This window comes from Lissotriton vulgaris, chromosome 5, assembly GCF_964263255.1.
Source record: "Lissotriton vulgaris chromosome 5, aLisVul1.2, whole genome shotgun sequence".
Lineage (NCBI taxonomy): Eukaryota > Metazoa > Chordata > Amphibia > Caudata > Salamandridae > Lissotriton > Lissotriton vulgaris.
In genome coordinates, this window is record NC_141693.1 from 1651213917 (window position 1) to 1651286005 (window position 72089).

Genomic DNA, 72089 nt, shown 5'->3' on the forward strand with positions numbered 1-72089 from the left:
TATTGGCAGCAAACATAGCAGAGGCAGAGAACTGCTAAGTGAAACAGAGCATTGGCATTGACAATAGGTCTCGCCTTTTGGACCTTACAAGTATTTAGTCATGCACCACATTAGCGCCTGGGTAGTACAACTTCTACTATTACTTCTGGTGCCTATGGTGAAGGGCCATCCACCCAAGGATGGGCTTCCGTGCTATTTGATAAAAATGTGATAAAGTCTCTTCAAATTTCAAAAAAGTGTATTTCTTTTACAAAGTAGCATTGACACACATTAAATCACTGCATTGAGAACTACTTAAAGTGTTATTTTTGTACAACTGTTAGTCTGTAACAACAAATCTGCAAACCTGTTTTCTTTAGTTGTTCTTTGTCAAGAGAACACTGAGAACCATTTACTGAAAGTACATTGTTAATGTCTTAGTGCTCGAAGCAAATACTGATTTTCCAGTTTGGACTCCCCTAACAAAGTGTGATATTGGAATCCAAACTGAACTAAATTGTGCCCGCTGTTAATGAGAACATGTTACTGCCACTGTATATACTACTCCTTCGATATCGGTTTAAAAAAATATTTTTTGTGGGGAAAATGATTGGAATTTAGCAGTGAACATCTCTGGTGAGGTGATTCGAGAACCACTCCCTTTGAAGCCTTTTGGTTAAACCACTTATTAGCCAATTAAGTTGAACTTCATAAATATCAGGGCACATGTTTTTCTTCTAGTACTGAACAGCCATCGGCCCAAATCCGTTTTCCTCACAGGCCCCTGTAAAGTGGCCCAGAGTGTCTGGATTAAGCATAGGTGTAAAATCCGTTCCGCTCGCAGATTATGCGGATTTTCGGTAAATGCGCAATCCGCGAGTGGTGCATGGGCCTAGTCTTTCTGTGGGTTGTCTTGAATTTAAACATCATGGAGGGGCTGGATGGCTTGGGATTGTGCTGATTTTTCTGTGATTTTCGTTTTTGTGGCCTGTTGTGGACAGACCATGTGGTTGGGGGCCATTTTGAGTGCTGCTACAGGCCCTGGCTATGTGCTGTGAGGGAGGGGGCCATTTTGAATGCAGGCAGTGTTCTCAGGCCTGCACCCATTTTGGCTAGCTTTCATCCATTATGCCCAGGGGTAGTGAGTGGGGCATGTGCCTAGTCTTTCTGTGGGTTGTCTTGAATTTAAACATCATGGAGGGGCTGGATGGCTTGGGATTGTGCTGATTTTTCTGTGATTTTCGTTTTTTTGGCCTGTTGTGGACAGGCCATGTGGTTGGGGGCCATTTTGAGTGCTGCTACAGGCCCTGGCCATGTGCTGGGAGGGAGGGGGCCATTTTGAATGCAGGCAGTGTTCTCAAGCCTGCACCCATTTTGCCTAGCTTTCATCCATTATGCCCAGGGGTAGTGAGTGGTGCATGGGCCTAGTCTTTCTGTGGGTTGTCTTGAATTTAAACATCATGGAGGGGCTGGATGGCTTGGGATTGTGCTGATTTTTCTGTGATTTTCGTTTTTTTGGCCTGTTGTGGACAGACCATGTGGTTGGGGGCCATTTTGAGTGCTGCTACAGGCCCTGGCCATGTGCTGTGAGGGAGGGGGCCATTTTGAATGCAGGCAGTGTTCTCAGGCCTGCACCCATTTTGCCTAGCTTTCATCCATTATGCCCAGGGGTAGTGAGTGGTGCATGGGCCTAGTCGTTCTGTGGGTTGTCTTGAATTTAAACATCATGGAGGGGCTGGATGGCTTGGGATTGTGCTGATTTTTCTGTGATTTTCGTTTTTTTGGCCTGTTGTGGCCTTTTCACCAGGGGGTAGTGAGTGGTGCATGTGCCTAGTCTTTCTGTGGGTTGTCTTGAATTTAAACATCATGGAGGGGCTGGATGGCTTGGGATTGTGCTGATTTTTCTGTGATTTTCGTTTTTTTGGCCTGTTGTGGACAGGCCATGTGGTTGGGGGCCATTTTGAGTGCTGCTACAGGCCCTGGCCATGTGCTGTGAGGGAGGGGGCCATTTTGAATGCAGGCAGTGTTCTCAGGCCTGCACCCATTTTGCCTAGCTTTCATCCATTATGCCCAGGGGTAGTGAGTGGTGCATGGGCCTAGTCTTTCTGTGGGTTGTCTTGAATTTAAACATCATGGAGGGGCTGGATGGCTTGGGATTGTGCTGATTTTTCTGTGATTTTTGTTTTTTTGGCCTGTTGTGGCCTTTTCACCAGGGGGTAGTGAGTGGTGCATGTGCCTAGTCTTTCTGTGGGTTGTCTTGAATTTAAACATCATGGAGGGGCTGGATGGCTTGGGATTGTGCTGATTTTTCTGTGATTTTCGTTTTTTTGGCCTGTTGTGGACAGGCCATGTGGTTGGGGGCCATTTTGAGTGCTGCTACAGGCCCTGGCCATGTGCTGGGAGGGAGGGGGCTATTTTGAATGCAGGCAGTGTTCTCAAGCCTGCACCCATTTTGCCTAGCTTTCATCCATTATGCCCAGGGGTAGTGAGTGGTGCATGGGCCTAGTCTTTCTGTGGGTTGTCTTGAATTTAAACATCATGGAGGGGCTAAATGGCTTGAGATTGTGCTGATTATTCTGTGATTTTCGTTTTTTGGCCTGTTGTGGACAGACCATGTGGTTGGGGGCCATTTTGAGTACTGCTACAGGCCCTGGCCATGTGCTGTGAGGGAGGGGGCCATTTTGAATGCAGGCAGTGTTCTCAGGCCTGCACCCATTTTGCCTAGCTTTCATCCATTATGCCCAGGGGTAGTGAGTGGTGCATGTGCCTAGTCTTTCTGTGGGTTGTCTTGAATTCAAACATCATGGAGGGGCTGGATGGCTTGGGATTGTGCTGATTGTTCTGTCATTTTCGTTTTTTTGGCCTGTTGTGGACAGGCCATGTGGTTGGGGGCCATTTTGAGGGCTGCTACAGGCCCTGGCCATGTGCTGTGAGGGAGGGGGCCATTTTGAATGCAGGCAGTGTTCTCAGGCCTTCACCCATTTTGCCTAGCTTTCATCCATTATTCCCAGGACGTATTGAGTGGTGCATGGGCCTAGTCTTTCTGTGGGTTGTCTTCTTGAATTTAAACATCATGGAGGGGCTGGATGGCTTGGGATTGTGCTGATTTTTCTGTGATTTTCGTTTTTGTGGCCTGTTTTTGTGGCCATTTCACCAGGGGTAGTGACTAGTGAGTGTTGCATGAGCCTAGTCTTTCTGTGGGGTGTCTTGAATTTAAGCATCATGGAGGGCATGGGATTGTGCTGATTTTTCTGTTTTTTTCGATTTTTTTGGGTGTATAACTGAACTGATGTTCCTCTGTCTTCCATTGCTTTTAGGTGCACAAGACTCAAGAGAACCACCAGTGCCAGGAAGAAGTCCTGCAGCGGTGTGTGTGTGCAGCATAACGTCACGCGACGTCACGTCTGGCCTCAGACAACTCTGCAACTCGTGCAACTGCGGCCTGCTGTTCTGACCTGCTCTGAAGAAGATGGCCCCAAAAAAGGTCTCCGTAGCTCCTCTAGTAAGAAAGTTGCTAGTAAGGAGCAGAAGAAGCAAGTTACCAAGGAGGCTGGTGTGCCGTCCGCCGCGTTTTTTGGGAGTAAAAAAAAAAGTATGCCTGCAGCAGCAACGGGATCTGCTGGGGACCAAGCTGGGAGCAGCACCCCTGCTCCATTGGGCTCAGTGCCTCCACCACCACGCCAACTTAAGTCAAAGCCCTTGAGTGCTTCAGAGGCAGTCAGTGTACTTCTTCAATCACCATCGACCAGTGATGTTGGCTCATCGCAAGAAAGTAGCAGCAATGTCCCTGAATCAACACAGGTTGTTGTAACTTATCTGACAAGTGTTGAACAACCACAGCCGCAACAACAACAACATGTGCAAGTACAAGCCCAAGTACATGTGGAAGGAGAGGCAGCGCAAGGAGATGCGCAAGCAGAGGTGCACGGAGGTTCACAAGTGCCCACAATAGTTGTTCCTCCCGAAGTAGGGGCACATCAGGAAATTGACAATCAAACCGAGGTATCATTTGAGGAAGCCACTCCTCCTGATGATCATTCATTGTCTTCCACATCCCTAGCAAGGAAAAGATCAGGGGGGGTGTCTACATCTTCTTCATGCCCACCTCCTTCTGATGATCTGGATGAATATTGGGAACCATCACGGCAGTCTGAGAGTGAGGCACACCATGATCTGACAAAGATACCTAAGCGTAAAAGGAAGGTCGTCGAAAAACTCATAGCTATGGAGTGTGATGAGGCTCAACAAGAAGTGACGGATACTGCTGCTGATGAAGCCTCTCACGACGACGAGCCAGTCATCATAAAGGTCACTGCAGCCCCAGCGGGCATGCAGCAAAGAGACATTTTGACCCTATCCTGAGAAGCTGATGAGCATGATGATGATGTCGACGAGGAGGCAATGGAAGAAACACCACAATCATTGGAGTTAACTAGTACACCAACACCTACCGCTTCCATATTTCTTAGTCGCCAGAAGGGACCTCCATCCACCTCGACCTCAATTAGTCATGGTGAAAGTGCAAAACGTACTGAAGTTCGGCAATCCACATCCTCCACTTCATCTGGCATTAGCAGCAGGACCACCACCACCAGTATCGCCGCCTCCTCCGGCCCCCAAAGACATTTCAAGTCTGCAGTTTGGGACTTCTTTAGTGTTTGCCCAAAAAAGGAAAACGTAGCCATCTGTAGCATTTGTAAGCTTCGAGTTAGTCGTGGTAAGTTTGGTTCCAACTATGGTACCGGAGGCCAGAGAGGTCATCTTGAAAGAAAGCACGCTGTCAAATGGTTTGCGCACCTACAGGCGATCAAGGAAGCCCGAATTGCACATAATGCTGTTTCATCTGATGATGACGAGGAGGAAGAAGACTTGTCAAACACTTCACTTACACCCAGTACCCCTGTCAGCAGCACACCCCATGTGAGCCACACTAAGTGTGTGGGAGAGAGTGATACAACAATGCGAAAAAGTTCATCAGCGAGCGTAACTGGGTCGAAGATATCATCATCATCTGTTGTTTACAGAAGCGCAATATGAACGCAACCACCCACTGACGCGTCTGTATAACACTAAGCTGGCTAAAATGCTAGCTCTGGACCTTCTCCCTTTTTCTTTTGTAGCAGGGGTTGGTTTTCTAGAATTAGTGGCAGCGCTCTGCCCTAAATGGAAGGTTCCTAGCCGGTTCTATCTTGCCCGAGTTGCGGTTCCAGCACTACATGAAGATGTTCTGGAGGTGATTGGGGCAGCTTTGCAGAAGAGTGCTGTTCACACTAAACATCTGACAACAGACATGTGGTCCAGTGGCGCAGGCGCTGATTACATGTGCATCACTGCACACTGGGTCTCTTTTTCAGGGGTTAAAGCAAAGCTAAACGCAGGTGTTGACCCGGACCAAGTTTTTAAAGCTGCTCGGAAACATGCAACACTAGCCATGTTTGGTTTGGAGAAACGTCACACAGCAGAAAACATTTTGGATGTGTTTAACACAAAGGTCCTTGACTGGCTGTCCCCTAAAAAACGCCAGGTTGGTTATGTTTCCACGGATAATGGCGCCAATGTAGTTAAGGCCATGGAGCTGGGTGACTATTTCAGAGTGCCGTGTTTGGCGCAGTGTATAAACCTGGTTGTCAAAAAATTCTTGAGTGATAAAGACAGTGCAGCGTACAGGGTAGTGGACACCTGCCGAAAAATGTGCAAACATTTCAGCCATTCTTTTAAGGCCCGGAAGCATCTGAGGAGCCTGCTATATGAACTTCAAATGCCAGTGAAAGCACTCATCCAGGAGGTGGCAACACGTTGGAACTCAACCTTCTACATGCTTGAGCGTCTGTATGAGCAGTATACTGTACTCGATCACTATTTCTTAACACAGGGTACAGCTCAGAAGGAGGACCTGAGGATGGGTGCGGCGCAATGGGACATAGTTAAAAGCCTGACACCCATGCTTCGTCCTTTTGAGTTCTTCACGCGTGCAGTCAGCAAGGAGGACTGTAATTTAGGAAAAGCTATCCCATTGTTGTACATGCTGGAGCATCAACTGAAGGAGTTGTGTTCTGTGTTTCAAAAAGATGAAGAAAACCAAGACCCTTTTGTTCTGGCGGAGAAATTATTAGAGCGCCTACAAGGTGATGAACGTCTTAAAATGATCCACTCAAACCAGCATTACATTTGTGCTACTATTCTGGATCCAGGCTACAAAAAGGCGCTGGCAGGCCAAGCATTCTTTCCTTTTGCTGATGAAGATGTTACAAAGTACAAACAGTGGCTAGCCTCCTCAGCCAAGAGGTTTGAAAGAAAACGGCAGAACATTGAAGGAAAAGGCAGTACATCAGCATCAGCAGGCCATCCCCAGTCACAACAATCCACTTCTGCACCGGTGGCTGCGGCACAAGTGACCTCTCAGCCGTTAAAGAGACCGGCAACCGGATCATCTGCACCATCAGACACAACAGTAACATTGGAGGCTGAAGAGGATTGGCTAGCTCGGCTTGGGTTTGGTTCTCAAAAGGTCACAGCAACAGCTAAGCAAAGTGGAGGAACCTTGGAGGAGCACCTTGAGTCGATGTTGAAGGACTATATGAATGACTCAACAGATGTCTATGTTAATGCTGACCCATTGGCGTATTGGCATGGGAAAAAAGAATTGTGGCCACAGCTCTCCGACCTGGCTTTAAACTATTTGTCTTGCCCACTCGCAAGTGTGTCTTCTGAACGTGTTTTCAGTGCTGCTGGTGGCATTGTAACTTCCAAACGGAGCCGCCTCTCGCCCGAAAATGTGGAGAGGTTAACAATGATCAAGATGAATCAGCACCTCATACCACCAGATTACAGAGTACGAGAAAGCACGCCGGATGAAGACGAGGTGGACAGCAACATAGATGAGGGAATTTCTTCTCTGTCAGGTGACACTGAGCTCACCCTGCCTGAATTCGCAGAGTATGACAACGAAGCCTTATTCTTATTTGTGGACCGTGACACCGAGCCCTGAAAATGAGACAATGAATCAATAACTTTCTTTTTCGTCCTTATTCACTTTTATTCCTGTGTGTCTGTCTTTCTTTGTTGTGCACAGTTAATATAATTCAAACTTTAATCACCTAATCACAAAAACAAGCCCATAAGCAGAACTGTCTTCACTTGTTTGCTTATTGATTTGAAGGTGCCGCAGTCCGCATTCCTCAGGTTCACAAGTTCAGAAGAACATGCTCCTCTATCCTCCTCCTCCAGACTCCTATTTCCATCAAAGCAGAGGGCTGGTTTACGCCCAATGAAGAAAGACTCAGCACTTGTGGGGGTGTTGTTCTACCTCTTTGCGGGTGAGTTGATGGCTCTGGGGTCGTTGCTGGGAAGCTCTAATACCGGATAAAAGTGGTTTGTACCAAATCCGAGGCGGAAATTTTTGGGTGTTTTTGCTGACTTGCTTGCCTTTGAGGGGGGTTCCGGCTGTTTGTGAGTGAGTTTCGGGGTCTGGGAGCACTGCTGGGACACTCTAATCTTGATTGCATTTGCTTTTCAGGAAATCCGTGGTGGTAAACCGGAGTTATGGCCTAGCTACACAGCGCGTTTGGACCGAAGGCCGAAAAATATTGTAAGTATGAGATTTTGCTTTTGGCCTGTTTGGGGGTGGAATGCTTTTTGGCTGGTGGGTTGGCGGGTCTTGGGGCATTCCTGGGAAGGTCTAATACCGGATCGAAGTGGTTGGGACAAAATCCACGCTGATTTTTTTTGTGCTATTTCTGACATTTTGCTCAATGTAGCATTTTCGGGGGCCTGTTTGGGGGGCTTCCTGGTGTTTGTGGGTGAGTTTCGGGGTCTGGGAGCACTGCTGGGACACTCTAATCTTGACTGTATTTGCATTTCAGGAAATCCGTGGTGGTAAACCGGAGTTATGGCCTAGCTACACAGCGCGTTTGGACCGAAGGCCGAGAAATATTGTAAGTATGAGATTTTGCTTTTGGCCTGTTTGGGGGTGTTATGCTTTTTGGCGGGTGGGTTGGCGGGTCTTGGGGCATTCCGGGGAAGGTCTAATACCGGATAGAAGTGGCTGGGACAAAATCCACGCTGATTTTTTTTGTTGCTATTTCTGACATTTTGCTCAATGTACCATTTTCGGGGGTGGTTTTGGGGGCTTACTGGTGTTTGTGGGTGGGTTTCGGGGTCTGGGAGCACTGCTGGGACACTCTAATCTTGATTGCATTCGCTTTTCAGGAAATCCGTGGTGGTAAACCGGAGTTATGGCCTAGCTACACAGCGCATTTGGACCGAAGGCCGCGAAATATTGTAAGTATGAGATTTTGCTTTTGGCCTGTTTGGGGGTGTTATGCTTTTGGCGGGTGGGTTGGCGGGTCTTGGGGCATTCCTGGGAAGGTCTAATACCGGATAGAAGTGGTTGGGACAAAATCCACGCTGATTTTTTTTTGCTATTACTGACATTTTGCTCAATGTAGCGTTTTTGGGGGCCTGTTTGGGGGGCATCCTGGTGTTTGTGGGTGGGTTTGGGGGTCTGGGAGCACTGCTGGGACACTCTAATCTTGATTACATTTGCTTTTCAGGAAATCCCTGGTGGTAAACCGGAGTTATGGCTTAGCTACACAGCGCATTTGGACCAAAGGCCGAGAAATATTGTAAGTATGAGATTTTGCTTTTGGCCTGTTTGGGGGTGTTATGCTTTTTGGCGGGTGGGTTGGCGGGTCTTGGGGCATTCCTGGGAAGGTCTAATACCGGGTAGAAGTGGTTGGGACAAAATCCACGCGGAAAAGCCTTTTGGCACTTTTTGTAACTTAGGGTTTGTTAGGGTTAGCCCTAGCAGCAGGATTGCATGTGTTTCGGGGTGTTCTAGATTTTTGCAACTGAGTTCTGAAGTCTTAGAGCACTCGTGAGAATGTGTAATTTTGGTTGCAAGTCATTTGAAGAAAATCCATGGTGGGAAGGGGGGGTTTGGCATAGTTAAAGAAAGCCTTTGCCACTATTCTTAACTTAGGGTTCGTTAGGGTTAGCAGTATTTCTATTGCATGTGTTTGGGTGGGGTAGTTTTCGAGTCTTGGAGCGATGCTGGCTATGGATACTTTTGCTTGGTTGCTTGCAAGTGGTTTGAATACATTCCACGGTGGGTAAGGGGGCATTTGGGCCTACTTTTACTTTCAAAGTACGTTTTGTCACCAGTTTTCTGCTAGGCCTCGTTTTTTGAGATTTGATTGGGGGTCTTCTACATTTTTGCGACTGGCTTTAGTAAGGGTCTGGGTGGGAGCACTGCTGGGAAGATCTAATTTTGTTCTAAAACACAGTTTACAGTACACCTAGCTTGAGGGGAAAGATCCGCTAAATTAATTTGCCCATACTTATTTATCCTTCAAAAGGTGACTCAGACAGAGTACGCACTTTCAAAAACATTGTACTGTCTACTAGGAAAATCAAAGTGTGACTTTTTGCACTCCACAGCCTACATACCTTATATTTATTTATCAGTGGTGTTGTAATATTATATCACTTCCTGTTTTTCGCTGAATAATTACAGGCCAGGTTTCAGTCTGTGCAATGGGGAAAAAAGGATGGAGTCAGGCTTCACATTAGCGAGCCGCAATTCAGCATCCGCCAGGCAGGCAGTGGACAGGGTGTCTTCTGGTCACCAACATTGATGGACGAAGCGTCAGATGGAATGGAGGAGTGCCGCTAATAAGAGGAATTTTTTTCTGCATGCAACTTACTTACCAAATTCAACAGGACAACTACAACAACATACAGATACAGTATCCATTGTTTTATTCTATGACTGTGACTGCATTTCTTGGATCTCTCTCTGCTTCTAAATTGATCCCTACAGCCATTCTATAGGTTTTACTTCGGCTATTTTTTAAACCTAATTTAATGTAAGAAGTGTTTCTCTGAGTGCAGAGATAGGCAAGTGAAAACGCTGCAGACCTGTACTGTTGCATTCTAGTACTACTTACTTTTCAGTAACAATGCATGCAGTAGTGCATGCACTTCCTTTATGTCACTTAAAAGATTTATGGTTAGCTTTGTACCCAAAGATTTCTTTATCTTCAATTATTGTTTGTCCATGCTGTGCTTTTTTTACAGGGTGTCTTCTGGTCACCAACATTGATGGACGAAGTGTCAGCTGCAATGGAGGAGTGCCGCTAATAAGAGGAATTTTTTTCTGCATGCAACTTACTTACCAATTTCAACAGGACAACTACAACAACATACAGATACAGTATCCATTGTTTTTTTCTATGACTGTGACTGCATTTCTTGGATCTCTCTCTGCTTCTAAATTGACCCCTTAACACATCACTTAGTCCACTCCACTATCACAGCTGCACCACACATAGTCATTTGTAAGTGCTCCTACGTAATTCGCAAGTCGCAGCACGCCCCAGCCCGTAGAGGACTGGGATGGCCCCAATGATGAAGCATGTCACCAACGGGCAACCCTGGTGAGTGAGGGGACACCTAGAAAAAGAGCAATTTCTCCTTTTCTATCTACTATACCTTCCAGACCAACCCCATTGAGTGTTGTGAATGGATTTATAGTGACCAGCAAGGCTCTCAGGTATCTGGCAACAGAGACCTTATGTTGAATATAGTTATCAATAATTCCACACACGCCCTGTACTGTCGCATTCTTTCTTCCACAGTTGTCGAAAGTACTACTTACTTTTCACTGACATGCATGCAGTAGTGCATGCACTTTCAAAGATTGATGGATAGGTTTGTACCCAAAGATTTGTTTATGTTCAATTGTTTGTCCATGCTGTGCTATTTTTTCTTGTCTCCCAAAACCTTTCCCAAAAACCCCCGTACCCATCCATTTTTCAAACCCTAACCCTCTTCCCCCGGCTGTGTGGTTTTGATTGATTTGTGACTAAATTACAGCAATAAATCCACACACTTGCTGGGGAGGATAAGGTGATAGCAACAGGCTGGGGAAGAAATCCGAGGATATATTCTTACTCTGCTTGACAAAGACCCATGGCTAATGTCAAAGAACTTCAACCGAATTAGTAGTTATACTTTATCATTTGTTAGGCTACAATGTGGCACTGTTCTAGTGTACTGTCACCTGCTATATTCTCTATTGTACCGTTGTATTGCTCAGGACAAACCAGATTTCATTTTCTTTTTTTTCATAGGCATGCAACTGCCACTGTGTCACACCACTAGTACCACCGCTATGAGGAAATTTCATCCGCCCAGGATTGCCAACCTTAATCGCCATTTCCCGTGGAGCCAGCCCTGTGCCTAGCCCTACGTTGAAACACAAATTACAGGTAAGATAAGCGTTTGGTGGGAGGGAGTATAATGGAGTATTAGGAGAGACGAGAGACTGACGGTAGTACTACTAAAGTCCTAGGACTCTTGTTTGGGCATTTACACTTAAAGGAAGAAAATGGAACTAAACTTTCAGGAAAACAAAGTTACTGTTAACACCTTGGCTGCTAAGGGGTTTTCCCGCTGGGTGCTGCAGATCATTGTTTCCCATTGTTCATGACAAGGTCAACTCGTCATAAGCACAGGGCAGGTAAAACCCATGACGAGTTGACCTTGTCATTAGCAGGGAAGTGGTTAAACCCCCACCCACCAGGCAAGCAGTAAAAACAGGTATGGTCAGATAAAGTTTCAAAAAGTATATTTTTATAGCCCTAACAAAATAATCTCCCGCAAGACCCTCCCTAACCCCAACGGTTGTCCTTTAAAAGTCCCAAACCCAACTCCCAATTCCCACCCCCCAAAAGTCTCTAAAAAAGGGGCAAGGGACACTATGGGTGGATGCTGTTCACTTTTTGGGCCAGGGCATCATACTCCTCGCGGAGCAAGGCGTGCTCTAAGCGGAGCCCCTCCAACACGTTGGTAAAGTGGTGGAGCTCCTGCTGAAGGCGGGACACCCTCAGGGTACTGCGGCGCAGGCGTGCCTTGCAGTTGCAATAGCTGTGAGAGGCAGCTGTTGTCCTTGCTGCTCGGCGTCGGCGTTTGGCTTTGGCAGCCCGGCTCGGTCTGGCTGGAGCACTGTGCTGGGTGGCAGCCCGTGGGGGCACGGAGGCTGATGCAGCCGACGTTGTTGTCGTGGTCGACTGCGTACTTTCGTCGTCCCCCAGGGCCACCAGCCGCCGATATTCAGCAACAGTGGCATCGATCCGCCGTTGCCGGGCCGCTCTAGCCAGCTCCTTCCTCCTTGTTGGTTTGGAAGGAGCATCTATATGAAGAAAGAAAGACATAGTCTGTAACCAATGCTCTTTAAGATTAACTCAATCATTCAGCAGAAATTTGTGTTACAGTACAACTAGCAACTTGCAAGCGCATTACATAACTATTGAGGCCAGTATCTATCTAACCTCCCACTTCTTCATCCTTGCTGTAACATTAGTGGGAGTTTAAGGAACAAATTCTACGAGCACTATGGACTTCCATTGGAATCGACTATGAAAGTACACCAGTCTTATTCTTCTTCTTGTCTCTTGTTTAGGAAAATTGGTACGTTATCTTCTGCAAGCCGGCATAATGCCAGCGCAGTGAACTTGCACCCGACAAAAAGAGACGTACGCCATGATGAGTGACCTAGACTTGCGTTACTGTACCGGTCCAGTACATGCAGGTTGGTGAAGCTCTTACTTTTCTATTACGGGTGGCACTGAGAATACTCTGTTACAAGGGCTACTGCTTAATTAATTTAACTTTCACCCTACAGTGCAAATGAGTACTAGAAATGGAAAATGAAGAAGATAAATAATCCGATTATCTATCACTTCACATGGGATGTTTTTGCTTACATATGGGATGACTTTAGGTGCTTTGCTTTTTATTGAGTGACCAGTGATACATCCACACATGAATGACTGAGTACTACTAAACTTATTAAGAGAGGTAGGGAGTGGCCACCGTAATAACCGTATCTATGCTGTGCTTGCAATACAAACTACTGCTACTATTGATGGTAGTATTTGGACAAAATTACAACTTCTTTTCCTTGCCTTTCCTACACTGGAACGAACGTGCGGGTGCAGTGTTACATGCTCTTCAAAGTTACACTTAGTTCATCCACTGACCGTCTACTCCCTCTAGATCATGGGTACTCACAAACTTTCTCTCGGGGGCTAAATTTACAGTGTAGTTTGTGGCCGAGGGCCGCACTGGTGGGGGCGGAGTCAGAGGGGGCGGAGCTAAAGCAAAACAAAAACTTGTGACCATGAGGTTGCACACAGGTCCCTGCAGCAGATGCCTTCATCCACTGAGCCACCAGACCCAGCGTTTACATACATCTCTCTCCCTCCTGCTCTCCCTCCTGCCCTCCCTCTCCATCTCTCTCTCCCTCCTGCCCTCCCTCTCCCTCCCCCTCTGTCATCTCACTGTGTGTGTGTCTGTCTGTGTCAGCCTTCAGCCCGGGCTGAGACAGCTTCCTCAACGCGCACACACAGACAGCCACACCAAAGTACTTAACAGGTCTTTAAAAGACCATTAACATATTATTGAGGCTTTGTTTGTTGTAGCGCCCCTGCATCTCCACCCTGACAATCACTGCTCGCCCGGCCCCACAGAGCAGAGGCTTTGTTCTATTTCACCTCTTTGTGGCCCTGCATCTCCACTCTGCTCTGTGGGGTCCGGGGGAGCAGTGATTGTCAGAGTGGAGATGCAGGGGCGATAACAGGTGAAATACAACAAAGCCTCTGCTCTGTGGGGGCCGGGGGAGCAGTGATTGTTTGCAAGGTCTGCGCACTGCCAAGGAAGGCTTGCCGGGCCGCCACCGGCCCGCGGGCCGTACTATGAGTACCCCTGCTCTAGATACACATATGCTATCTAAGAGTCAGATAGTAGCATGATCCAGGTATATGGACACATACAGTTTCTGTGTCACCCACCCAGGCTGTTGTCCTTCCACCCATCATTGCTTCATCATTTACCCAGCCATGCATCTCTTATTCTTTCCTTCCCAGCCACGTCTTCAATCTCAATAAGTAAGGAATATATAAGAGCTTACCTCTGCCCACCACCACCACCGTCTCAACTCTCACAGCCGGCACTGGAGCCGCCGCCTCCTCCCCTGAAGAATTGCCCTCCGCCTCCATGTCGAGCACCACCACCTCCGCGCTGGCCCCGCCACCAGATGTTCCACCTACAAAGTACATTTAAGAATGTTAGAATAAACCACTCACTAGTATTTGGTCTAGGAATGAAGACATGTGAAAACAATGTAATTTGTGACTGTCTACTCTAAAGTAAAAAAAAATGTCCCTTTTCCCAGGGAAGGGTGTTGTCTTGCGGCACTTTTTGGCACAACTGATGAAGGCTGGCTTTTTAACACGCACCATTTTTCTCCACACAGACAGAAGATGGATTTCTAACAACAAGATCAAGTTGAAACCAGGTGAGAGCTCGGCTCGACCACAAGAAATGTCTTCAATTAATCGTCAGCACTAACCACTTTTCCATTCTCAGTTAAACGTTTAGTTTTATTATGACTTCATTTTAATAAATGTGTTTACTTTTAATAAAGCATTTAAACTTAAATAGACTCTGTGTTTTTTGGTCCAGACTACAGTGACTGAGCGAAAGGTTTTGCAATTTTTGCAAGCATGAGTCCGTGCCTCTGACACTTCTTGACTCTGACTCCGTACTCTTGAGCTACGTTGGATAATCATCATTGGGGATCAATCATCGATGAATTCGGGAGGTAAATGACTGTGCCACACTATGTACTCAGTCAGTAAGGACATTGGGGGTTCAAAGTCTGTTATCACAGAGGTATGTGGAAACTCTAACAGCGCCTATTATAATTGATAAGCAATGCACTATTTATTGTCCATAGTTCTGTTTCTGCAGAAGAATTGTCCCCGCAACAGTAGTGGTATGGATTGTCCTCCTATCCAAACCAAAAGGTAGTATCTTATTCTTTCTTGGTGGTCATTCACATTTTATAGTTGGGAATTTTCAAAGCAGATAGAACACTTCAAAAGACATTATGGACAATCCCAGAGGACTGCACTAAGTTGATAGAGCTATTGCTGACTAGAATGGGAGTTTCGCCAACCGTGCAATCTTAGTTAGCTACACAGACAGACTAATAAGAATAATCTAGTAATACCACAGGGAGTCATAGTAGAGGCAGGATAAGAATTTAGATACAGTCTACAAGAAGATCAAAGACGATTTTGAAAAAATCAAATGAGGAACGCTAGGAAAAATAGGTACTAGTCTAAAATGAAAACTTACTGGGGCCAGCAAAGGAGCCCTCGCCTGCCCGATCCTGGCCCTGTTCAACAGCATCCGCCACCGCTGCTCCTGTGTCCCCTCGCCCCTGGGGGGAGCTGACGTACAACATGAAAGAAAGAACAGAAAACATGGATGATTGTTGCTTGTCAATGTCAACCAAATCAAACATTTCAAAACAACAATAACAAAATATTTCCGCGAAATTATATTGATTAGGGTTAGTTTTCATTAATTGCGGACCTGCGACTTCGAAAGTCACGTAACTCACTAAACAAAGTACTGAAAGGTTCACCTAGGACTGGCAGGCAGCAGTCCGCAGGCAAGACGCAAAGTGACAGACAAACTCCATTGTGATTTCAGTCACATCAGTGACAACACTAACAGTTGCCTGCTACATAACCAGTCATTTAAATAGTCAAACTATAAATCCACCGCCACTATTTTTCTTATTGTCAGGGGTACAAAGGAAGGGGCAGATTTAAGCCCCTTGCGGCTCTTTTGCTCCATTCTTGCGTGACTTTTGTGACGCAGCAGCTGAACAAAAGAGGTGCCATGGTGCGGCGTATAATATTATAACAACGTGACGCATTTGGGAGATGCATCCCGTTATAAAGCCCTGCGCCATCAGGGGGCGTTCCGGCGCAAGGGAGGGCATTCCTGAGCTGGAACACATCCTTAAAGTGGCTGAGGGAAATCTATAAAATTTCAATCAGTCACCTTTAGGACAATAATGCGTCACACAAACCCTGCACCTGCTTGAAGCAGACGTACGGCTTGACCCAGCATTGGGGAGATAGGGTACCCCAGAGCATTGCTGGAGCTGCGCCATCGTTGCGACGCAACTCCAGCAGTAAAGCTCGGTGACGTTTTGGGCCCATGGTGTGCCGCATTGCAAATATGGCGCACCATGTTTGGTGGTGGTAGCCGGCCGCACAATTACTGGCGCATCCCTGCTACTTTGCAGGGATGCGACGGTAATTGCAATTCTGCCCCTTAGGGGCATACTTACTTACGCGTTCTGGCGCATCTCTAGAGATGCTCCAGATCAAATGCGTCACGCAAAACTACCCTTGCGACATGGCAGATGCGCCTCATTTACAATGCAGCGCGCCCTGGCGCATGGGTAGGCACTTGCGTGACGCATCTCGTCACGTAAGAGCGGCGCATCGCTGGAGTCATGTCGCCAACGCAATGCAACTCCAGTAATGCTCAGGGCCACCCAATACTTAACATGCTGTGCCAGTCCTTACGCCTGCTTCAAGCAGGCATAAGGAATTGAATTGACGTAGCAGCGTCGCAGAAGTGCCTGCGTTAAATCTTGTAGATTTCACGCAGGCACTTTTGTGAGGCGCACAGCCGCCGGACCGCCCACCCTGCGTACTAGGAATGCACCCATTGTGGCGCAGGCCCATGGCTTTATAACGTGACGCATCTCCCTAGATGCGTCACGCTGTAAATGACTCGCAGGGATGCGCCACGTTTACGCCGCTGTTGCGTCACGCAAGGCAACGTACATGTGGCGCAAGGGGCTTGTAAATGTAATCTGCCCCCTAGTGTCTAGCATTACGCAGTTCTGTAAAGTACACTCATACATAATAGTTACTCAGGCCAATGAGACCACAAAATAGAAAACAAATAAGCATAGTAGCAACGCCACTGAGAAGGAGAGCAGTGCACCAGAAATGCACAGAAGATTTTGAAATATAATTTAACTACAATGTAATCGTCAGCAGCATTATTGGCTTGCTCCATGTAAAAAACAAATATTTGCAATACAACAACACAGAGCAGGAGAAAACATAGTAGTGAGTGATGAAATAGCTACTACTATTCACCAAGCCCGGGGATCTCCAAGCCGAGCTGGTCCAGCAGGTCGCGCTCCCGGTCCAGGAGGTCCGTCCAGCGGTGGGTGGCCTGGCTGTAGGTGCGCTGGACCCTGGAGAGTTGGGATATGGCCCAGCACACCTTCTGCCACCGCTTCCGGCGCTCCCGGATGTTGTAGCCGCCGGCCGCGATCCTGCCGCCTCCCGCGATGGTCCTGGGCAGGCGGCGCTGGACGAAGTAGACCAGCGCTCCCACTTCCTCCGGGCTGAAGATCTCCCGTCGCGTCACCTGCTCCCCCCTCAATCGCCCGCATGCTGTCCTGGCACGGGATCCAGGACTCCTCCTCCCCGCCGCCGCTGCGGCCCTCAAGTGCCTGGGCAGCTTCACGGCGCCTGGCTTCACCATGGTCTGGGCAGGTAAGGTAGGAAGTAGAAAATTTAGAAAGAATAGGATAGGGAAGAAGAAAAGAAAAGAGTTTAAAAAAGTAGTTTAAAAGTAAACAAAAATAGCAGAAAAGACAAAATATACAGCTAGGAAAAGAGAGGGATAGATAAGAAGCAAAATCGTTCGAAAAAAACTGAAAACAAGCAAAGGATGTGAGGTTCCGTGACGATTTGAACCCGTGTTTTCAAGTTTGTCGGAAATACATAATATTAGTATCAGCGAACCGCAAATGATCCATTTAGCATATCCTGGTGTTTTCGCTACGATACGAGCAAGAGCACTCCTGTTATGAACACATTTCTGATCTACCCACGGCATCCATCTTAGATCATGTCCGCCATTTTGTGTTTCTTGCCCTCACATATGCAATAACCTCTTTTCACTTCATTTCGATTAAGGACCCGTAGCCTTAGCCGGAGATTCACCTCTTTCATGACACGTGTGCCTTAAACCAGATCATGCTGTAGCTGCATGACTTGACAAAAGCTGCCTCCTCTGCCCGAGGCCAGCCCACCTGAACTGGTTCTCGTGTCCATTGTTCCGATCATGATTAGGCGGCCGAAGCCGGTAGCCTTGCCCATTTACAACCCACAAACATCTCTTATCCCGCTTTTCTATCTCCTGCACCTGGCTCTGCTCCTTTCCTTCTGGGCCTTTATTAGGGGGAGGTAACGAACTTTACGATGAGGCGGTCCGGCTCTTGAATGCAATATTGACAAGGGATTGTGATGGACCAGTGGGAACCCCTCTTCGTGATGTTTGGCATCAGATATTATCGACAGTTCCTGTGTAACGCCAAATATTTATTGTTTAAGACACAAAGGTTTAGGAATGTACTAGCATGTGAAATATTTGCCTAAAGCACAATTTTTAGTATATAAGGAGCAACCCTCAATGTACAAATCGAACAGGCTCCTAGTCTCTGCCCGTGTGTAGATTCTGTGACTTCTGTGTCCCTGCAGTAATAAACCTTTGGTCTTTGACGCCACCATCGAGAAGCCCGTGTTTCTGTTCATTTGCGCACCAAGGCAGGTGGAACTCCGGGGTCTTTGGGTGTTGTTCCCTGACACCTCTGGACGGAACCAAAAAGTCCAGAACTCCAATTGGCGCCCAACGTGGGGCGACGTCATTCGGTACCGGTCCAAAAGCCTGAAGAGTTCGAGGAGCTTCGTGTGAAGATTTCCGAGGGAGGCGCCCCACTTCATCGATCCCGGCATATCGCAAAAGTGGCCCTGAAGTTCTCTTCCACGAGGGTTCCCGTTCAGGACGGCTGCAGTGGGCCGTTGCCTTGACCGTCGCCCTGTCTTGGACCCGAGGTGCAGCCCTTAGTACAGCGAAACGTGACGGGTTTCTCCTTGGTGACGTCTTCAGTGCCTCAGTTAAGTATTTAGTGATAGCTAGCTGGTTGCTTTGTGAGGATTGTTAAAAATCCTTGATCGGTTCTTGGTTTGGTTTTTGGTTTCGTAAGATTATCATATCACTAGTTGTTCTGGTTACGATAATGCTATTTGGTTCAGTTTGGGTATCGATACATTAGTTTGGTTTTGGTAGGCCTAAGTTCTTGGTTCGAGTGCACATATTTGTTTCGTGTTTTGTTTGTTTTGTGTTCCAGACTGAAAATGGTAAGTCGGAAAATGTTGTCTTGTTTCGGTTGCAACCATGACTCACGATTGGAGGATTCTTGTCTGGTTCCTCCGATTGGGACTCCCCTTTATGACCTATATTGCAAATTTGGAGTGGGTCCTATATCTTATAACGAGGTGTGGGTCCGTTACTGTAAGAAGGATGGTGTCCTTAGTTGGCCACTACATGGTAGTTTTGAACCCGAGATCCTTGATAATTTAGAAGCGAAATTGTTTAGTAAGAAAGCCCGGCCGGCAATGTTTGATTCTTTCCGTTATTGGCGAAAAGAATCCAAACAGAGAGAAATGAAAAGGTTAAAGAAAGAACAAAAAGAGATAGAAGAGTTGACTCTAGAGCAAGCAACTAAACAACTGCAAGATAATGAGTGCGAAAAGGCCATAGATGTAGCAATTAGAGAGCATAATTTAGCGATTGACAAGTGCTACCCTGCCTTGCCAACGAAAACAGCTAAGATACTGGAGGATCCCGAAAACGATCCTCTGTTGTCTTATCTGTTACGGTCACCTCCACCGTACGCACAAGGTGCTACGGCCCAACTTGTACCAAATGTCCAATTACCGGTTGCTGGACAACCTGGTGTTCTTGTTCCTCAGAATCTAGTTCCTGTACCTCCTGTGGTTAATGTGAATATTCCTACGGCTCCTCCTCTTCCTGGGTTGCCGTCTTCTATACCTGTATCTGTCTCGCTTACACCTACTACATCACAGACTATTTTTCTCGATACTCCTAATGCCTCGCAATCTGTTCCTACCTCTACTGTGTTCTCTACGTCTGCAAGTGTATTAACTCCACTTTCTGTACGTCGAAAAATAACTGATTCTGTTGCTAATATTCTGTCTCCTTTATATAAATCTTTAATTAAGACTCCTACTTCTGATTCAGTTCAGAGACGTAGTCAGCTACCAAGTACTGAAGAACGGGGAGTTTTAGATTCCACGGCTCTCAGATGGATTACGAAAGTTAGAAGATATAGTACGAGAGATGTACTGGATACGTTTATGCAGTGGAAGGAACCAACGCAACGGTACGTCTTTGATGAGATGTGCTCGTTGTTACGTGAGGAAATAGAGGAAGATGATGTTGAATCAGACTTGGAGGATTTAATTAAAATTCAAAAAGAGTTTGCTGCAGGAATGATAGTGGGTGATAATATAAAAGAAGCGATGGAACTTATTTTGAGTTTTAGGAATGATCCATCTCTTCGTTCGCCGAGAGAGTTAGAGAAAGGTAAAATGAAGCCAAGTCGCCAATATCCTATGAGGGAGGTTCCTCCAATCTGGCGCGAAGCAATACAACGTGATGATAATGCAGGTATTGCAGCTGCTCCAGCACAGTTCCAACGAGTGTGGATACACATTCCATGGAAGCGAGCTGAAGTGCTAGCAGTGAAACAGGCCTTGCCAGATCCGCGTAAGAATCCAGCCGGATATTACAAGGAATTAACACAGACAGTTGAAGCTTGTATAATGAACTTAGCGGACATCGATATGTTATTTGGTAATGTAGTTCCACAACCAGTGTGGGCTAAAATTCGTAGAGAGGATCATCAAGCAGCCTTAGGTGGTGATTGGGCAGCTATCACTGCAGCGGATGGTCAGCAAACGGGTGGTGCAAAACCCGAACCCCTAATTGCTAATCTTCCAGGAAGAATAATTGACTTAATGAAGACTTTGATGCCTGCGTTGCGTGTTAATTGGGATAAATTATCCGCATGCAAGCAAAAGAAAGATGAAAGTGTCTCCGACTTCTTCACGAGGTTCAAAGAGACTTTTGTAGATCATAGTGGTCAGGATATGAGCACTGAAGGAGGACAGAGATTGTTTGTCGATAAATTTGTGCATAATTTGTTACCTGAATTATGCAATAAATTAAAGGATTCAGAGAGCGCGTGGGCTGTTTCCACAACTGCGCAAATACTTGCGACTGCACAGTACTACGAAAATAGGGATAAAGAGGAAAAGGAAAAATCAGAGAAGAAAACGAAAGATTTAAAGACTAAAGTTCTTTTACAGCAGGCGTATCCGCCTCGCATGAATCAGGCTAATATGCAACAGAATTCGTATCAGAGGACAGATTATAGTTCAACCAGGCCTCAATATCAGTGGAATCAGTGTGCGTACTGTAAGAAAGAGGGTCATTACAAAAATGAATGTCCAATCTTAGCGCAAAATAATGCAGCAGCAGCTCAGAGAGGTCGTGGTGGTTTTGCGCAGAATTCTAGAGGTCGAGGACGAGGTGCTATGCCTCCGCAAACGAATGATCGTCCCTCCAATCACTTTGATCAACGAAATGTACAGTCAGCTCAACAGAATAGATCTCAGCAATATCTTGTTGAAGATTATTGTGAAGTTGATGAGGGATTTCAGCAAAATGGGTACTAGGACAGCCATGGACAGAGAGAGGGAGTAGTATCAGTTCCAGTGGATCAGAGTGGGCCTTATGTCGCAGTAGCAACATCAGGTGTAGTCGAACCGTTTCTGTTGGATACTGGTGCCGCAAAAAGTTCTATCATTCATGCGAAACTCCCTGGCGCACCTTTGTCTGGCTCAACAAATGTTTCCGTAGGTTTTTCAGGCGCCCCTGTTTACAACCCGATATCTGGTCCTTTGTCTATTTCTGTTGGACCATGTCAATTGAAAGCACCCTTGATTTTGACGACAGGTTGTAATGAAAATCTGCTTGGTTTAGATTTGTTAAAACGACTATATGCGACATTGTACTGTTCTCCGGAAGGAGTACAGCTTACTTTGGGTAAACGAATCACTTCTCCGATGTACTTGTCAATGGACGCACTCCCGCCAGAGCTGCGCTCACTCCCTGATTCTCTTTGGGCGACTGATCCTAATGATGTAGGCCTTTTAGAAATACCACCGTATGTAGTAACTTTGAAAGCAAATGTAAAATTTCCAAGAATTCCTCAATATAAAATATCGAATGAAGGAGAACGTGCACTTTTATTGATTGTGCAAGATTTGATTAAGAAAGGTGTAGTTGAAGAAACTCGAGGAAATGTTTGTAATAGTCCTGTATTGCCGATTCTGAAACGAACTGATCCTACGAAACCTCCAGTATATAGGTTTGTCATAGACCTTAGAGAAGTTAATAAGATTGTGGTTCCGCAGTTTCCTGTGGTTCCAGACATTACTGCATTGTTAACATTGATTCCTGCTACAGCCACTTGGTTCTCAGTCATCGACTTGAAGAATGCCTTCTTTAGCATTCCGATAGCCGAGGAAAGCAGGGATATTTTTGGCTTCTGTCTAGGAGGTCGAAGTTTCAGATTTAAACGCGCTCCACAGGGCTACTGTGAAAGTCCATCTATTTATAGTCAAGCATTAAAAAGCCAGCTAGATTCTTTTGTCCTTCCTCCAGGTTCTGCCCTAGTACAGTACGTAGACGATCTTCTAGTGGCTGCCGATGACAAGGAAACTTGCAAAGCAGCTACAGTTTCGTTATTGCATCATTTGTCTGATTTGAATCACAAGGTGTCACCTTCCAAGATGCAATACTGCTGCCAAGAAGTGACCTACCTAGGTCATCTCTTGTCAAAGGAGGGAAGGAAGTTGACCCCAGAAAGAATAAAAGCAATTACGCAAATGAGTGTTCCACGCACACAGAGAGAAGTACGTGCCTTTTTAGGTATTACCTCCTACTGTAGGCAGTGGATTCCAAATTTTTCTCTTTTAGCGAAACCATTGGTAGCTTTGACTGGGAAAAATGTTCCGAGTCCGGTGCCATGGTCTGATGAATGTCAAGAGAGTTTTACTGAATTACGAAAAGCCTTGTGTTCAGCTCCTGTATTGGGTACACCTGATTACAGTAAGCCATTCACGCTCTACGTTCACGAGAGAGAAGGTTGCGCGTTGAGTGTCCTGACACAGAAGTTTGGTGATAAACAACGCCCTTGTGCGTATTTCTCATCAACATTAGATCCGGTAGCTAGAGCGTTGCCTAGTTGTTTGAGAGCTACAGCGGCAGCTGCGGCTTCCATTCGACAATCTGCTGGTTTGGTGATGAACAACATGCTAGTGGTCATGGTTCCTCATGCAGTGGATACACTCATGAACCGAACGAAGACACAACACCTTACTAGTGCGAGATTATCTGGTTACGAGCTGACACTACTAGCGAGTCATATTCAGATCAAAAGGTGTAATGTATTGAATCCAGCAACGTTGTTGCCGACTGATCAAGAGTCGAGTGATTCTGAGCCACATGACTGCTGTTTTAAAACGGAGGAAGAGACAAAAGGACGCATCGATTTGAAAGATACTCCGTTACCCGATCCGGATGGTACGCTGTATGTGGACGGGTCATGTTTTAAATTGGAGAATGGTGATGTGACTGCTGCTTACGCAGTAACGACCTTGAAGACGATTGTGGAGACTGCAAGAGTGAGTCAGAATTCTGCCCAAGCTGCAGAATTAATAGCTCTAACGAGAGCATGTGTTTTAGCTGAGGGAAAGAGAGTGAATGTGTTCACAGATAGTCAGTACGCATTTGGCGTGGCCCATAGTTTTGGCCGGTTGTGGAAAGAAAGAGGTTTCATTACGTCCCATGGGACTAAGATTCAACATGGTCAGCTAGTTAACGACTTGTTGGAATCTCTAACCTTGCCGACTGAAGTTGCAATTGTAAAGTGCAGTGCTCATAAAGCAATCACGGATGATGTTGGACGTGGGAATGCTTTTGCTGATGAAATTGCTAAACAGACAGCTAGAGACATGATGAGTAGAATGTATGTTGCAACGTCTGCAAGATGGATCGCTGAGTCTGGGATGTGTGAAGATACAATGGAAAGTGTGAAAGAGATTCAGAGAGAAGCAACTGAGGAAGAGAAACGTGTATGGAGAGAGAGTACGGGCAAGTTGGACTCGAATGGATGTTGGATTGATTTGACAGAGCAGCAGCGTTGGATGTTGCCCGATCCGTATGTGCTTGCAGTAGTGACAATGGCGCACGGAGTAGCACATATAAGTTCTAAAGGGATATGTAAGATGTTGGCTCCGGTCTGGAAGAATGATGGGATCAGTAAGTGTGCAGAGAGAGTGGTGAAAAATTGTATGGTGTGCTTGATGCATAATCCTGGCAAGGGAACTCCAACCCCAAATGGTCATTTCGCTCCTCCTTCCTGCCCCTTTGAAGTGATTCAGTTAGACTTCATTCACATGGAACGCTGTAATAATTTGAAATACGTCTTGGTGGTGGTTTGTGCTTTTTCCAGGTGGATAGAAGCATACTCACTGAAGGACAATACTGCCCTATCAACTGCCAAAATTCTTCTCAAAGAATATTTCCCTAGATTTGGAATGCCACGGATTGTATGGTCAGATAACGGAAGTGAGTTTATAGGGAAAGTTATGCAGAGTGTATGTGCAGGTCTAGGTTTGAAACAAAAATTTCACAGTGCGAACCATCCCCAGTCAGCTGGTTTAGTGGAGGGTTACAATGGCACCCTTAAGCTGAAGATAGCTAAAATACAAGCATCCACAGGTTTGGCTTGGCCAGACGCACTTCCTTTGGCTCTGTTATCCACAAGAGCGACTGTACATTCTCGAGTGGGGCTTAGCCCTTACGAGATTGTATTTGGTCGTCCTGCCAATATTTGGGGGGTGCCAAGGCCAAGGGAGTTCAGACAGCTGGAATATCCTATGTTGATAGACTACCTTTACGACTTGACTGCTAAATTGAGTCTTATTCATCAACAGGTTTTCGATGCACTGCCAAAGCCTCCGGAGAGTCCAGGGCATCAACTGAAACCCGGCGACCAAGTGGTGGTCAGAAATTTTGCGAGGACAAAGAATCTTCAGCCCCGCTACGTCGGCCCCTTCCAGGTCCTACTGACAACAAGGACAGCCGTTCGTGTAGCTGGCCGCAAACACTGGGTGCACGCGTCTCACGTTAAGCGTGTACCCTTGCCACTACCTTACGACGACTGGGTGAAAAAGGGAATTGGTGCCACCGAAACTGACAGCACACCGAAGTTCATCCCTTTCAGCGATGCCGAATTGATTACTGACACTCCAAAATCTGACTCTCCTCCTGAAAAGACTCTTTTGAACACTGAACATTTGTCTCCAGCATCAGAAGACACTTTGCTATCTGCGAACTTAAACACTGCAACAGCTGCTAATGATACACTATTTTCCGATCAGACGATACCTGCGAAACAGAAATACAATTTGAGAAAACGTAAAATGGACAAATAAAGCAGGCAACTGCATATTGTGATTTTGATATATTGAACATTTGATATTGAACATTTGCCTTCAGCCAGGAAGTTTGCTATTGTTTATTTTTTTAAATTGCCTTGCCGTCTGGGTAGCCGTAGGGTCGTGGCTGTGTGCCTAGTTTGAATCTGCAGGGGTCTGACACAAGGTCGATCTTTCTGTTGGTTCTGGGAACTCCCAGGGCTGACAGAGGCATTTTCATCTACGTACACATCATCAGTGGTCGCGAGCGGATTGTAGAAGATGGAGCTTCCTGCGCTGCAACGAGAAAATGTGATTTATGTTCGCAGAAACAGACTGTACAGAATTCTTCGTAGCAAATGCTTTTTGATGCAATGTGCCGTTACATTTTTGATTATTTTAGCAACATTGGTGGGTGGAATTGTCTTTAGTATAAATTTGATTTTTGTGCCAGTTACTACAGTACCTCCCCTTGATCCTGCCATTTCTACTGTTTCTTCTATACACTCTTTTCACTCGTTTCCTGAACATGAGCAAGCCCGACGCTCAGAGTTCATTAACAACACTTTTGTACAGCTCTTGCATCAACACCAACTGGTAGTTAACACTACAGACTGCTGGGTGTGTGGCTTGATACCCCACACTATGGATAAAGGTATTCCCTATCTGGTTTTGCCTTTCAGCTACAATGGATCATTTCAGGCCCTTCAAACCATCTTTGCTTATGCCCTTGAAACCTATCCTCCACGTCCACCACGTTCCACTAGATATAACTCTGCCAACAAAGCTTTAGTCCAGGGAATTATTGACATGATCAAGGATGTCAATAATACTCCATCTTACCCTAGAGACGAACTACGAGTGTATTTAAGTTGGAATACTTCAGAGTATCGCCTTAGTTTAGGAGAAAGCAAGCGTAAAAGCTCAACTCCAATCTGGGTCGTACCTCACCGAGGTCAGGTCTGTTTGCAAGGTAATGGGAGAAATCCGAAAGCTCAGCTAGGGAGGAGTGAGTGCGTTGAGACTTATGTGTTTCCGGCTAACTCTTCCCCTGCCTTCCTTACCGCTAGGGGTACCTATTTCATTTGTCGAGACCGAGCTTATACATGGTTGCCTGCTGACTTTTCAGGTTCATGTTATATTGCTCGATTGTTGCCTCCAACATACACTGCTTCACCTGATTACCACAGAACCAGAATAGCGAGAGGTGTCTTCAGTAAGGAAGATACTGCTGGTCAGGAAGCTGGAGACTTCTTCAAAGGCTTCCTTCCGTTCTGGGGGCCTATGGCCAATAGTAGAAACATACGTCAGCTAACACGGGTAGTTGAATCTACTATTACTGAAACTGCTGGTGCCCTTAGCAATCTGACAGCTGAGCTTCAGGCGGATAGACTCATGACATTGCAGAACCGTATGGTTCTAGATGTTATACTTGCAGATCGAGGTGGGGTATACAGAATGATCCAATCGAGCTGCTGTGTCTTTATTCCTAATAATGCTCCAACAGTCTATGAGGCGATCTCTAAGCTACACAAGATTTCCGACTCTATACATGTAGACAAGGGAAACTGGTCCTTTATGGAGTGGTTTTGGACTCTGATTTCAGCGTGGGGATGGAAGGTTCTAATGGTCATCGGTGTCATCTTAGTATTCCTGTTCTCATGCTGCCTGATTATCCAGTGTGGTCCTGCTCTGTGTAGTTTTTGCGCTGCAACTTGTCTCAGAAAACCACCTGCGTTTGGAGAAAAGGCACGAGAAAGGATGATGATACAACAACATGTCACTGACCTGATGAACATAGAACTAGACTCTGATATAGACTGAGTAATTGCCTATGTAAGGGCAAAAGGAGGGTCTGAGGTTCCGTGACGATTTGAACCCGTGTTTTCAAGTTTGTCGGAAATACATAATATTAGTATCAGCGAACCGCAAATGATCCATTTAGCATATCCTGGTGTTTTCGCTACGATACGAGCAAGAGCACTCCTGTTATGAACACATTTCTGATCTACCCACGGCATCCATCTTAGATCATGTCCGCCATTTTGTGTTTCTTGCCCTCACATATGCAATAACCTCTTTTCACTTCATTTCGATTAAGGACCCGTAGCCTTAGCCGGAGATTCACCTCTTTCATGACACGTGTGCCTTAAACCAGATCATGCTGTAGCTGCATGACTTGACAAAAGCTGCCTCCTCTGCCCGAGGCCAGCCCACCTGAACTGGTTCTCGTGTCCATTGTTCCGATCATGATTAGGCGGCCGAAGCCGGTAGCCTTGCCCATTTACAACCCACAAACATCTCTTATCCCGCTTTTCTATCTCCTGCACCTGGCTCTGCTCCTTTCCTTCTGGGCCTTTATTAGGGGGAGGTAACGAACTTTACGATGAGGCGGTCCGGCTCTTGAATGCAATATTGACAAGGGATTGTGATGGACTAGTGGGAACCCCTCTTCGTGATGTTTGGCATCAGATATTATCGACAGTTCCTGTGTAACGCCAAATATTTATTGTTTAAGACACAAAGGTTTAGGAATGTACTAGCATGTGAAATATTTGCCTAAAGCACAATTTTTAGTATATAAGGAGCAACCCTCAATGTACAAATCGAACAGGCTCCTAGTCTCTGCCCGTGTGTAGATTCTGTGACTTCTGTGTCCCTGCAGTAATAAACCTTTGGTCTTTGACGCCACCATCGAGAAGCCCGTGTTTCTGTTCATTTGCGCACCAAGGCAGGTGGAACTCCGGGGTCTTTGGGTGTTGTTCCCTGACACCTCTGGACGGAACCAAAAAGTCCAGAACTCCAGATGGCAAAGATAGCAAGAGGATAAACACCATGCCCAGACACAGGAAATTAATGAAAAACAAGATGGCCGCCCGTTCACGAGCGCGAAAGTAAGTTCGCACACGATTTTCCTCGCGATCTCGTGCGAACTTGTACTCGCAATGCGCTTACTTCGCGAGATTATACATAGCGGGCGGAAACGGAAATACGTCACGCAAACAAAATGGCCGCACCTGTACTCGACCTTGGGGTAAATTTGCGTGTTGCGCTGCAAGCGGCTCGCGAATACTGCAAAAAACCTCGCAAAATAACACGCCGCAAAAAACATATAAAGCTCATTCGCACGAATTGGCGGCTTCCGCGGTCGGTTTCGCACGACGCCTCGCGAATAGCGTGAAATTACCGAAAAACGATTTTTGCAAAAGCAAAACAAATGAGCAGGTGCAAAAGGTCAATCTCATGATTTGTAACGATTGCCTGTTGTGCTTCCTGAGGGGGCCCTCCAGAATTCGGTTGCCTACTTGCAACTATTGTGTGACCCTGCTCTGACCTTAACTGTATGCCACAAAGGTTCTGATTTACAGCTAAGGGAGCAGACTAGCAGGTGCCAGGCTGGAACTTCAAATTCAGTGACACATTAGTTAGCCCCTAATTCATTTATTGTCAGTTGGGGCAGGGCAGGTGTTGTTAATAAACTAACCCCAAATTAATTCATGTCAGTTGAAGCAGGGCAGGTGTGCTTGCTTTCCCCCCCATCTTCTACAATGATGATGAACCAGAGGGTGGCATTGATGTAACAGAGGGTGGCATGGGTCAAAGAGAGGGTGGCAGTGGTGAAACAGAGGGTGCTGGGAGGCTGTGATGATGAACCAGACGTAGAAACAACATAGTCGCGACCGTTGCGAGCCGACAAGTAAGTTCGCAATTGCGAACTAGTATCAAATCCTCGCGAACTGGCAGAAACCCTTGCGAACACAAAAAAAATCCGCAAATTCGCGGGAATTCGCGGATTTTGCGGATTGCGAGTTCGCAAATTCGCAAACTTCGCGAACGCCAGATTCGCAAAATTCGCCCATGCTTAGTTTGAATACAGGAAGGGAGCAATATAAGGGAGCATACCAACAGAATACCCCTAGGGGGCAACCGCCTAGAAGTAAATTATCGACGCCATATAGAGGACGAAAAGACTTAGGACTGGATCAGTGTGAGTTTTGTAAATAGTACGGACACTGGAAATTCCAATGTCCGATTCTGCTAGGAATCGGTAGGGGCAGAGGGGAAAGGGAGATAGCAAATGAACAGAGAGGAAGAGGACGTGGGAGACGGTACGCAAGTGAAGCAAGCGAAGGAAGGCCAGGAAGAGTGAACGCAGTTGACCGCCCTAGACAGAACCAGTGTCAACAGACAGATCACGACAACATGTATGACTTTGCATAGGACAGCCAGGGGCAAGGGAGGGATCCAGTCGAGCTCTATGTTGACCAACAAGGCCCTTATGTTACTGCAAAGGTCCTGGGCACAGAGTCGCCATTTCTAGTAGACACAGGAGCAACACGTAGTGCGCTAGCCAAATGACTGATTCCAAGGGCACCCTTGTCTGGCTCACATATAACCTCAATAGGATTTGACGGTACGACCTCCACCAACCCTTTGTTCAGATTGATCCCCTTCAAACTTGAAAACAATGTTATCGACACGATGTTCCTTCTCTCCTCCAACACCCCAGACGCCATTATGGGTCTCGACCTACTGAAGCATTTCCGTGCGACTATCAGATGTTCGCCAGACGGAGTACGAGTCATCTTATATGACAATCACCAACACCCGAGAGATAATCCATCCCAACACATGTATCCCATTTCTGAGACAGACACATCCCTACTAGACACTTTACCATAGCATCTCTGGGCCAGGGCTGATTCAGACGTAGGACGAATGTTGATTGACCAGTACACGTGACAATACGACAAGACGCAACCTTACCGAAAGTGCCCCAGTACAAGATATCTCCAGAGAACGAGAAAGCACTGACCAAAATCATACAGTCACTGGTAGAAGCAGGAGTGGTAGAAGAGGTAGTGAGCAATGTTTGTAACAGTCCTATTTTACCGATCATAAAGAGATAGGGAGAGGGAGATGGAAAAGCCTACTGCTTCATCATTGACCTGCGGGAGATAAACAAAATAGTAGTACCACAGTACCCAGTAGTTTCTGACATCACCACCATCCTGACCCTAATTCCGTCCACTGCCACCACGTTCACCGTAATTGATCTCAAGAATGCCTTCTTCTTCATACCCATTCACCAGGACAGTCGTTATCTTTTTGGATTTACCCTAAGATCCAGCTCATATAGATTTTGTTGAGCACCCCAGGGGTACACAGAGAGCCTGAGCATCTATAGCTAGGCACTCAAAAGACAGTTAGATGCCATACAGTTACCAGACGGGGTGGTGTTAATACAATATGTAGATGATATCCTTTTAGCAGCAGACACCACTCCACTAGCAGTCACAGCCACCATCCAACTCCAACACTTCCTTGCAGAGAATGGTCACAAAGTTTCCCGAAAGAAATTGCAGTTATGCAAATCACAAGTAACATACCTAGGTCACCTCTCAGAAGCAAGTCCGCTCTTTGATAGGCCTCACCTCATTCTGCCGACAATGGTTGCCGAACTTTAGCCTCATTATCAAACCCCTTCTCTCGCTCCTAGGCAAAGACAACCCCTCACCTTTCCCCTGGACACCCAAATGCCAGTCAGCATTCAAAGAATTACGAGATGCCCAATGTTCTGCACCTGTTCTAGGAACCCCAGATTAATCTAAACCATTCTTCCTCTACACACATGAAATGGAGGGATGTGCATTGTCTGTCTAAACACAAGCAATTGGTCACAAACATCTCCCATGCGCATATTTCTCTGCCACCCTCGACCCAGTAGCTAGAGCGTTGCCAGAGTGCTTGCGCCCTGTGGAAGCTGCAGCGGTATCCATACGCCAGAGCGTAGGAATAGTGCTCTCCAATCCAGTCACTGTTTTAGCACCCCATGCAGTTGACACTCTACTGAACCAGCCCAAACCCAACACTTAACTAGCGCACGACTGACAGGATAAGAGTTGACCCTGCTAGCACCACACATCACTCTGAAGCGATGCACCACTCTCAATCCTGCCACTTTGCTACCCCTACCGGAAACTGACCCTGGTGTGACTCCCCTGCAGGACTGTGTAACCCTCACCAACAAACAGACAAAGAGTAGAGTAGATCTCCGAGACACTGCCTTTCCAGAGCCAGATGGGGAACTATGGGTAGATGGCTCATGCATCAAACTCCCCGATGGCACCACCTCAGTCGCATATACTGTCACCACAGCCCGAACCATCCTAGAGACAGCCCGCATTGCCCAATGATCCGCACAAGCAGCAGAGCTTATTGCCCTCACACAAGCATGTATTTTAGCAGCTGGTATGACAGTAAACATATACACCGTCAGCCAGTACGCCTTCTGGGTGGTTCACCATTTTGGGCTCCTATGGAGGGAAAGAGGGTTCCTGACGTCACACTGCACACCTATCCTACATGGAGATATAGTCTATGCATTGACAGAAGCAGTCCTCCTCCCCAAGCAGCTAGCAGTGATTAAATGCCAAGCACATAAGAAAGTGACCGATCTCATTGGACAGGGAAATGGACTAGCTGACATTACTGCCCGAACCACAGCCCAGGACAGAACTACGACACAAATGTACGTGACTAGGTGAAAATGGACCGACGCTAGAACGACTGTAAGTGACATACAAACGACAGGCACACAGGACGAACTGACTGAATGGGCTCGGGTGGGACTGAAAGACGAGGACGGCTGCTGGAGGACAAAAGACGGAGACAAATGGCTGCTACCTAATGCCTATCTGATCCCTATATTGATCATGGCACATTTACCAGCACACGTAGGATCTGCCCCCATGACTGAATTGATCACCAAAGTATGGCATAACAGCAAGATAACCGAATTGGTGAAGCGCCTAGTACAACAATGCATAGTATGCCTGCACCACAACCCAGGGAAAGGGACCGTAGTACCACGGGGAGGGTTTGGAGTCCCTGACCATCCCTTTGAAATTCTCCAAATGGACTACATCCAGCTAGAGAGGTGCCATGGTCTAAAATACATTCTAGTGATCGTGTGCGCCTTTAGCAAATGGGTGGAGGCCTTCCCCACCCGCGACAACACCTCCTTAGCTACTGCGAAGGTATTACTAAAAGAATTATTCCCTCGCTACGACCTTTGTAGAATTTTATGGAGCGGCAATGGCCCCCACTTCGTAGCTGAAGTAATACAAAATATACTGAAAGGGTTAGGGGTAAAGCAAAAGTTCCATGCCGTTTTCCATCCCCAATCAGGGGGCCTGGTAGAGAGACACAACACCACGCTAAAACAGAAGCTAGCAAATATAGTCGCCACGACCGGGTTAAAATGGCCCAACGCCCTCCCACTGGCATTGCTATTAATGCGTTCCACCCCAACAAAACACCAATTGACCCCCTATGATGTAGTCTTTGGCAGGCCTATGAACATTTGGGCGGCACCAAAACCAACCTCCATTAATGATGTCCCAGACATACTAATGTCCGACTATTTGTACAAATTAACGAACAAATTAACACTTATCCACCAACAGGTGCAACAAGCCATACCAGACGTATCCAGGGGGCCAGGAGACGATATCAAGCTTGTTGGCTCCGTGTTGACGCAAAATTTTCAGAGGTCGAAGAGTCTAGAACCCAGGTGGACGGGCCCCTGGCAAGTATTGATCACCACCCAAACTGCCCTTCGAGTGGAAGGTAAAAGAAACTGGCTTCATGCACACCACTGTAAGAAGATATCTCCAACACTGACAGCCCCGAAGAAGTGAACAACCAAGAAGAGCTCCTGACAAAAGACCGACCAGCCCTGAGTTGCTACCCACAGACAGAGACACTAGAACTGGCAGAGTTTCCCGACCCCACGATACCATCCATGAAAGGGTACAATTTGAGATCGACGAAAGGAGAGTGCTCTGACAAGCAGGCCACTAACTGAGTCAAAAGTCTCAGAGCGGTAGATAACACTACAAATGCTACGAGGAAAAATGCTAGACGAAAGTATGTGGTCCTGCCATTCATCGAGCCTCTTGAAGGTGATGGAAGAACCCGGACGACCGAAGAACCAAAGCGATGACTCCAAGCTTGCCAAATTGCACAGTACTAAGACAATAACCCTCATGGCAGCATCTCTCACCTGCCTCTTGCTGATGGCCACAGTCTGGATTATTGAAGAGAGTGCTCCCGCTTACAGGACAATGTCCCCCACCATGCAACCCATCACCAAGAAAGAACACTATCTGGTGTCTCTGTCACCACGCCTCCGAGAACGACACAAAGAATTTTGGAAGAATTCTTCCGTACAATTATTACACCAGCACAATCTTGCCGCAAATGACACAAACTATTGGATCTGGGGGTTTCTACCTCATGCCACTGAACACTCCATTCCATTCATCCCTTCACCCTTTTCTGTTCATGGATCCTGCCTCGCTTGGTTAATGCTCCTGCAAGAGAGCTACAAAAACAATGGCACATCTGATGGGACAATCAAACAATTCTACAACGAGTTCTGGCTGAACAAAACTGGGAGAACATCCACTCCCTTCTGCCCTCTGACTTAGAATGCAACCTTTCCAGTGAACATTCCCGCCAAACAATGAGTTGAAATGCAAGTGTTCAACAACCCAGCCTGACCTACCTTTTCCTATCTAAAGAAACGAACTGCTGCAACTATGACAGTGGCCCTATCTGTGGCAAACGTCTCAGGCCTTGTCTGCATCGAAGGCCACGGGACTAAGATCGTGGGTCACAGCTCTTGCCAAATAACGAAGTCTCTAAACACTGCCGACCCCCCTTCATTTGTGCATCACCCAACATGTACTTCATCTGTGGTACCAAAACCTACACCTGGCTCCCAAAAGGCTGGGGGGGGCACTTGCTACATTGCTTTTGTTCTGCCTCCAACCTACACAGCACCTGCAGACCATCACAGAGAAAGGCGTTCCAAAGACACAGAACAAGAAGCATCCGCAGCATAACAGTTCCTCGATGCAGCAAAAGAACTCGTCCCGCTATGGGGCCCAATGGCAAACAGCCGAGCCATCGACCCCTATCACAAGCAGTAGAAACAGCATTGAACGTAACAGCTGGCATCCTCACCAGCAACACTGCTGAGCTTCAGGCGGTCCGCCTGGTGGCTTTACAGAACCGCCTTGTTCTGTACGTGGTATTAGCAGATCGTGGAGGATCATGCAGCATCATCGGAGCCAGCTGCTGTACTTTCATCCCAGACACCTCACCCTCAGTCTACAAGGCAATTGAACACCTTCACAGGTTGGCATCAGAGATCCATCAAGGAACAGAAACTTGGACACTTGGAAGCTTGTTTTGGGGCATTTTAAAACACTGGGGTTGGAAATTAATGATGATCCTCTTGGTTCCACTCTTTGTAATATGTGGCTGCTGTTTGGGGATACAATGCATACCGCCCTTGTATTCTCTTTGTTTGAACTCTTTATGCCCTAGGACTTTGGACACTCGATTTGAAAACATGAAAGCAACGTATGACAGAGAGATACAGGACATTATGGTTATTAATGTGAACTGACAAGCTGGCTAGGTATGTTCAGAGGGGCGAATGTTGACATGTAAAACGATTACATGAACATTGCCGGCACCATCTTGCTTAACGTAGGCCTCGGTGAGCGTGTAAGCGGCAACCATTTTAGATACCGCGGCCATTTCGTACACTGCTGGTCACCTGTGCATCACCCTCTCTCGCTATCATCACCCCGCGCTTTGACTTAGCCCGAGCACAACTACTGGGGTCGTAAAACCATCTCAGCATGACAATGCCCCGGAGTCACCAACAACACTGCTGAGCTTCAGGCGGTCCGCCGGGTGGCTTTACAGAACCGCATTGTTCTGGACGTGGTTTTAGCAGATCGTGGAGGAGCATGCTGAATCATCGGTGGCAGCTGCTGTACTTTCATCCCAGACACCTCACCCTCAGTCTACAAGGCAATTGAACATCTTCACAGGTTGGCATCAGGGATCCATCAAGGAACAGAAACTTGGACACTTGGAAGCTGGTTTGGGGGCATTTTGAAACACTGGGGTTGGAAATTAATGATGATCCTCTTGGTTCCAATCGTTGTAATATGTGGCTGCTGTTTGGGGATACAATGCATACCGCCCTTGTGTTCTCTTTGTTTGAACTCGTTATGCCCTAAGACTTTGGACACTCAATTTGAAAACATTAAAGCAAGGTATGACAGAGAGATACAGGACATTATGGATATTAACGTGAACTGACAAGCTGGCTAGGTATGTTCAAAGGGGCGAATGTTGAAATGTAAAACGATAACATGAACATTGCCGGCGCCATCTTGCTTAAAGTAGGCCTCTGCGAGCTCGCAAGCGGCAACCATTTTAGATACCGTGGCCATTTCGTACACTGCTGGTCATCTGTGCATCACCCTCCCTTGCTATCATTCCCCCGCGCTTTGACTAAGCCCGAGCACAACTACTGGGGTCGTAAAACCATCTCAGCGTGACAATGCCCCGGAGTCACTTCCCACGCCAAACCCACTTGTCCTTTCATCCTCCGCGCACGAGCAGGCCCCTTTGATAACCTCCTCCACTGCACCTGGCTACTCAATCCGGTCCCAGGCACTAACTGACCCCTGCGGACATAGTTTATTGCCCACATATGACAGAACATGTTTTAGATCCTGTCGGAATGTCCAGCTGCGAGATAGCAATCATCTGTTAGATCTGGGTGAAGGGACGATTGCTGCTGGGTTTGTGTGGGAACTAGCTTTAGGCGGGGATTCCAAAGATGTTTTGACCATGCAATAAACTGATGCCAGGAATGTTTGACCATGCCATAAAGAGACGAGCATATGTATAAAAGGCTGAGCCACAGAGATGCAGTTCGAGCACCTCCTGACGATAGCCCCGGTGTCCGATGTGATGTGTTCTCCTCTGAAGTAATAAACCTGTTCTTTGCCTTCTAGTTTCCAGCGCCTGCCTCATTATTTTGATCGCTAATCTTAAGGTGAATCAGAGGTGGTTTGCACCAAGCGGCATCGAAAGTCTTGGGAGTCTCGCTGCTTTTCATCACAGCCTCCAACTAACTCCTGCATGCCCACGTGCCCAGACACATATCCAGCCACACATAGAGATTATGCATTGGGGGTAGAAGGAGTGTTCACAGTGCTCTAGGTTGCAAGTTCTCTAAAGATCATAAAATGCCAATAGTGGAACCCAGTGTTCCAGGTCTTGTGCCAAACTATCAACAGGTAAATCAGGTAGTGGGGGTTTGGACTTTGGGAGATGCGTGTCCATAACACTATTATAATTATCTTATGGTTTGTTATCTGTGTTGTAACAGGAAGGGGTTACTCTCTGTACAGCCCTCCAATACCCTTGGGTCGTGTTAGCACTTTATAAAACTCTCTATATAAATAAATAGATACCTTGATGTGATCTTAGAGCTGAATGTAGTCAGCTTTTTCTATGGTCTTGCCTATGAATGGTATTTGAGAGATGGATCGGTAGCTGGGGAAGTCATCACAGTATAAAGTAGGTTTATTTAGGGGTGGAAGGATCCGGCCTATATGGAGAGCTTCTGGGAAGATGCCATGAGTAAGGGAGGCATAAGCAATGGTAAGCAGGGATAAGCAAGTGTCCCCAGCAAGAGCTTTGTGGAAGGATGATGGTAAGGCACCCTGATGAACTGGGATCACCGCCTAAAGTATTAAAGGAAGTAAGAAACCTCGGAATGGCCATGGACTACAAGCTGTCAATAAATGTCCAAGTGGATAAAGTAGCAAATCCAGCTTCTGCCAGGAAGCTGCACCAGAGAGGACAGAACTGGTTTTGGCTGGGTACAGACACTCTCTGCCTTCAGAGACAAAGGATTTGTGTGTAGAAAAAGGGGGACCCAGACATGAGACTTTTAGATCACTTCTGGGAATTCAAGAGGAACCTTTGCCAAGGAGAAGAACAGGAGAAGCGGAAGGGGGATTACTGCCCCTGTGCTGTTTGCTGTTGGGGGTTGGCCTGCAGTGGTTGCTTGCTGCCAAGGAAAGGATGTAGCTGTTTGCTTTGTCACCTGCTTGAAGAAAAGCTCTTCAAGGGCTTGAAACTGAGCTTGCCTCCTGTCTGAAGTCTCAGGGATACAAAGACTTCACCCCCAGTTCCCCTGAATTCCCTTGCTGGGAATTCCAACCTGCAAAGAGGTGCCTGCTGCTGTTTAGGACCTCTAGAGACTGTTTGATGTTGGGAGCTGGAAGATCGACGCAACAAGGAAGAAGCGTGTCACATCTGCACAGATTCCAGACGCATCGCCGAGTCATGGAGAAGAAGCGTGCCACATCTGCACCGGGTCCAGACGCATCACGGATTCACGGAGAGGAAGCTCACAGCATCCACACCGGTTCCCGACGCATCACTGAGAAAACCGTGCGGCTGCAAACGTTCACGCATCGACCGCATCGTCGCATTACATCAAGCCGCCATTTTGTCGCATCACACTGTATCATCGCCACGCATTTAGGCGCCACCTTGTCGCATTCTAACCAGAACGCAGTAAGAAACTGATGCAACCCCTCCTCTCTGGTAAGGAACTGACGCATTGCTTTCCCTGCGTTGCAGTAAGGAACAAGTGATCCACCTCCACCGAAGCAAGGAACTGACGCATTGCCTTCCCTGCGACCCTTTTGTTTGTTTTGCGTGACACATCTAAGGTACTTAGTTAGAAAAGTATTGCATTTACAACTTGCATTGCACCTAGCGTTGCAGGACATGCGTTGTCGCAGGCAAGAGATATTGTGGATGAGGACTTTCAGAAAGGGGCTTGAAGCCCCGCTCCTCATTTCCATTGGCTGGAGTCACCGTTTATGCTAAACCGTGGCCTGCCTTTGAAAATGAGTTTTTTTTATTGACCCCCTTTCGGCCAATCCGGACTGGGTTGTCTGCTCTGCTGCTGTTGCAAAGCAATTTCTTATCTTTATGGGAGCCATCTGTTGTCACTCAGTCCCGTGTTTATTTTTGCATGGCGCTTTCACTTAAAGTGAAAGCGAAAGCGCGATGTAAATATACACAAGCGGCTGAGTGAAAACAGATGGCGAGCGGTTGTTCCATGAAGTGCCTAGGAGAACCTTGTTGGGTCTGGATTAAAGAGACCTGATCCGGACCTCACTTTTTTTTTTCTTTCTGGAAGAGTTTTTGAACTTTTGCATTTTAAGTTATCCGCTTACCGACCGGAGGAGCCACCCTCGCTGTTGGTTGGCATGATGAACTGGCGCACCATGGTGTCCTGTACTCAGACCAGGATACGGATGAACCCTTCAACAACTACACCCTGGTGGGCCGGGAGCTGGGCAGGAGAGGAGGGGGATGGGGTTTACAAGGGCATTGATACATTTCCTACGTTTGCAATAGTGGGGAGCAGTTCTATGACATGCTCAGACAGGCTTCCATGTTGTCATTGTTCTCAGGTGCTATAATGCAATGGATGTGATTGGATTGAACGGGAGACATACTTATCTGTTAAATGCAAGCCCAGGACTGAAAGCTGGTTTCCTGTAGACAAGCGGGGTAACAGGCCTGCAGCCTCGTGGGGTCTCTCATATGCTTTTTCAGAAAGCCATGGTATCAGAAAGAGATAAAGGCAGCAGGCAGCCTCCTCCCTCCCCCACTCTTATTTTACACCCTCCGGCCATGTACTCACGTGAAGGTGTCATCTTTTCTGATAGTTACATGTCCTGCTGCTAGTGATATAGCATAGAAAAGTAATGCATCACCTGCACAAAAATTCTGTCAGCTCAGCTTTACCTCTGGCGTTTTTTCTTGAGTTGGATGGTACTTAGTAACGTGGTTGTTTGTAGTGCTGTGAAGGGCTACGATTATGCCAGCAAGTGCTATGGGGAAAGAGAATTTAAAGGGGCAGCCTGGCGAATAATGTCACAATACATCTTTGAACCTGAAAAGATGTCCGCAAAGCTGGCAACATTCTAGTAATAAAGAAACAGGCAAGACTGGGCATGAACCCCACATCCCGTGGCCCCTTTAAGGCATTCAGGGAGAGGAACAGGAGGTCGCCTGTCGTGGGAGACGAGTGAACTGCAGACCTAGCCCTCGTAGTTACAACAGCCAGAGAAGTGCACAGACTCGAAGAGCTTGCCCTCCGCTGCATGCACAGCACAAAGGCGCTGTATAAGAGAGGTCTCACAGCAGAGAGTCACTGAGACCCCATCTGTGGGACTTTGGAGTTGACGTGTTTGTGGGAAAAAAAACAGCGTGCCACCCCTTTGGTGATGCACTCTACCAAAGTAATCGATGTGTTGGTGGTTGGGGGGAGAGGGAGTGCCTCCATCCTTTATGCAAAGGAGCGAGACGGGGTACCAAGATCGCTGACTCATGCTTTTTGAGTGACACTTGAGATGTCTGATATTGTACATACACTGGGTGAAGTGACATGGCTGCGGTGGTGCTGTGGGGTGAACAGTAACACTGGTCACCTTGCAATGTGTTCCGCGTGCACTATGAGACCATTAGGGCCCTTCTTGGGGAGGGAGTCTTCCTGATTGCCTGGCGGTCTCCGAGGCTGCCAAGTGGTATCGTGTCGTATAGGACACCTTAAGTCAGGGCTGGGAAGCCAATAGCACGTTGCACATTGGGAATTGTTTAGGCCGCACGTACACATTTAAATCGAAACTACAGAATGCAACATCTGTTGGCGCTACAGATTCATTCATGGAGAAGGCACTTAGGGGCAGATTTATGAGGCCCTTGCACCACGTTTACGCCGCTGTTGCGTCACGCAAGGCGGCGTAAACGTGGCGCATCCCTACGAACGATTTACAACGTGATGCATCTAGGCAGATGCGTCACGTTGTAAAGCCTTGCGCCGCTTGTGGGCGTTCCGGCGCAGGGTGGGCGTTCCGGGGCAGGTGCGCCTCGCAAAAGTGGGTGAGTGAAATCTATGAGATTTCACTCAGTCACTTTTAAGCCAATGCTGCGTCAAAAGCCTGCGCCTGCTTGAAGCAGGCGTAGGTCTTGACGCAGCATTGTTAAAATGGGGCACCCCCGAGCCTTGCTGGAGCTGCGTCGCGCTTGCGACGCAACTCCAGCAATGCGACACATTTCCGGCACAGATGCGTCACGCATCTGTGCCGTTTTTGCACCATGGTGCGCCGCATTATAAATGCGGCGCACCATGGCTGGCGGAGCTGTGGCGCACTGTGGCGCATGTTAACTGGCGCATCCCTGGGGATGCGCCAGTTAACATAAATCTGCCCCTTAGGCTCTAGACCTGATGTTTTGACATGTTTCCCTGAAATTGAACAACATTATGTAATTGTAAAAATGCTGCTGACTTGCTCCGCGTCCAGTGCTTTTCGTCTCGCAGAAAGCGCTTGGAGGAGATTTGTTTGAATTGTGCGCTGTTATGTTATGTTATGTTATGTTATTTATACTTTTGTATAGCGCAACGGTTACTCAAAAAGAGTGTCCCGGCGCTTTGGGTAAGGAGAACTAATTCACAATAACATAACACATTAAAAACAACAGAAAGCACATAAGACAGAAGAGGGGACTGCTAACAGGACTATTGAGAAAACAACCAGGTCTTAAGACCTCTCCTAAACTCAAGCAGACTTGACGCCCCCCTAAGAGGGAGCGGGAGCGAATTCCACATCTGTGGGGCCAACAGGCTGAAGGAACGGCCACCCAGGCGCGCTCTCTTAACACGAGGAACAGCCGCCAAGAGCAAGGATTCAGATCTCAGAGAACGAGCAGGATGGTAAAAAGCCAGTCTCTTTTGAAGATACCTTGCTCCCACCGCATGGAGAGCCTTGTATGCCAGAGTCAAAGCCTTAAAGGCGATCCGTTTGCGGATGGGTAGCCAGTGCAGGGTCGATAACAGGCCCGAGGCGCTGGCACGACTGTTTAGACCAAAAATGGCCCTGGCCGCTGCGTTCTGCGCAACTTGAAGACGCTGCAACAGGTACTCTGGTAGGCCCAGGTAAAGAATGTTGGCGTAATCCAACCTGGAACCTAACAGGGCCTGTACAGTCAGCTTCCTGTGCTCCTCCGACAGAAGAGGCAGGAACCTCCGCAACATCTTCAATAGGCCGAAGCAGGTGCCGGTCACTCCAAGGATCTGGGCTTTCATCGTCAGCCCCTTGTCCATCTTAACCCCCAAGTTTTTAGCCATAGGGGAAGAACCGGACGGAGGGAACATATCGATGGGCCACCAGGCCTGCCAGCTCGGCTCCGTGTCGCACCCGAAAAAGAGTACCTCAGATTTATCGGAATTGCACTTGAGGCTGTTCAGTTGGAACCATGTGAACACCGCCCCAAGGCAATTCCGGATACTCTCCCCGTCAAAGTCAGCCCCTCTCTCACAGGAAAAGAGGAGCTGGGTGTCGTCGGCATACGACACGATCCGGGCGCCAAACGACTCCACCACCGCCGCCAAGGGGGTCATAAAGATGTTGAAAAGGGTTGGGCTCAAAATAGAGCCCTGAGGGACCCCAACTCCCAAAGGCGGCATGGCGGCGGTGTCAGGTGGCGTCCAGATCGTTTGCCGGCGGCCGGCTAGAAAGGATGAAAACCAGCTGAGCACCGTCCCCCTAAGACCAATCTCATAGAGTCTAGCGAGAAGGCCATCATGGGGGACGGTGTCAAAAGCCGCCGACAAGTCCAACAACACCAGCATGACTTTGCCCCCGGTATCCAACACCCCCTTGATAGTTTCAGAAACCTCAAGGAGCACGGTCTCGGTGCTACGATTTGAACGGAAGCCCGACTGGGACTCATGTAAGATCTCATGGGTCTCCAAAAAATTGGAGAGCACCGACTGAACATGTTTCTCCAAGATCTTAACGAGGGCCGGCAACAAGGAGATCGGCCTATAGTTGGCAGGGACCTTCGGGTCGAGACCCGGTTTCTTAAGCAGCGGGATGACCATTGCCTGCTTCCAGACTGGCGGGACCACCCCCTGCCTCAACGAGAGATTCAGAAGAGGGTTCGCCAGTGGATTGATCACTTCCGCCAGCTTACCCAGAAGCTTGGCTGGGCAAGGGTCAAGTGGAGACCCAGATTTCAGGTTGCCCACAAGCACTCGGGAAGCTGCGGCTGGTAAAGATGGAAACTCAGCTAATGTGACGCCCTGCGTGGCCGGATGGAACAAACTGGCCTCAGGTATCACCGGCGTAACAGGTACCCCAGATGGAAAAGAGTCCTGTATGAGTTTTATCTTACTGGTAAAAAAACACGCAATGTCCGCCGCCCAGGAATCTGAAGGCACCTCTTCCGATGAAGTGGTCCGAGGAGATATAAATTCTCTGACTATGGTAAAGATCTCCCTGCTGGAGTTTGAGGCTGCCTCAATTCTCCCCGCAAGATAGGCTTTTTTTTCAAGGCGGATATCCCGGTGGTAGGCCTTAACCACAGCCTTGTAGGCCACCCTGTCCATGTTATCATAGTGTGCCCGCCAGGCCCTTTCGGCCACCTTGCACTGCTGCCGCTTAGCCCACAGTGCAGAGGAGAACCAAGGGGCGGAAACCCGCTTCGCTGTCAGTCGGGGGGGCAACACCGGGGCCAGGTCGTCGAGCCTATCAGAAAGCCATGCTTGCAGGGACTCCAAATCTACCTCCAGGTCACCGGAGAGAAGGCAGGGATGATCCAGCATCTCAGGGGTCACTCTGTTGAATGCTCTGAACGCGCGACCCCGCTGCTGCGGGGCAGAAATGGCCGACCTGGCGGTGCCAGTGATAACAAATTTGTCAAGCCAATGATCCGACCACAGAACCGGGAGGGTCTCTTTCACCACCAAAGGCGATGAAGAGAAGACCTGGTCTAGAGTGTGTCCCTTGACGTGAGTCGGCCCCTGCAGATAAGGAAGGAGACCCAACGGGATCATGGCCTCAGAAAGCTTCATAGCAGCGGGGTCAGACGGATCATCCATCCGAACGTTGAAATCGCCCGCGACTATACAGTGTTCTGCTCTCAGGGCCAGTCCCAGCAGCACCGAGTCAAGGTCAGAGAAGAACGTTCCAGGCGGGCCCGGGGGTCGATAGACCAACAGCCCCTTCACTGATTGGTGCGGCGCAAGCGTGATGGAAAAAGCAAGCGACTCCGAGCCGCGGATGTCCTCCGTCGGCTGGACGGTACACAGCGTGCCCTTCTTCACCACCAGTGCGACCCCTCCGCCCCTTCCCTTGGCTCTATCCTTCCTGAAGATGTTGTAATCAGGTGGGATAGCCATCGCCACGTCAGGGTTGGAGGATTCTCCCCACCAGGTCTCAGTTAGCATCAGACAGAGTGGTTTCTCGGTGTCGAGAAGCTCAAAAATGTCTTGCGCGTGACTGCACGCCGATCTGGTGTTAAGCAGCATGCAGGAATACTCAGCGCCAGCTATGTGATTAATGGGGGCAGATGACAATGCCCGGTTAGGGCGCCATCCACAGCAAGGGCAGCGAAGCTTGCCCCTGTGGCGACCAGGGAAGACAGAGCGGCAGCGGCTCTCCCGATGATTTAGAGAGCACAGCTCCTTGAACGTGTAGCGCACCCTAGGTGCATCAGCTTTGCACATGATGGAACTTACAGAGCCCCGCCCGCCGACCGCAACGCCACCGGGACGCTGACGGGCGCAGACGGGCAGGACTCTGGCTTGACTCAGGCGCGAGTCAGGCGCCTCCGCTGCGCGTCACCGCTGCGCGGGGTGAGCGAGCTTTAAGTACAGCCTCCTCGTTCTCCAACACGGAGAGCTAGAGCGCTGAGTCAGGTGGCGCGCTGCAAGGCAGCAGCCCCAATATGGCGGCCCGACTTCCCTACAACTACCTATGCCGGTGACAGCGCTCCGCTTCTGTAAGCGGTGGGGGGCCCGATTATGGTGCAAGTGAGAGGGCGCTACCGCGCTGCTAAAATGCCAGGTGAGCAAACACAATTACATAGTCAAACAAACAAATGAAATATACAATGTTAAAAAGCGCTGCGCGCCTCCTGCATCCAACACAGACAGGCGCCAAAGCAAATGCGAGTATCTCCTTACCGAAGGTCGAGCAGCTCCCACCAGCTCGCCTTAAGTACAGCCTCCTCGTTCTCCAACACGGAGAGCTAGAGCGCTGAGTCAGGTGGCGCGCTGCAAGGCAGCAGCCCCAATATGGCGGCCCGACTTCCCTACAACTACCTATGCCGGTGACAGCGCTCCGCTTCTGTAAGCGGTGGGGGGCCCGATTATGGTGCAAGTGAGTGGGCGCTACCGCGCTGCTAAAATGCCAGGTGAGCAAACACAATTACATAGTCAAACAAACAAATGAAATATACAATGTTAAAAAGCGCTGCGCGCCTCCTGCATCCAACACAGACAGGCGCCAAAGCAAATGCGAGTATCTCCTTACCGAAGGTCGAGCAGCTCCCACCAGCTCGCCTTAAGTACAGCCTCCTCGTTCTCCAACACGGAGAGCTAGAGCGCTGAGTCAGGTGGCGCGCTGCAAGGCAGCAGCCCCAATATGGCGGCCCGACTTCCCTACAACTACCTATGCCGGTGACAGCGCTCCGCTTCTGTAAGCAGTGGGGGGCCCGATTATGGTGCAAGTGAGAGGGCGCTACCGCGCTGCTAAAATGCCAGGTGAGCAAACACAATTACATAGTCAAACAAACAAATGAAATATACAATGTTAAAAAGCGCTGCGCGCCTCATGCATCCAACACAGACAGGCGCCAAAGCAAATGCGAGTATCTCCTTACCGAAGGAGAAGTGAGTGAGTTATTTTCTTTTTCTCTGCTGTGGAGTTGCCACCTGCTGTGCCACATTCTTGGATGTGTGTGCGTATGACGTCAGACTTAATTTTGGCAAGAAATAGATATCGTATGGAGGTTAGTTCGCTAGTTTAATGCATTAGATTAATGTGATACAAAAAAAAACATTATGAAAAGCCAGTACCATTTACAGTACAAAACTCACACTAGTACAAATGCAATGAAATAGATTTCGCAATTACAACAAAATGAGCTATTGCCATTTTGCATTATACCATTATACCATAATATCAATAGCGCCAAGAAACCTACTAGGTGAACGTAGCGCTATATAAACACCTTTTTACATTACATTACATTACATTGCATTTTATTACATTACCATTTGATTAATGCTTCACGAAGGGGAAAAAACCCCAATAACATTTACAATGCCAATAGCTCAAAATAATGTAATTGCGAGACCTATTGCATTGTAAATGCTTGTTCTAAACTGTTGTGGTGTCCATTTGTAGTGTTTTCACTGTGTTACTGTATGTGTTCACAAATGCTTTACACACTGCAGCTGAGATAAGCCTGTATGCTTGTGCCAAGCTACCAAGGGGGTGAGGAGGGTTATTTAGGAGTGTATCCCCCTTTCCCTGACTAGACGCCAGGGTCCCTATTTGGACAAAGGTACAAACCATTGGCAACTAGAGACACCCAATTCTAACACAGATGTACAGAAATGTTTGCAGTGAAATGTCACTGCATGAGTGCATGTTAGTTGTGTGGTTAGAACACTGAGCAAGAGATGTTGAAATCAACAGCAATATATAATGGTGAATGAAGATAGTTTTTTTCACAGCATCATCCTGGGAATCACATATAGTTAGAAATCTTTATTTCGATGCAGGAATCAAGAAGCGAAGGTAGAGTGTCTTTGCAAGTGGTAATTCTGCCGCACATGCTTTTATACTTTGCATGGTATAAGTGATTGAACGTATCCGGGCAAGACAACTAGTGCGTCCTGGAGAAAGCCCTGGACCCAAGTAACCTTGCATATAGGGTGTGAAATATGTCAGCGAGTATAGGGTATTAGGGAATTATATCCACATCCCTTTTATATAATATTTTTAACCATACCCAAACAACTATGAATAAAGGGACGCCTTGGTTGTCTGAGGTATATTTTATTCGATTAGGACCCTGGCAAGAACACTATTCAAAGTGCTCCTTGGAATATGGTCGAGTCCATCCTGGTTTTTTGGGACCAGGACGAGACCAGATAATGAAGCATGTCACTATTAGGGTGGGTGAATGGGTTAGGGTCTAACATAAAAATAAAAATATATTTGACTCTTTACCTCTAAACACATTAGGTTTGGGATATTCCTTGGGATGTCAATTTAGCTAGGAAGAGTGTATCCCACTCCTGATTGGAAAAAGGCCCCTCGTCCCAATCGAAGAGAGGGTTTTTCTTATAATGCCCCCATTTGATATTTGGTTTGATACACTCCAAGTCTACTCCACTGTCGATTGCTATGCAATTTGAAATGGAACATTCCGGGGTGTGGTGCAACAGCCTGGGTGCCTGACTCCGGACCACGGGGTTCACGATTCAATCGCCAGCGGCAGGTTAGCCCAGCACCATGTGACTCTGGACAATAGCTCGCTTAATCTTCCTGACGGCCCCCAGTGCCGGGCACCCTTTCCGGAGGTAGCTGTGAGCTTTACAAAGGGTGGTATTTAATTTCATTAAATCTGCATTAATGGTTTATTACCAATACATTACATATGGTACATCACAGGACACAAATCTGACACCCACTACATCACTATAATCACAGCATCCTGGAGTAAGCATAGGAAGTTGATATGTTATGTTAATATTTATTTCTAAAGCGCAGGTACACCCGTAGGTTTCATGGTGCTGTCTGTAAGGAACACAGAGCACAGTCTCTAAGCGTAAGTATGCAAGTAGATTAGTAAGAATATACCTTTCATAACGATGTAATGAGTTGGTGTGAGTTCAACAGTGCAAAGCACTGGGTAGAAGTAGGCATAAGATGGTGAACGGACTTCTGGGGCCTGCGAGAAAAGAAATATATGTTGTTTTGTAGCTGTGAGTACACATGCAGATGAAGGAATACTTTAGTGACTCACTCAAACTAAGAGGGGACTGAGTGTATTCAATCTTAAAACAGTATGCATTGAAAGTAAAACATTGTACGCACGAGTCTATGCACACACTCAGACACATCCACACCCAATCTATATAACTCCCACAGTCCTGTTTAAAAATATGTGTCTATAATTTAATATAGCATGACATCAATTTTCTGCCTTGAGGTTCTGCTCCTCAAATACATTGTGCCCAGAGCCTTCCAGGGCCTCTCCGACCTCTCGCAGAGATCTGAGCGAGGCCGGGCGGGGCTTCCCGCAAAGGCCACGCAGTGCAGTTGATTCACTCCCCCGGGGGCCCAGCTCACCAATTCAGCCAGTGCTGGCCTCCACATAAGCTGAAGGGAGGTTGGAGTAACAGCCTACGGTCTCCTGCTTCCAGCCGAGTAGGGGGACTTCACCCCACGCTGCTCAAAATTACGCCACAGTGCACTAGGAGTGGCTTTGGACATGGCTGGAGAATCGTGCTGGGGGGGGGCGTTCTTGTTGGGCGGACGGGGATGTTACCAATGACTCCTTGGTGCCTTAGCTCGGCATGAGTCCTTTCCACGCCGCTCATCATGCCTTTCATTACCGGGGGGGGGGGCAAGGGGGGGAGGGTTGGAGGGGCGCACAAAGGGGTTCCCAGCCATGCTGCAGTGAGACCACTATCCTGACGTGTGGCAGGAGCAGGGGAATGGTGCCTCAGCACAGTGCTTTCCCTTTTCTGTAGGTGCATGTCACGGCCTGCTAGGGGGCCACACTTAGGACAGGTTTCACTGGCAGAGGCACTTGAGACACGCTGATCCATTTCCTGAAAATTAGCAATAGGCAGTGATAAATATCGCAAAGTGCGCTTAGTGCTTTTTTATTTATCGCTGTCTATCGCTGGAATTTAACTCCCGGTTAGCGCATTATTAACAACGCGTATCACTGAGGCGATACAAATTCCAGCGATAGCGGAGATATCACCGTTTTACATGGAACAACGCTGGTTTTCCAGCGATGTTCCATGGAAAACAGCGATATGCTTGATGATAGGGCCCTGTGGCCTTAGCCCCAAAATCCATGTTAGGTATGCCTTAGTCAGGAATTACGTTAAGGCAGAGTTAGCGCAAAAAAGATCAGTGCTATACCGGACGGGGCCTCGTTGGAAATTCGCAAAGCCCCATTAGCGATAATTTACAATGAGGATTTACGAGGCACACCTACCTTGCATCTCATTAGCGATGCGAGGCGGAAAGAAACCGGGCGCTAAGGCAAGGAAACACGCTCTAGCGTGGCCTTGTTAATGGAGAAATAAAATTATCACCGCTTTTTGCCCGAAAACGGACGCTAAAGTGGCGATCATTTTATCGCGGCCTCTTGATAATATGCCCTGAAATGTTCTGCTCACCACACGCTATGGTTACCCTTAGAAGAGGGAAAATTAAAAGCGCTCACCATGCACTTCTTTTAGGGCAAAATTCAATCAACTCTTCAATGAAGAGCTCAGCACGCTTAGCTTCAGAGCAAGGCACCAAAGGAAATAAATCGCTCACCAGGTGCTAAGTTGTCAAAAACACAGTGGAGGCCACCAAGCCCTGGGAGATCTCTGGGAGGCACCAAAGCAGGAGTGTAGGGAGCCGTCCAGCCTACAGGGTCCTTGTAGGCAAAGAGGTAGTCATAGCAGCCAAACAGGCAAGCAGGTCAGCACAACAAAGCAAAGTCAAAGTGATGGTTTTCCTGGCATCACAGGAATCCTATGGTGCATTATGTAGAGCCAGCAGTGTCTGGTTACAAGTCTCACGCTGTGTCTAAAATCATGGGGTCAGTGCCCCTGTACTTATACTCGAAATGTCTTTGATGTGAAGGTAACTTCAAACAAATTTTAGAAGTGCTCCACACCCAAATCAATGCTCAGCCCTGGCTCCAGGGACACTACAGGGGGTGGAGACAGCATTGTGAGAGGACCGGCACAGCCCTATGCAGGTATCAGTGACAACTCCGCCCACCACTCCAGCTAAGAAAGACCCATCCGGATATGAAGGGCACACATCATCTCCCTATGTGACTGTCTAGAGTGAATGCACAAAACAGGCCCCTGTCAGTTTAAACCATATGTTAATTGGAGTCAAGCTGCAAAGCACAAAGAGTCATAAGCACACAGAAATGCCAACTTTCTAAAAGTTTAAATAAGAAAAGAGTTAGGCCCTAGGGGCGAGGTACAGGCAAGTCCGTACTATAATATTCAAGAAGAGGGGGTAAGCCTGTACCTCGTGGTTTTTTAAGCATTCAAAATTTCAATTAATGTCCAAACATTTTACTTTTTGTTTGTACCGGTATTTTTATTTATACCTTTTTATTTTTAAAAATCTTTTTGTTCTTCAATAATTTTTTTCAGTATGTTAATACAAGTGTCTGATCATATCTATATTCTGTGTACAACTATCTTACAAAACCTTTTAAATACACATAAATAGTAAAACATATTATCCATAATACATCACATAAACATTTATATACAACAAACGAAAAAAGACATCCAATACATAGATACTTTTCCCACCAAAATTGGTGGACAAGCTGAATAAATGATCATAGACTTCCTTTTAGTGTCTGTGTTAGGTATCAGTGGCAAAACAGGGAAAAACGTTTTTTTTAAAAAGTTTTTCTGGAAGGGTGATTATTTCCTTAGTTCACAGTCTGGAATTAAATTCGTCATTCATCTGTGTTTTGATCATATGCCGACGTGTTTCGAATCAAGGCGTTGAATACCAGGATTTTCGCCAGGGCTTTTGAATTTTAGCAGCTTTGGTGTTTTCTGTAATGGATGTAAACAGAAATAAAGTTTTGGGGGCTCCTTTCCTGCTTGTGAACTAAGGAAATAATCACCCTTCCAGGAAAACGTTAAAAAAAGTTTTTCCCTGTGTAGCCACTGATACCTAACACAGACACTAAAAGGAAGTCTAGGATCATTTATTCAGCTTATCCACAAATTTTGGTGGGAAAAGTATTTATATATTGGATGTCTTTTTTCGTTTGTTGTATATAAATGTTTATGTGATGTATTTTGGATACAATGTTTTACCATTTATGTGTATTTAAAAGGTTTTGTAAGATAGTTGTACACAGAATATAGATATGATCAGACACTTGTCTTTTTCATCCTAAAAGAAACTAATGAAGAACAAAAAGAATTTGAAAAATAAAAAGGTATAAATGTAAATACTGGTACAACCAAAAAGTAAAAGGTTTGGCTATAAAGCGAAATTGTAAATGCTTAAAAAACACAAAGTACAGGCTTACCCACTCTTCTTGAACAACTGTCTAAAAGTGGCATTTCTAAAATAGTAAAGAAAAATCCACTTTCACCAATAAGATGGAGCTATCACCACTATTCTGAACATACCAAATATGGCAATGCTGCTCATTACAGATCAGAAATTACCACTGAAAACCTATCAGGGAATTTCCAATGCAAACCTATGAGAGGAGCAGCACTCACAGCAGTAAGAAACCGAATGGGCTGTTTGTCACTACCAGGACATAACACACAACAAAGGCACATGACCTACCTTTTACTGACACAGCACCCTGCCCATGAGGCTACCTAGTGCCTACCTTAGGGGTGACGTATATGTAGTAAAGAGGAGTTTCAGGCTAGGCAAGTAACTTTAAATGCCTAGTCACTATGGCTCAAACTATGCATGCAGGCCCTGCAGTGGATGAGGCGGCCTGAGACAAGTTTGAAAGGCTACTTCTGTGGGTGGCACAAGCAGCGCAGCAGGCCCACCAGCAGTATTTAATTTACTGGCCCTAGGTATATAGGATACCACTATACAAGGGACTTATAGGTAAATGTAATATGCTAAACGGATGTAGACCACTCATACCAAGTTTAAAAGAGAGCAAGCACATGCACGTTATCAGTGATCAGCAGTAGTAAAGTGCCCAGTGGCCTAAAGCCAAAAAACAGGTCAGAAAAAATACAGGAGAAAGGCAAAAACATTAGGGATAATCCTGCAAAAAGGGCCAGGTACATCAATAAAGTTTGTGTTCTTTACTAGAACTGGCAGGTATAAAACCATAACTTAATAGAAATATCAATTAAAATGCATTTATGGGCATGCTAACTGACAAATGATAACTATATGAAAATGTATTGCATCTTTAACAAACAGAATTTATCTTTTCAAAACCCACCATTCATTGTAATGCCTCTGGAAATAGCTGTCTCAGTATAAATTCTTCAATGAGCTCAGGGGATGTATTATGGAGAAGGTGCACTTTCCCTGGTTGCCACATGGAGCACCTTAAAACAAGTATGCTGGACGCAAACAGAGAAAGTAGACCCTTCTACATTGAATGCGCTGCCCTCAGGGAAGCCACACACTTGTGCTGCCCTGGGGGCAGTGCATTTCTAGTGCAGAACGGAGAGGCTTTGAAGCAACCGTCCAGTGTTTCACTGTGCAAGCGGCAGGGAGGGACTTGACCTGCCTTCAAGGGGATGTCTGAGGGTTCCACAGGACCCCTTTACCCTCCTCCAGAGGGCTGCCATCAGGGGGCGCACTGATAGTTTTCCACCTTTTAGGTGGCGCATTGTCAGTGTGCCTCCTTATAGCTTCATTGCCTCTGCGCCCATGTCTAAAATTTGGTGCGGGCTCAGTGGCAAAGAGATTCCCACATTTGCAATGGGCCATGCCCCCATGCATATGATGGAGTATCCTCAGCGACAGCGCTGGCGCTTTATGTGCCCGGGCACTATCCGAGAAGGGGGCACACAAATGTCTGTGGCCTCTTCTGTAGGAGTTTCTATGCCACACCCGGTGGCTTAGCGGACCAATGTGTCCACTGTAAGTGCCTGGGTTCGATCTCATGGTCACAAGTTCAAATCCTGTTGTTTCCACTTAGCCTTTTATCCTTTTGAGGTCAATAAAATGAGTGCCAAAGCAGGCGCAAATGCCTGTTGCGCCCAGGGCACTGCCATAATACGGCTGAGGGAATGAGAAGATGTCTTATGGATGATCATGAAAGATTGTGTGCGTCGGGAATTTCCGTCCAGGATCAAGATGTATGCTAGGGAGGTGAGAAGAATGAGGGAAAGCGCAGCAAGAACTAAACAGTGTTGGAAGGAAGCAGCACGTACTTATCATTTAGTGATGCAGGTGAAGCGGTGAAAGCAAGCCGCTGCACTTGCAGATGTAACCAGAGCTATCAAAAGACCCTGTTTGTGTCCACCATTTGCTCGATGCAAATACATAAAAATAATGTTCTTCACCGGTGTGTTATGTACCTCCATAAATAGTAAATTGAGAAAACACTGCTCGAGAACATAAGGCCATTGCCTGTTTCTAAAAAGCATCTATAAAGAAACATTTTGGCAAATAACCAGCATTTTGCAGAAATATAGATAGTACCCCTACTCCTAAAAGCATCGTAACAGCTGCAATTGAATCTTTTTCTTATTTTGAAGCGATCAAAGAAGTTAAGAAGTCATCGCACAGTGTGTTTTTCTCTGAACATAATAGAATTTCGCAACAGGCCACTCTGCCTCTCTCGTTTTTCATCATTATTCTCTGTGTGGATGTGGACCACGCTGCGTGTGAGCTTGTACCGCCTGGCTCCAGATTTGAACTGACCCACGGGGAAATCATTGGATTTCCTGATATGGTGTTAAGCCTCTTTCAAAGCACAGTAGTGCTTTGACAGACAGTCAGATTATCAGAGGAACGAGTGTTCTAGTAAATGTCTTACTACATTCTACGCCATCCAAGTCCTAGTGAAACCTCTCACTTTTGAAGCAAAGTCATAAATTGCTTGTGCTATAAAGTGCACTGCATTGCCCCCTATTTTGGGTGACTTTGCTTGCTCACTATTCACTGCTGTCCTTGGCAGAGACCTATGACCTGACCGAGGGTTGTGGGTTTATTTTTTTTCTTCTTTGAGGGCCTGTGGCCACAGCATTGGAAGGAAGTGGTCACACTTCATGGTCATAAGCTGCATCATCATTTGTGGCACAGTAGATGAATTAGAACTAAAAGGCATTTTGGATGGCACTTTGGTTTTTGTCTGGATATAGACAAGTGAAGGATGGCTATAAAATACTTTGTGCTTATCTTCCACTGAGAAAATCTAATCCATTACTTTTTATTGTTTAAAAAAAGATGCAACATACATTAACTGCCATGATTTTGTGACTTAACTTGCAAATGGTATTCTTCACAGATCTATGTTTTCATTTAGGTTCATTGTTAGGGTCTCATGAATCCATTTAACCTCTAAAGATCATATGCTTTGTCCTTGCAAGGAAAACCAAAACATTTAGGCACCGATTATGAGTGCCCCAAATACTTAGGCTATATTTATTCATCCGATAATATCAAACAGTGCTTTGTTCAGAATGTATCAGATGTGATAAATAGCAGAGTTTCCCTCCCAAATTGGGGATATTATGAAGAAGAAATAATTCACCTGAAGCAAAAAAATTCAATTATTAGAATAATGGTAAAATAAAGAAAAGTTACTAAAGCAAGTAATAGTCTAGTTTAGTTGTTGCCTAGTACTTTAAATTGACAGACTATTCGTATGGGAAGTAGTGGCACTCTTTCATTAGAAATGTCTGCCAATTCTTAACTCACATTTTGAATAGGTTACTTTCAGGATGTGCTAAGGACACATTAATTACCAAGATATACTCAACATATACTAGATACATACATCATACGCTCAAGGACAACCTTGAAAATATACAGTTACAAGTTTACATGCCCACTACTTCCTTGTCTTGTTTCAAGTGAACAGTAAAGCCACCTGCTAAAGGTGTAGCCTTAAAACTCACATATAAAGATGTAAATTGCAATACCCAGTTAGGAGTTTCTAGGAACAGGCTTGACCTAAAATGCTCAGCATGTCTTCACATGCAGGTATTTAGCGTTCTCACTTCAGCCACCATCGTGTCTTCCATTCACTCCGGAGCACCCACCGACCCCTGCCCCTACCACCTCTTCTACCTCAGAATGAACCCCATCAGCACAGAACTCACCAGCATCCTCAACACCTCCATCAGCACAGCAACTTCGAAACCATGGTGGCCATCATGGAAATATAAAACAATGTTCCAAGAAGGCTGAATCTTATTTTCACTACTTCTAATATGGTTGCCATTTTGCATCCTTGTGCAATTAGAATGCCATCTCCAAGATGGCTGGCAGCTGCTATTAGCTTTGTGAATGAAGGCTCAGTTTTACAAACCCTTATAAAAGCAGTAATGAGGAGCAGAGAGTGGCATGAGAGAGCTTGGAGGGGAGAGAAAGAAAGATAGAGACATTGAGCTTCAGCTGTACTCTGTGTTGGAGGGAAGGATGGCAGAGAATACTGTGGCAGTTGGGAGAGGTTAGGAGGGGAACAGACGACCAGGTTGGAAGAATGTGAGCAGGTGGGGAGGAAAGCAAGGTACAGAGTGCAAACATGTGAGGTGCAGGCTTGAGAGAGAGAGTGTGTGAGAAAAGCAGAACATGCGGCCCTCTTGCAGTGCTAAGTAGAAAATGGTAGAACAAATTTGGGGAAAAAACATAATTCCTTGATGTCAGCAGTGGAAATATACATTGAACCATTGAAAAGAAAGAGTGAAAACTAAATGCTCCAGGGTCAAGACAAACACAAGAAACTGGAGGAAATCAATTGAATCAGACAAGAAATCGAATTGAAATAGACAAGAAAGCCATTCACTCATGAACAGTGAGAGCACATCTAAACCCCATTCTAAGTATATGTTTAAGTAGTGCTTATTTATTTATTTAGAATTTTGTAGAGCGCACAGCTACCTCCGACGGAGGTGTACCGGCGCTGAAGACATAGTCTTGAGAGGGCCGAGAAGGAGTAAAGTGGGATCTTTTAGATCTATGAGAATAACCAGGTTTTTATTTTTTTTTTTTTTTATTTTATTTTTTTCGGAATTGGGGTTCAGACGTCAGGAATCTTAACTCTCTGGGTAGCTGATTCCACAGTTTGGAAGTGGCGACTGCCAGGGCCCTTCCTCCTGTACGTGTAAGGCGAAAGCGGGGGCAGATCATGAGGCGAAGATGATTCGGATCTCAGGTTTCTTGGTGCTTGTGAAAACCTCAATCTGCGACGTAGGTAGGTTGGGCCACGGTCATTGAGTGCTCTGAAGGCCAGTGTTAAGGCCTTGAATTGAATACGGAGTTTTATTGGGAGCCAGTGTAGTTGGATTAGGTGGGGTGTGATGGAGTGACGGTAGGGGATATTGCAGACTAGCCTGGCCGCAGCATTCTGGACTTTTTGAAGTTGGTAGATGAGGTAAGTAGGGGCGCCTACGTATAGGCTGTTGACATAGTCCAGATGAGCAGTAATGAGGGCATGGACTACCGTTTTTCGGGACTCAAGTGGTAGATATGGGATGATTTTTTTATCATTCGAAGTTTCCCGAAACAGGCTGAGGTGACTTTATTGATTTGAGTTTTGCAGGAGAGGGAGGTGTCGAATTGAAAGCCAAGGTTGCGGGCGGTTTGAACTGGTTCTGGGGGGGGGGTTGAGTTCAGACGGCCACCAGAGTTTGGAGGGTGTAGGCGATTTTTGATTAAAGAACAGGACCTCAGTCTTGTCTGTATTGAGTTTTAGGTTGTTAGCGGACATCCAGGTGGCGATGTTGAGCATACAGAGGCGAAAGTTGTTAAAAGATTTTTCAGTGTGTTCTTTGAAGGAGAACACCAGTTGGGTGTCCTCAGTGTAGAAGGTTACTTTGATGCCACGGGATTCAACAACTTTAGCCAGAGGTTTGAGGTACACATTAAAAAGGAGCGGGCTGAGGGCAGAGCCCTGTGGGACGCCCCAGATCAGCTTTTTTTTGGAGGAGAGAAAAGGTCCCAGCATCACTTGCTGTATTCTGTTTGTGAGAAAAGATTTTATCCATGCGAAGGGGGGCCCGCCGATACCAACTACTTGCAGGCGAGTCAGAAGTTTGTCGTGTGAGATGGTATCAAACAGCGCGGATAGGTCGAGGAGGACCAGCATGGCCTCCTCTCCCTTGTCCGTGCATTCGCGGATCGATTCGGATAACTCGAGTAGCGCCGTTTCAGTACTGTAGTCTGGTCTAAAGCCTGATTGGGTGTCGTGGAATAAGGAGTTGGATTCCAGGTAGTGGGACAGTTGTTTTTGGACAGCTTTTTCCAGAACTTTAGCGGGCTTGGGTAGAAGTGAAATTGGTCGATAGTTATTTAAACAGGAAGGATCAACGCCGTTTTTTTTTTAAGTGGAATTAACATGGCGTGTTTCCAGTCAGAGGGAACAACCCCAGTGAGTAATGAGGAGTTCCAGACGTCTAATAGGGGGTTAATGATGATGGGGGCAATTTCGTTCATGATAAGAGCTGGGGCTGGGTCCAGGGGTGAACCAGATTTACATTCCTGAAACAGCTTTAGAGCAAGTTCTTTGCTGAGTGGTTGGAATGCGCTAAATGCATGAGTGCTGTTGGGGGTTGGATCTTTGGTGGTATCGGAATCTTTCTGAAGGATCGCTGCCGCTATGTTGGCAATTTTTTCTTCGAAGAAGTTAGATAGGTTTTCACATAGTGTCTGTGACATGGGCACTGGAGTGGAGAGTGCGCTGGGGTGAGTAAATTCTTTCACTATATTGAATAGGGCCTTGGTCGAGTTTTTTGCTTTGGCAATTGTTTCGGAAAAGTATGTGCTCATGGATTGGCGTTTGAGTTTGCGAAACTCTTTAAGACTTTGCCGATAGAGGGCCTTAGCTCCTGTATCATAGTTCTGTCTCCATTGTTGTTCTAGCTTTTTGCACATGCTTCTGTGTGCCCATAGTTCTTCCGTGAACCATGGGGCCGATGGTTGTTGTCTGCAGGAGGCAAGGCTTTGAAGAGGTGCGACTTTCTCGATAGCGGACGTAAGGTCGCTATTTAGTGTACGCACTGCTTCGTGGAGGTCGTCTGGGAGAGGGATTAAACTGTTATGGTAGTTTGGTTCTAGGGCAGTAAGTGTAAGTTTGTGCCATTTTCTGCCCTGAGATCTGATGGAAGACTCCTGTTTTGTAATTAGAGTCAGGGGTATCTCAAAGTGTATAAGAAAATGGTCGGACCATGGTAGAGGTAGGGAAGGGAGGATTTTGAGTTTCTCGCTGTTCGAGAAAATAAGGTCGAGGGTATGACCAGCTTTATGAGTGGGTCCTTTTACTTTTTGCGTAAGATTGATGTTTTGCATAGATTCGAGGAGTTGGGAGGCGCGGTTACAGCTACTTACATCAATGTGGTGGTTGAAGTCTCCCAGTACCAGGAAGTGGGGGTGTTTGAGGGAGAGATCTGCTGTGACAGCCAATAGCTCTAGGACAGCGGGTTGTGGGGTGTTCGGGGGTTATAGACCAGAATCCCTGATCAAACGGCTGTGGTGGAGTCAGTGATTGAAAAGTACAGAGCTTCAATGGGATTAATGTTTGAGATTTTTCGTGAGGTGATTTTCAGGTGCTTCTTTAGGATCACCGCGATTCCTCCTCCTGTTTTGGAGCCTTCACGGCTGAGTCCCGTGAAACTGTAGTCAGTGGGTAGAGCTAGGGCGATATCAGGATTGAAGGAGTCTTTAATCCAAGTCTCTGTTAGGAACAGTGCGTCCCAGGATGAGGTAGACAGTAAAAGTCAGATGTCATTGGCGTGGCTGGGTAGAGAGCGACAATTCACCAAACCCATGGAGTAGGGGTTGGTGGGGGGGGGGGGTTGCTTAGTTGCTGGTGTACTGTTCCTGGTACGAGTCCAGTCGGGACAGAGGGAGAAAGGACAATTTGGACATTTGTGCCGGAAGGGTCAAGGTAGAGGAAAGCTACAAGTGATGGGAGATGAGCAGGATGTCTTACCTAAGTCTAGTAGCTCTGTGCTGGTCCACGTGATTCTCGGGGCTGGTAAGGGACTGACAGCATGGCTGGCCCTAGGCCCGGAGCTGGCGCGGACGGGCGCAAACGGGCTTGCCTTAGGCGCGCCTTCGGCGCGCATACGTCGCGCCCGCTGCGCTCGCCCGCTGCGCGATCGGTACATGCACATATTTTATAGAGAGAGGAGGTCTCAGTAGAGGGGCGTGGCCTCATAGAAAGGGGCGTGGCCTCAGAGTGCGGCGGGAAATGGCGGCAATGTTTGTTTACCCTGCGAGTCCTCGGCAGCGCTAAGATCCGCTGTGAGGTTGTGGGCGGGTGAGTGGAGCTGTGGGAAGGTGAGGTTTTTAAAATCAACACACACGCATTCACACAGGTTTGTCAGATCTTAATTTTAGCCAAAGTACAAGTTATCGTGACTCTCAAAGCATTTTAAAAATGAGCGAGTGCTCGTGCCTGTAGCTCCCAGCTTCCGCCTCAGGAGAAAAGGTCTTCTGATCAGACGCTTGGTTTTCGTGGCTTAAGTACTCAGGGGGCGTGGCCTCGTAGAAAGGGGCGTGGCCTCAGAGCGCGGCGGGAAATGGCGGCAATGTTTATTTACCCTGCGAGTCCTCGGCAGCGCTAAGATCCGCTGTGAGGCTGTGGGCGGGTGAGTGGAGCTGTGGGAAGGTGAGGTTTTTAAAATCAACAAACACGCATTCACACAGGTTTGTCAGATCGTAATTTTAGCCAAAGTACAAGTTATCGTGACTCTCAAAGTATTTTAAAAATGAGCGAGTGCTCGTGCCTGTAGCTCCCGGCTTCCGCCTTAGGAGAAAAGGTCTTACAGTGCTGTCTGCGAAAGACAACTAAAGCTGTTGACAGTAAGACTTCAGACCCCTGAAACACTGTGCTAGATTGTATTAAAATTAGAGCTCAGTGGCATAGCTAGACCTTTGAGCGCCTGTGGCGGTCACTTCCTTTGTTTGCCGCCTGCAGAGGAGGCATTGAAGACCACGGAGGGTGTTGTACTTCTTGATATATTTATATACACATATGTTTATTACTTCTTTCATTTCTAGTAGTATTTCTTCCTTTTTTCTTTTCCTTTCCTTTTGATTCTGTCATCCGATTACCTAACGTCATGATGTGTCTCCATGGAACCCAGGACAGGTATTTATACTATGGAATGTTGGTCATTCGACCTGTCTCCCTTCACCTGATCTGACCTGTTACCTTATGCTTGTCTGTGGGACTTTATGTCTATATTTATTCTTGAAATAAATATATATTAGTTCTTCAAGAACTCGTCTTTCATCATTCCGCAACAATTTGGCTCGTCTTTCATCATTCCGTAACAGAGGAGTGCTGGTGTTTGTCCCCAAAGATGCAGGTGGGAGCGAGGGGAGGCTGATGCTCCCAAAACTTGTCCCGCCGGGGGTGCATCCCAAACCTTGCTACGCCACTGTTAGAATAGGTAAATCTCCCCCTTGTGGCATTGGTTGCACAGTTTAGCCTATACCATTTAAAGCCTCATTCTTTTCTGTTGTTTTCTTTCCAGTTTAATTTTGATGTACTGGGTCCCTCTTTCCTTTTCCAAGTCCTGGTTGCTTCTTGCTTTCAGTCTTCCCTTTCTTTTTTATTCCTCTTTTTGTTTGCTCGTTGCTCTCAGTTTTCTTTATTTTTCTTTGACTCTGTGTTCAGACCAACAAATTTGCCTCTGCCCTCGTTTGTCTCATTTAATAGATATTTCTTTGCTTGCTGACATAAACTTTTTGCTCAGTTTGCCTTCTCTTTTCCTGCATATCTGTTTCCCTTTGCAAACTTTCATACTTTTCGGCAGTTCTTTTGATATCTTTTCCACCCCATTCCTTATTTTTCTGACACTGTCTGCTCTTCCCATTCTTTATCTTCCCTTGTTCTCTGTTTCTCACTTGCTCTGTTCCATGTATTTTATTTTTCTATCATTTTCTCTTTGTTTCCTTCTTTCGGTATCCCCAGTGCACGGGTGCTGGTAAAGTGATAGATGCAAAAAACATATTTTTTTGACTCAGACAGCTGATTTTGAGCTTGTAAATATCATTGTACAGCACATGTGCTTGCAGGAGCAGATGAGAGGCCCAGAGGAAGGGACAAGCTGTGACCAGGGTCCCGAGGGACAGTTAGTGAGTGGCATCTCCAGTCTGTGTCTCGTAGGACTGTGTGGGCTTGACTTCATCCTTTACTTTAAAGTGTTCATTCCTTTTCTTCGCGCTAACCTGCCAGAGGGAGAAAAAGCTCAGAGCCGTTTCCCTTTCTTTACATTTTGGAGAGTGGCGGGAATTGGAAATTCTCACCACTTGCCCTGCCCTAGGCCCCAACACCTCATCATACTCATTATACGAAAGGCGTTGGCAGTGCAGGAGGAGCACAGCACAGGCCTTTCTGAGGCCAGTTTTTCTGGTGTCTGTATTGCTTCCCCTGCAGCATTTGAGGACAAGGGTCACAAAGATAATAGCAGAGGAATGCAACCCAAATCCAGGAGTTGAGTGTACTCTGTACTCGCGAAGGATCTTACGTTTTCTTTTGGACCTCCCCTGCCTCCGTATTGTGCCCCTTGCCATTCCCTTCTGTCATCTTTATGATTTCTCACTTAGAACTTCACTGCATGATTTAAGGTTAAGAAAAGAACAGTGGGGCAGATCTATGAGGAAGTGCCGCAGCGTGGCACAGCAAGCCCTTTGGCTGTGCCTTGCTGCAGCACTTCCAAGGCACAGGGATGCAACATATTTACAAGGATAAGTCGGCGTCCTGTGCTCTCCCGTGCGCTGGCACACAAGCAGCTGCCATGCGCCGGCGCAGGGACCCTTGCACCATGGTGCAAGGATTTCTGCATCATGGGGAGATTGCTTTTGTGCAGGAAGGGGCACCTTCCTGCCCAGAAATAATCACTACAAGCATTTTCCTCTTTCAATGCGTGCTGCAGAATGCAGCACACATTGAAAGAGGAAAAAACGAGGAGAAATGAAAACATTTCTCCTCGTTGCTCCTCGCTATGCCACCAGTCGTAGCATTTAGACGCATTTCCAGATTTACGATTCCTCGTAAATCTGGAAATGTGTCTTGTTCCATGGGTGCTGCGAGGGAACACCCACAGCACCACCCATGGAATGCCCCTTTCCCACAAAGTGCTGCGTGTAAAGAGGCCATATTCACAAGGACAGAAAAGCCCCTTCCTGCACAAAAACAATCTCCCCATGACTCAGGCATCCTTGCACCATGGTGCAAGGGTGCCTGCGCCGGTGCATGGCAGCTGTTTGTGCGCCAGCGCACGGGAGAGCACAGAATGGGACATATCCTTGTAAATATGTTGCATTCATGTGCTTTGGAAGTACCGCAGCGTGGCGCAGCCAAAGGGCTTGCTGTGCCAGGCTACGGCACTTCCTCATACATCTGCCTCTACATTTTTCATGCATTTTCACTCTATCATAGATCGCCCACCACTTTTCAGGAGTACCTAATGCAGTGCCTATTTGCATGTTGTTTGCTTTTTCCTGATGTGACCAATTTCACTGACATGCCTATAATGACTCACCCTACAAGTGATGCAAAACTAGGGGTGGGAGTTATTTGGTTTTTGAAAAATGGACATAACTAATATTTTAAAAATATACTTTTGAATGGATTCTTATGTAATTTATCTCTTCAAGGGTATGCCCCAGAAAAATGTCAGGTCATGCGACATACCAGAATGGAACTCGTTGAATGGTAAAACGTCTAGCTCTAGAAGAGAATGTTTTCATGAAACATTGTTTTCTCTAGCCAGTCTCTGCAGCCAAATCACACATAATTTACCATTCTACAAAACTGTGAAAATTCTGTGTATTTCGTGTAACTCAAAATTCTGGTATGTTTACTCTGGTGTAAAAATGCGGGTCAGGTAAAAACCCATAAACTCTGAAGGTGCAGTGAAAGTTTTCATCCCTCAACTGCAATTTCAATTGAAGCTGCAGGACTTGCCAGTTCCAAACTCAGAAAACACCTTGGCTTGAAACTCTTTGCTCACTACGAGGTTTGAGTTACTCACCAAATGTGTTTTCAGGAGATCCCTGTGAAGCCTGGGATGTCCAAACTCAGGACATGTATACACAAACCTGCAATTTAACACAATCCAAATTCAGACTGTCACATCTCTAACAATCACATCGAAAAAACACACTTCCTGTTCTTTTGCCGTTTCTGGTTCGAGTGAAGTTGCTGGTGGCATGAGACGTGACGAGTGGAGTAAAGGGGCCTGACTTTTGTATGCTTGAATCCTGTGAGGGTTTCTGAAGCAGCTTTGGATGCGGACGGACGCCTGGTCATGCTTTGCCAGGCATGAGCTTGAGTGGGGTAGGTCTTGTACATGTGATCTGGCAGAACTATGTTCAGGCTTCTCAGCCACATTACAACACAGGCTCTCCTAGTCTAGTTTCAGCTCTGCTAAAACCTGCCAGTGTCCATCTTTACCTTGAAGCTGGCTAATGAAGATGTGCAAAGGGTTCTGGAGGTCTGAGTTACAACCTGTGATAGATTTGTCGATGATTTATACATTAGATGTGTGACTGCACTGCCACAGATTTGCAATTTAGCACAAAGTGCCCCGAGTGGGATATCTATTGATCCTTCTATCATTGCCCTGCCAGGTACAATATGTATGTAATTACAGCAGCGGGAGGGAGAGCACAAGCACAGGCCTGTAGAGACTGGATGGATTGGAAGATCCGTTGACATGAGTAACTTATCTTGCACCTACTAATTAACTCAGTTAGTAGATCAATATATTCACATGCCTGCACTGAATCGCTTATCGGACAGTGAGTCAATGGGGAAGCAAGGCTACCCCAGCTTAGGCTGAGCAACCATAATATTTAGATTTATACAGACACTTTAGCATTCAATGGGAGTTGAACAATTGTGGCTGCACCTTATGTACTACCGTATAAGACAGTAGCTGCACCCATATCATCATTGCCAAGAAGGAGTCATTTTCCTCTTTATTGACCTGATCCCTATGTTCCATTTGTCTCCATGTTGGATACAGACGTCTGTAGTGTGAGTGGCAGCTGCCAGTTTTAAGTAGGGGACCTGGTCCAGAGATGCTGGGTGTGTGTGCAAATGGCATCCTAGTTACAATAAAAACATGTTGTTGATGAACTTTAACAGAACCCTACAGGACTAATGGAGTCTTGGCACCACAGTGTTCATAGAGGTTGATGGAGAATCACAGGCCTGTTGGAATATTGGTAAGACTCAAGCAAGTCTTGCAATTGGAAACTAATTGAAGGTATTGATAAAGGAACCTACAGAGCACCTATTGAACATCAAGGATGTTAGCATTCAATGTGCAATGTGTGCACACAGCAAGATAGTCAATGACTCTAATCTTAATGGGTTTGCAGTCTGCCACAGTGTTTTGGTTAGCCTTAGAACTCTGTGACTTTGCAACTGCTAACCAGCAGGGGCGGCTCCTCCACTAGGGTGGAGGAGCGTTGCCCCACTGCTTCTCGCAGTGTGAGAAGTAGAAACATAAAATGGTAATAACTTTCTGTTATTACCATTTTGTGTTTTGTTGCAGGCGGGCGGTGGGTGGGGCTGCTATGCCAGCAAGGGAGGATATGAGTGGTTTGACTGTCCACTCCTGAGTGCACAAAGACTGTTTGGTCAGCCCCTGGGCCCGCTCAAACAAGTCCTGTGGACTCTGTCTTTTTTCCAAGTAGGCTGCATGGAGAAAATGGCCTCCCCATTAGAGCCCAGCTGGTCGGCCTCCTGACCAATCACAGCTCTGCTTGAGCAGTGTTGTGATCGGCTTATAGGAGGGAGAGAGCTGGGTGCCTGCTTCCGCTTCCTGTTCCTGGAGAGCACGAGAGCAGAAAAGACACGGGACACAGCTGTCTGAAAGATAAGTTGAATGTTCTATATTTAAAAAATATACATAATTGACCCCCATCCCCTCACAATCCCCCTCCCCACGCACTCTACGCCACCCCCACCAATGAATCATGCCGGCCGCAACTGCTAACCAGCGCTAAAGTGATGGTGTTCTCGCCATAAAACATGGTTGAATGGCTTATACCCAATTGCCTTATTTAATTTACTTGAAAGTCCCTAATAATGTGGCACCACCTATGCCCAGGGTCTGTAAATTAATTGCTACTAATTTGCCCCCACTTAATTAGCCCTTTAAATCTCTCTTAGGTCTGCCATTGCAACCTGTGTGCAATTTTTAAATGCCATTTTAACCTGGCAATGTAAACCTTTTGCCAGGCCCAACCTTACTTTAAAATACATATAAGTTAACTCTATGGTAGGCTCTTGATAACCCGGAGGGCAGGGTGCAGTGTATTTTAAAAGTTGCACAGGCACTTTTAAGTTTTACCTGCCCTGGTAGTGAAAAACTCTTACATTTGTATTTTACTACTGCACGGCCTACCTCTCCCGTAGTATAACATTAGAGTTACCTTAATCCATGTATTAAGCTGTAACTTCCAAATGGGAAGATGTAACAAGTTCATGGTTGATGTCTTTGAAATTGTAATGACAAATCACCTCTTGTGGTAAAGTCAGATTTTAAATTACAAGTTTGAAAATGTCTCTTTCATAAAGTTAGACAACAACAAAAGGGGTTAGGCCAATTTAATAGTCAGCAAGTCTAGGCCACTGAAAACTAAAAAACAAACACATGCCAGGAGCCTATATCATTTAACTAACCGCCCAAGCTCCTATCCATTTAATTGATCAAATGATGAAACCCCTGGTGGGAGCAAGTTTGAGAGTGTTTGGTTTCTAGCCCAATAGGTAGGAGCTTGGATAGATAGCTAAATGATATAAGCTCCTTTAGGGCAGTTAATTCCAGACCTAGGGTACATTTGTTGGTTTTGTGTTTTTGATGTAAAAAATGTGTTTTCTTAAATCTGTCAAATTGGTTTGATATTGTTTTGTTATGATGTCTTGGGGGTATATTATGTTTCCTCTGCTTATGACCATTGCATGACAAAAATGAATGTTTTGTTGACAAAGAAAAAGTAAATGGTGATGACAATAATTGATTTGTGTGATCACGGAGGTCCCTAAGATTGTCTGAAAGTACAGTCAGGGTTGTCATTTTCCTGTCTTAGTCATTTATTTCATGCAGTCTGTCACTGGGTCATATGACTGGATGTGGTTAGCAGATGAGCATTGTATATTCCTCCTAGACAGCAGCACACAATGGAGAACATAGGTGTGCCTAGATCAGCCATCACTTGCAGGATGGGAGGACTGAGGTATGCACAACCTTACTTACACTTGAATTGGCGTGGCCTGCCTCCACACAAAGGACTCCATACCCTCTGTAGTTAGGCTGAAACCAGGAAAGCTGTGCACTTCAAAATCAAATCTCTAGAAGCTTCTTCCACTTAAGAAAAGGCATCTGGTATAAATATTGGACCTCAGATGCCAACTCTTCAGTACACTTCTGGACCTGTGGGGACTCTGCCATAAAAACAGACTGCTGTGCTGCTGAAAGAACAGCCACTCTGTTGGACTGCTGCCCTGCTGTACTACAGCCTTGCCAGATTACTGCCCCTCTGTCCTCCGGCCTGATTGTTTAGCTCTTTTTTGTTCCCTGACATTAGGTAGAGTTTGATGCCATTCTTATCTTCTGCATAAAACCTCATCATCAATTAAGAGTTACAAGATTGCCAAAGATATTTTTTCCGGGCACTTTCTTCTTTTCAGTGACTCTCTCATAGAAACTCACTTGACACCAGGGCCAGATTTAAGGCAATGTGACCAGTGCAGCCTCACCTGGCACTGACTTTGGGGAGAGTGAGGCGGGGCGGGGTTGGGTGCAGTGTTTAAAATGAACTTGTAGGTTTAAAAGCAAGTGCCGCTGAGTTTCTTGTGTGTCCAGCAGTTTTCAGGCAACAATGAACATGTTAAGATAACTCTGGTGATTCAAGTTCCTGCTGGAGTGAGATCAGAGTTTTGTCTAGTGGCAGGGGCATAACACAGGCCACTGCAGCCCCTGTGTTGCGGGGGGCCAGTGCTCCAGGGGGCAACTCAGCGGAGCAACCAAGCCTCCTCATTAATTAAAAGGTGCGCGCACACGGGGAAGGACCGGGGTGCCGGAGAAACGACCCGAATTCTTCCTCTAGCAGCGCACCATTGTCCATGTAAACAAACAAAGCTATTTCTTTCATTTTATAGGCAGCAATTCACGAGAAAAACCACAATCATTGCTTGCAACTCTGGCATAATTAACATAACGGAATAAAAAGAACGGAGGCCCGATCCGAAGCACCTGAGAGACAACAGATGTAACACAGGCCCTCACAGCCCTGGGCAACCTTGCGGGGACGGGGGGTTCAGTGAGTGCCCCAGGGCCTCTTGGGGGGGATCAGTGAGTGCTCCAGGGCCCCCCGTCACTCAGCAGAGATGGAGCCAGCAAGCCTGTTTATTAATTAAGTAGTGCGCACAATGCACTCCCGGCCTCTTAATTAATTAAATTTTGCGCATGTCCACTGCGGCCCCAGCCAGGCCTCTGAGGTTTTCTGAGCTCCACCCTATGCCTCACCCTGAAGATGCGGAGACATCTGCGCGAGGCACGCAGATGTCTCTGCATCTTCAGGGTGAGGCATAGGGTGGAGCTGGCGATCAATGCCATACAGTCATGCGCAGTGCGCAGCCGCACAATTGAAACTGCACATGACGAGTGAGGAGAGGCATCCCAGGACCTAGCCAGACTACTGAGAAAGACTTGCAGCGCCCCCAGCCATACTTTAATTATTACTAGCCCTTGCCTGGCTAGCCTTTCCTTTGCCCTCTTCTGCGGCCCGCTCATATCTGCCACTGTAGCTGTAGGCCAGGCCTCAAAGTCAGGTGAGTCCAATTCTTTGTTGCAGGTGGCAAGAATGCTTTAGCTCTCAGGTCATTTTCACAGTTGCAGGGCATTATGTCCTTGTTTCTCCTGCTTTTCTCCATTACAAAGTGAGGCCCGTATGCCTTGTAGACATCCTCTGCTAATATAAAAAGTGCCGACCACGCCATCTGTCCTTTTGTGCCAGTAGACACAATGGGGTGGGTGCATCGCGCTCGCTCCAGTGAGGGTTATATTTTATTCCATTTTGAACAGCCCAGTGCAGGCGAGCAACTGTAGGATTTCTGCACATCAGGGGATAGGCACAGTGCGCATGCTCCATGTGGGTCAGCTCCTCACAGCACGATGCCAGTGAACGATGGGGGCAGGATAATGGCGTTGGTTCTGGGCAATGTGGTAAGTCCGCATCTAGTATGTCATCATTTTTACTTTGGGCTTTGGTAAAATGCTGCGTCCCTTCCTGCAAGGGTGCTTCACTTTCCGTCTTGTGGGTGTGGAGCTTCGCTTGGAGCTGCCATCTTATCGACTTCATCTTCTTTCCTCCAGTTATGGGGTACCTCCCTGCTCTTGTTCCAAGGTGGGTCATTCCAGCTTCTCTGATTTTGATCCGTCTGGGGTGTATGCTGTGCTTTTTCCTGATACTGAAGGCTACCGGGGACATTTCAGTCAGGGGTATTTTAGCCGGTGTTAGGTCTGTGGTGCTTTGCTATATGAGTGGCACCCATTCAATTCAACTTGCATCCTTACAGCAGCTATTTCCCCCAAGGTCTCTTGAAGTCCTCATGGCTGCGCTCATTTTGCAGGTAGTGTTCCTACATGTTCCGGAATGTCTGTGTCTTTAGTGATTTCTGGGGTTCGCTGTGTGTGTGGGGGGAGGAAGGAGTCGAGTGTTTTCCAGTTCCTGGTCCTGCCTTTCGGGTTGTAGGCAGATCTACTGATTTTTGCCATAATGTTGGCTCCACTGATGGCTGTTCTTCTGTCTCATAACTTTTTAGTTTTTGCAGGGCAGTTGTTTCTATGGGCTCAGTCGTAGTTAAGTACTTCTGGCCTTTCTTGCTCAGTAAGTTCTGGACTGTCAGTCTGTTCAACTGGGCAGGGGGTTTCATTCTCTCTGGACTTTTGCCCTTCTTTTCACATGTTTGCCAAGGTGTGTTGGTTGTGGGGTCGCCCTTGGAGGGCCGGTTTACATGCCCTGTCATTGCACTTCTTCCCTGGTTTTGTTTCCGGAAGTTGGGAACATTGGTTTTGAGATCGGGTAACCTGATGGGTCCTTGGTCTGTGGGCCTAATAATTGTTTCCCTCCATTTCCTTGCTCCTGAGGTACCTGTTTCCGGTTCAGAGGGGGAAGGCTCAGGTTGTTCTGGTGGCTCCAGTGTGACCAGTTCTATTTGATTTCCTCTTTTGATGTAGTCGGTGGTAAGCATGGGCGAATTTTGCGGATCTCGCGTTCGCGAATTTTGCGGATTTGCGAACTCGCAATCCGCAAAATCCGCGAATTCTTGCGAATTTGCGGATTTTTTTTTTTTTTTGTGTTCGCAAGGATTTCTGCCAGTTCGCGAGGGTTTCGTACCAGTTCGCAATTGCGAACTTACATTTCGTCGCGCAACGGTCGCGAATTATGTTGTTTCTACGTCTGGTTCATCATCACAGGTTCCCAGCACCCTCTGTTTCACCACTGCAACCCTCTGTTACATCAATGCCACCCTCTGGTTCATCATTACTGTAGATTATGGGGGGGAAAAGCAAGCACACCATCCCTGCTTCAACTCAGATGAATTAATTTGGGGTTAGTTTATTAATGTGTCACTGTTTTAAAATTCCAGTCTGGCACCTGCTTCCTTATCTGTAATTTTGCTTTCTGTTGCAGTGCATTTTTTTTCCCCAGGACCTTCTTTGTGGCCTACTTGTAGCTATTGTATGAGCCTGCTGTGAGGGTCAGAGCAGGGTCATACAATTGTTGCAACTAGCAACTGAATTCTGGAGGGGCCCCAGTCAGGAAGCACTACCGGGAATTGTTACTAATGATGAGTTTGAACTCTTGCCCCTGCCGAGTGCTTTCACTTTTGAAAAACTCGTTTTTCTGCAATTTCGCGGGGTTCGCGGGGTGCGAACACGCGCAAGATCGGATTCGGAAGCCGCAAATTCGTGCGAATATGCAATTTGTTTTTTTTGCGGCGTGTTAGTTGGCAAGGTTTTGTGCGTTTTTGCGAGCCGCTCGTAGCGCAAGACGCGAAGTTACCCTCGCGGTCGTTCAAGGGCGCAGCCATCTTGTTTGCCTGACGTATTTCCGTTTCCGGGCGCGAAGTGTAATCTCGCAAAGTCCGCGGCTTGCCAGTACAGTCTCGCGCGTGTTCGCAAGGGAAATCTCGCGCGAACTTACCCGCGCGGTCGTGAACGGGCGCGGCCATCTTGTTTCTCATTCATTGCTATGGTTCTGGGCATGGTCTTTGTATCCTCTGTCAATCTCTGCCATCCTTTGCTTGTTTGAAGTTTTTTTTAATCTATTTTACTTATTATCTATCCCTCTATTTTTCTAGCCCTATATTTTTGTGTTTACTGCTACTTTTGGTTAATTTTAAACTACTTTTGTAAACTCTTTTCTTTTCTTCTCTTCCCTATTCTATTTTCTTTATTCCTTTCCGCCCAGACCATGGTGAAGGGAGCCGGGAAGCATCCCGAGAAGGGGAAGGGTCCCGCACCCCGTGTCCGGCTCCCGTGCGGGCGTTTGAGGGGGGAGCTAGTGATGCCACGGGAGATCTTTACCCCGGAGGAGGTGGCCCAACTCATTTTTTATGTTCAGCGCCGCCTCCCCAGGACCATCATGGGAGGCGGCAAGATCAGTGCCGGGTACGGGGCCCGGGAGCGCCGGAAGCGGTGGGAGAAGGTGTGCCAGGCCATTTACCACCACTCTCGGGTCTGGCGCACCTACAACCAGGCCACCCACCGCTGGACGGATGTCCTGACCCGTGAGCGAGATCTGCTCGACCTCCTTGGCCTTGAGATCCCCGGGCTTGGTGAGTAGTAGTAGCTATGTCTTTACTACTATGTTTTCTCCTGCTGTGTTATTATATTGCAAATTTTTGTTTTTTACCAAGAGCAATAATGCTGCTCATTACATTGTAGGTACATTTTATTTCAAAATCTTCTGTGCATTTCAGGTACACTGCTCTCCTTCTCAGTAGTGTTGCTACTATGCTTATTTGTTTTAGATTTTGTGTTCATTTCATTGGCCTGTGAAATTATGTATGAGTGTAGTTGAAAGAACTGCGCAATGCTACACACTAAGGTTCAGATTTTTAATTACCGGCGCATCCCTGCAAAGTTGCAGGGATGCGCCAGTAATTGTGCGTCACGCCACCATCACCCATGGTGCGCCGTATTACAATGCGGCGCGCCATGGGCCCAAAACGTCACCAAAGCGTTACGCATCTGTGCCGTAAAGGTGGCGCATTGCTGGAGTTGCGTCGCAACGATGGTGCAGCTCCATCAATTCTCTGGGGTGCCCTATCTCCCCAATGCTGCGTCAAGCCGTACGTCTGCTTCAAGCAGGCGCAGGGTTTGAGTCACGCATCATTGTCCTCAAAGTGACTGATTGAAATCTTGTAGATTTCCCTCAGCCACTTTTAGGATGCGTTCCTGCGCAGGAACGCCCTCCCTTGCGCCGGAACACCCCTATTGGCGCAGGGCTTTACAACGTGATGCATCTCCCAGATGCGTCACGTTGTTAATATACGCCGCACCATTGCGCCTCTTTTGTGCTGTCGCTGCGTCACAAAAGTCACGCAACAATGGAGCAAAAGAGCCGCAAGGGCCTTATAAATCAGCCCCTACAGACTCAAGTCCAGTCCTTCCTTTGTACACATGGCGATAAGAAGAAATAGTGGTGGTGGATTAATAGTTTGAGTATTTTAATGACTGGTGAATGTAGTAGGAAACTTTAGTGTTGTCGCTGATCTTCAATCACGATGGACTTTGGCTGTCACTTTGCGTGCTGCGGACTGCTGCCTGCCAATCCTAGGCAAACCTTTTTAGTACTTTGTTTAGTGAGTTACATAGGGTAGTTTCCAATTCGACGGTCCGCAAATCAAGCAATACTAAAGTAATGACGTAGTCGACCACATGTGATTGGTCAATAATATATCCCGTGGAGTCGTTCCCTATTTGCTATTTCGCAAAAATATTTTGTTACTTTGTTAGTTCTTTTTTAAATGTTTGATTTGGTTGAGAAATAAATATCATCCATGTTTTCTGTTTTTCTTTCTTTCATGTTGTACATCAGCTTCCCCCAGGGGCAAGAGGAGGACACAGGAGGAGGAGGAGGAGGGTGCTGTTGTCGATGCAGGCCAGGACCGGGCAGTCGAGGGCTCCTTTGCTGGCCCCAGTAAGTTTTAATTTTAATATAGAGTACTTATTTTTTCCTAGCGTTCCTCATTCGATTTTTTCTAAATCGTCTTTGATCTTCTTGTAGACAGGATCTAAATTCTTATCCCTATGACTCCGTGTGGTATTACTAGATTATTCTTATTAGTCTGTCTGTGTAGCTAACTAAGATTGCACATTTGGCATTTCCATTGGACTCCCATTCTAGTCAGCAATAGCTCTATGCACTGAGTGTAGTCCTCTGGGATTGTCCATAATGTCTTTTCAAGTATTCTAAATGTTTATGCTTTGACCATTGCCAACAATAAAAAGGTGAATGACCACCACCAAGAAATAATAAGATACTACTTTACTTTTGGTTTGGATAGGACAATCCATTCTACTACTGTTGCAGGGACAAATCTGCACAAACAGAACTATGGACACTAAATAATGCATCGCTTAGCTTATCAATTATAATAGGTGCTGTAACTGTTAGACTTTCCACATACCTCAGTGATAACAGACTTTGTAGTTGAACCCCCAATCTCCTTACTGACTAGATAGTGTGGCAGAGTCATTTAGCTCCCAAAGTCACCGATGGCAGAGGCACGGACTCATGCTTGCAAAAATTCGAAAACCTTTAGCTCATCCACTCTAGTCTGGAGGACCAAAAACCACAGAGTCTATTTAAGTTTAAAAGCTTTATTAAAAGTAAACACATTTATTAAATTCAAGTTTGTCATAAAAGTGAACGTGTAACTGAAAATGGAAAAGTGCTTAGTGCTGACGATTAATTGGACACATTTCTTGTGGTCGAGCCGAGCTCTCACCTGGTTTGAACTTGATCCTGCTCGTGTTCTTAGAAGTCAAGGTTCTGTCTGTTAGGAGAAAAAGTGGTGCGTGTTAAAAAGTAAAAAGCAAACATT